The sequence below is a fragment of the Glycine max genome, chromosome 18, assembly GCF_000004515.6.
Source record: "Glycine max cultivar Williams 82 chromosome 18, Glycine_max_v4.0, whole genome shotgun sequence".
Lineage (NCBI taxonomy): Eukaryota > Viridiplantae > Streptophyta > Magnoliopsida > Fabales > Fabaceae > Glycine > Glycine max.
The window spans coordinates 10,217,964-10,290,052 of NC_038254.2; the positions used below are offsets into that span (position 1 = coordinate 10,217,964).

The window sequence follows — 72,089 nt, forward strand, 5'->3', positions numbered from 1 at the left end:
TTGCACTAGAGCCCATCACTCATGTATTTCATTGCTAATTCCAACTTATGTTCATCAAACTACTTTAGTTTTTAATTTTGAGTCTCCATAATGAGGTACAATCTTTAGTTCTTCTTAAGTACTTAAGAATGGTCTTTTCCACTTTCAATGCTCCCCACCAAGACTTTCTTGATATCAACTTGTTACACCTAATGGATAAATGATATTAGAACATGTAAAAATCATGTCATATACTATAGCTCCCACTATGCTAGCATATGGTACTCTAGTTACGTATTCTCTCACTTCATGAGTTTTAGGACAATCCTCCGTACTGAGAGTAACTCCAATTTCTATTAGCAAATAGTCGCTTTTGGAGTTTTCATGTTATACCTCTTTAGGATGGTATTAATGTACCTAGATTGGGAGACACCGAACAACCTTCTAAACTTATCTCTATAAATCTTTATTTCTAAAATGTAGGTTGTTTCTCCCAAATGTTTCATGGATATTATATTAGTAGCCAAATCTTTCTTCCTTGCATTGTGTATTATTTTATATATCATCTACATATACATGTAATGCTTCCACTGATCATTTTATACTCACAAAGTTCTTCTTCATAGCTAACAAGATTGAACCATTCAATTATCTTGTTAAAATGAATGCTTCAACTTCTACACACTTGTTTCAATTCATAAATGAATTGTTGAAACTTGTAGACTTTATTATGATCAGACAAGGATGTGAACCCCTAAAGTTACGTCAATACACATTTTCTTTTAGCTCATCGTTAAGGAAAGTCATTTTCTACATCCATTTCATATTTCATGATCATAGTATGCTATTATAGCAAGAAGAATCCGAATTGATTTGAGCATTGCCACGAGAGAAAAGTTTCATCATAATCTATATCTTTCTTTTGACAATATCCCTTGCCAACAAAACAAGCTTTGTAGGTTTCAACCTTTCAATCTGCTCCAATCATTTTCTTGTAAACCCATTTACAACCAATTGGTTTTATATCATTTGAAGCTTAAACTAAAATCCATACTTTGTTGATCTTCATTGATTCTATTTTAGATTTCATAGTTTCTTGCCATTTCTTACAATCCAAGCTTTGCATAGCCTCTTCATAGCTTATTGGATCATCATCATCATGATAAACCTCATTTAATGTGTCATCTAGGACCATCAAGTTTAATTTGTCAGGTGCATGGTGCACTTGAGTAGATTTTCTAGAAGGCTCATGCATTGGGTTCATAGGTTTCTGAATTGGCTCTAAGATTGGTTCATTAACCTGATCTTGAACTATACTTGGCTCTTGAACAACTATTGTTGGAGTTGATGACCTTTGTGGTAACTTTAGAACATTCAAGAAAGGTATCTCAGTGTCCATCTCGTAGTAAGTGGGACAATCTCAAGCCTTGTTGTAATTTCTTAAAACTATGAATGAGTCACTTGATTGTCAAGTTGTTTCTCAAACATATCCTAAGGCAGAATATAACATATATATTTTTCTAAGACATGATGTATCACATACACTTTGAAAACTAATCATACCAAATAAGTAAGTACTTGATTGTCAAGTCAATCCTATTAGTATCTACAAATTAAATTTTATACTCCCCTGGGTAGTCCAGATGTTTAGTATAAAAAATAATTTCAAAATTCACATCTCATGCTATATTAATTAATTATAAGTCCCATAGTTGTCAAGTCATTCCTTATTATACTATTTCTGTGAATCATGTAGGTTTTGATGATGTCGAAAAGAATTCATTCGATAATAATTGTCATCATACAAAAGGGGAGAATATGAATGTAATAATAGAGAGTTTTGATGATGTCAAAGTAAAATCAAACAAGGTTGTTTCAACAAATATTCAAAAGTTAAATATTACTTCAAGATTAATTTAAGGTCAAACAAACAAGATCAAGAAAAAAATAAGGCCTCAAACAATTTCACTTGGTTAATTGGTTTTTGCCTCAAAACAAATTGTTTCCAAGTCATCAATGACACTGGTAATCGATTATCAGTTAGTGTAATTGATTACTAGAGACAAATTTGAAAATAAGCTTTTTAAAAGGGTTTTGAAAATTGAATTTTAAAATTTGTAATCGATTACCAGATGTTTGTAATCGATTACTAGTAACGAAACTCCTAAAATTTAAATTGAAAAGTCATGACCATTCAAAATATAATTGTGTCATCGATTACCCGTGAGAGAATTTCTGAAAATTCTTTTGAAAATACACATCTCTTCAAACTATTTTGAAAAGACACAATGCCAAACACGTGCAAATCTATTTCAATTCGTATCATCTCTCTTAAGGAGAGAAATCTTTTTGTTGATCTCATAAACTCAGTTGTAATAAAGAAACTGATTGTCTCTTGGATTGTAAGAATATTGAATACTAGAGATCCAAGGTGTGTTCAAAGTCTTAAAGGTTAAAGATATAATAGTGACCATACGTAGTCACGGGAAGTGACTGAACCAATATCATAAATTGAGTTTGCATTTCTTTCTTATCTCATCTCAATTATTTTTATTACAATCAATTTTGTCTTGCACATTTCTTCTGCATTCTAAGTCTATCATTTAAAAGGGGTTAAAGTTTGTTACGGAAAAATTTTAAAACTTAATTCACTTCTCTTAAGTTATTAAGGTCACTCATCTAATGCTTAAACTTTCTAATTTCTAATAAAATACCAATTGAAATAAATAAATAAAGTTAATAAATATTTATTAAATAGATAAAATTTTCATAAAATAAATAGATCAACTTAATAAATATTAATAAATTAAAATATATAATTATGTTATTTACTATTGTATCAAGAGATTCTTTTAAAAAACATTTTTATTATAATATCATATAATTTTGGAGATCTTTAGAAAATATCATATAATTTACTCTATTAATTATTATATTTTGTGACCATTGATATAAAGTATGCAATACCAATCAAATCAAGTGCACTATTCAATATGTCATAGCGATAATATTGTTTTAAAAAATTGTAACATGAAAATGGTAAAAGCTTTATTACTTTAGTATGGAATCCATACCAAAATATTTTTTTTAATTTATAAAAATTAATGTGCCACAAATAAAAAATCAGAATGACATTAATTAATATATTTTTCTTTAAATTTTAAAACATCAAATCTACGTATACATAATTTAATATAATCTTCAAGTCTAAAATAATCTGACATTTAAATCCACATCTCAGTCAAGAGGAGACTAGGCTGGGGTTGTCCCTTATGCATGCAATTTTAAATATATTAATAATCATTAAATTTTAAAATATTATCAAAATAATATCATTATTGTTAAACAAATTTCTTATTAAATTTAAATTTTAAATGACTTAAAATATAATTTTTCATTAATTAGTTTTTAATTTTTTTATATAACTTATTTAATAAATTATCTCAAAATTTTGACCTAAATTCAATGTGATATATTTAAATAAGTATTTAAAATGTTTTCAGTTACAAATTTTCAAAATTTTAAAGAAGTATTTAATTTGATATATTCATTTTTTAGTTTTGTTTCTTTAAAGTAATTTAAAAAATTTGACCTAAATTTATATGTCACCAAGACTCAAATTAAAATGATGTTAACATATATATTTATTTTGAATTGCTAAAAAGGAAAATTTTCTTTCATTTTCTTTTTTATTCTCTCTTGAAACAATAATTTAAAAAAGCATTAATGTCATATTTTTATCCGGTAAAATTTGCATATATTTTATTAGATTATATGATATTTACTTTTTATTCAAAGAATCTCATTAAATTAATAAAATTTTAAATAAATTTAATTTAATAATAATAATGATATATCTCAATAAAAAATAAATAAAAAGATATATGAAAGCATATGATTTTATTTTGAACGTTATAAATATTAAATAAAAAGTTTATTGCCTATATTCTTCATTTATTATTATCAGTACAATGCCAAATTCATCACCCATGACACCAGACTAGGAAAGTCAGCAGTCCATAGTGCCACCTGTAGCACGTTCACAATCACAGTCACTGGACCCACTCAATTGGACACGTGTCATATCCTCACAGCACCGTTACGAGACATTTCATAACAGCTTGATGCGGTAGCACTCCGTGTGCGTGAGCGTGAGTTCGTGTGTGACATTGCACTCTCTTACACTGCGCCACCTCGTTCTCTCCGTCTAAATAGCTTTCACTTCCTCATTCTTCTTCTTCGTGCGTGCGTGTTTCTGTAAAATCGAATCTCAAGTCTCTGAATCTGAATCTCAACACAACCTTCGTTGTTCTCAACACTGTAATCTCTTTCTCTTTCTTTTTCTGTCTCTAAATTTTGTTAATTTAGCTCTTGCATGTTGGTTTTTTCACTTTTTCTTGTTTTTCGGATGCAACCCATGTTACGGACTTTTCTTTGATTGATTTTGGAAATTGAAGAGAAAATAATTTAAATGGGGGATGGAAAAAAATTGCATTTTGTTTCCTTAGGGTGAGGTTTAAACCCTTGGATGAAAAAAATTAAAGGGTAATGAGCTTTTTTCTTTGGGGAGTTTTGATCAAACAAAGTCATCTTTTTTTTTTTTTTTCTTGGTTTTGTTTTCCTGAGTTGAAATTTTGATCGGTTTCTGGAAGGAAAAATTGAAATGAAAAAGGATTTTTTTTTAAAAGGTTATATGTCCTTGGATTTTGCTATACAGATTATTATTGGAATGGGCAAACCATCAATTTGGTCCTTCAAGTATCACCCTCCCTCCTAAATAGTCCTTTAAGTAGTCCTTAAATTATTAAATATCCATCAATTTAGTCCTTGCGGTAATGTATTTATTCAACGTCCGGGCACTAATTTGTGATTACTTATATAATTTGTTTACTCTAGGGACCACTGAGGAGAGAGAGAAATACTTTAGTGATGAGATTGATAGTTTTTTTTTTTTTTGACGTGGAGATTGATAGTTTATTCTAATCGGAATATTCAATTCTTTGGTGTGGTTGCGGTTTTTTTTTTTTTTTTTTTTGAGTATGTGTTAGTGTTAATTTGCTTGTTCTTCATGATTATGGGATTTAGCCTTTTTTTCTACTGGTTTTTTTTAAAACTTTATTGCAGGTGTTCGTTTTTGCTGCCAAGGTTACAACACTGAAAGAGGTCTGATGAACATAAACTTTTCTCCTTTACAATTTTTTTAATGAATTACCATTTGTGTGTTTTGAGTTTGATTTGCATATGGATGTGTTGTATACCCAATCCCTTTTTAAGGCCAGATTTGCTCTTGTAAAAATTGACTGTTTCCTATTCTATTGCTTGAAGCTTGTCTTTTTGTTAAGTTTTGGGCAAAATAGGAAGGAACTCTTCTATGAGATTGAGTGATTGACAATTGAATATAGGATTTTGACAGTCTTATCCATTCTAAAAAAAAATTAAACTCCCTAAGAAAATCCGATCTCTATTTTTTTATTTATTTTTAGTTTATCATATTTTGGCTGTCTATGCTAAAAACCTTGTTTAGAAACATACTCACTATTGAAATATGAATTCTATCTATCTTCAATTAAATATATTATCATGTACATCTATGAAGCTTTAGTGTGATGCTCTATGCTATTTTATTCGTAGTTTCCAGTCTGACACACGAAAACAAAAAATTTATAGGTGTCTTGGGTTTAGTCAGTGGTATGCTGATTCAAATAACGTTTAAGAACTGTATAGTTGTCTAAATTTTTAACTGTTAATGGGTTCAATTACCGGGGAAAAAATATCTGGAATATTTCCATCCTTTGTTGTGGCTCAACAATTATGTATTATAAATTTCTGCTACAATATTATCATTTGAAAAATTAGTTTTAAATTAATCATAAAGTCCCTTTTGAGTGTGTTTGTTTCAAGTCATACAAATTTTTATTCCCAGGAGTGTGAGTCTAGGAATGTAACATTCCCATGTTTGGTACAATTATATAAACAAATATTCTCTCAGACATTGTTTATTTCAAGGAATCTAGATTGCATGTTTCCTCCTCTTTCTATTCCCATTTCAAAGGGTAGGAATCCTATAATATTTTCATGTCTTCCTCTTCTAATCCTCCTCCTCCACCACCGCCGGTGAACACCGATACACTGGTTAAACTGCGATACCGGTGAACAGAGCTACACTGGTCACTGCTGCTTCTTCCACTGCAAATGCAAAAGATTTTTCGCATTTGATATCGGAGAAATTGGATGGGAATAATATTCCTAGTCACAGTACTCCCAATAATATCATGGATGCATCTTTTTAAACTTTATATGAGGAGTGGATCTTCTGAAATTTAGGTATAGCTTGCGGCCAATTACAGGTGGTTAGGGAGCATATAATCATATATTGTGAACTATGGATATGAGCTCTTCACTCAAATTAGTGCAAATAAAATGTTATATGAACTATGGATATGAGCTCTCCACTTAATTCCATGTAACCAAAGTTCAAAATGAATTTAATGCTATAATCCTTTTTTGGGGATTTAGAGTTTGAAAGGGACAATAGGAAAAAAGAGTGGGAGTAGCATAAATGAATATGTTAAGATGCCCCACAAGAACACACAAGAAAAGGATTAATTGTATATGAAGAGATATATGGTGTGACACCTATCATGGAAAAGATGTTTGAAAATCGGTAAAGGTAGTTTGGACTAAGGTTATCTAATTGAGATTCAAATCGTGAATTGCCAAGTTAATTTCTGAATCATAATCATATATGTAATCTCATAGTATTGAATTGTTAAGATTTATAGACAAGGAAAAGTAACTTAAAATATATCATATAAATGATACATATAGTGTTCAGTGTAATAGTTTTAAACTAGAAATAGATAAAACAACTTAACCTTAAGTCTCATAAAACAAAATTATTAGTTATATCTAGTGTTATCAAATAGTGGTGCCATGGTGGATGATGAGCTTCCTCTAAGCGACCACGGTGTCCATCGTTTGCCATCCTCTGTCCGTGGTACACCCTCAACCTTTGTCCTTTGGCAACCTCCGTACATCGATGACCTTCTCTTTGGTGATTTTTTTTTTTGTTTTAAAAAAATACTTTTTTAGTTCTTCACTTATTCTTTTCATTTATTTAGTTTTGTTAACCATCTATTTATTCTTCGCTTTTGCTCACATGGGCCTCATGGTTTTTAAGGGCTCGTCCTCTTTTTTAGTTTTCTTAATGTTGGCTGCCATGATTTGCCATCCTCCATTGATAACGCTGGTTATATCTGAGTTTGTGAAGTCTCTATTTTGGAAGAACGGAATTGAAACAATGAATCAACCAAATAGAGATCATGCATTGAATGATTGACAAATAAAGTAGTGCAATAATCAAATAGGATAAATTCATAAGTGCTTATTCAATTCCTTTTCACCTTATCAATTTAAGCTTATATGACTTTACAATTTCTTTCATGAGAATTGGTGAATTGTCTGATTCATTCATATCATGTGATGACATGAAATTGCAATGATTCATTCATGTATTGGAAGATTCAAAGTCATTTGGGATGTATCTTCTGATACAAATTGATAGTTAGTCAAATTGCATTGGATTGTATGATTCTAATCATCAATTGTAAGGCTCTAATAATATTGTTTGGATATGTGCAAAAAAGGCCACTGGAGGCATCGATGTAGGGAGTAGATTGCATGATTTTTAGCCCTATGAACAAGTATAGAGGGAGACAAAGAAGAGCGTTAGAGAAAATTATTAAAATGGATCTCATGCCGAATAATATTCCTGAAAATTTGGTTTTGGTCAGGTCTAATGACATCATGTGATCCATGTAGCGGACCTCATCTAGTGAGATAAGACTATTGTTATGGTCATGATTGGGGTTATATGGTACTAAATGCTAGATGGTAAAGGGCCAACAATAGTATCAAATATGGTTGTGGAAATGATAATGTTGCATTGGATAAGTCGTTGTATGAGACAAGATAAGATAAAAAATGAATGTATAAAAGAAAATATATCCCTCATCTTATACCCTTTCCTTGAGTATAAATACATCAGCGGGCTAGAGGAAACATACATTTCATCTTACATCCCATTTACATTGTCTCATTCTCTCTGTCTTCATCACTCTTCTCTCTATAATTTTTCAACGTATAAGATAATTGACTAGCCATCCATTCTTATTACGTTACATTCTTTTTCTACTTTGGATTTTTTATTGTCATGTTGTTAGATTTTGTACATTAAGATCTGCCGTTTATGCTTGGCTTGTTTAGTCGTACAAGTTATATGAGCTAATCCCTATTAAGGCATTTTTCAATTTACTTTTTGCAATCACTTCTTCGTTTTGTACTTTTAATTAGTTTATGATGAGTTTCATTTAATATAATTTGCTCCTTTTTTCTTTCAATTCCTGCTAATAAGAGGATAAATCAACATAAATTGTGTCTGTTGTCCAATCTCCATACCAAGCGACTCTTGATGAAAAATATAAAACCTCTAGACTCTTTGACTTTCACTGCTCTTTTTCTTTCTTGTGTAGCAACAGTTTTGGAACAAATGTACAAACTTTCAAGGGTAAAATATGTTTTCAGTTCCTATAGTTTTGTTGAATCTTGTTTAGTCCTTGAATTTTCATATCGTGCAATTTAGTCCTTGAACTTTATAAAAAAAGTGTTTTTAGGCCCTGGGCTTACTCCCCAATTTCTGCACTTTTATAACTTCGGTTGTGAAGAGGGACTGAAAATGCATTTTTTTACAATGTTCAGGGATTAAATTGCACGATATGAAAGTATAGAGGCTAAAAACATATTTTATCCAACTTTTAAGTTTAGATTTCAAAATTTGAAACTTTGATACACTAACTATATATTTTTGAAATATGGCTTTGTAGTTATGCATTTAGGGTCTGTTTGGACAAACTTCTCCATAAACACTTTTAGAAGAAGAAAATAAGAAGGAAAAATAAAATAAGCTTCTCTATAAGCTAAAATTAGCTTATACATAAATTAAAAATTATCTTTTAGAGAAGCTAACATGAACACTTCTACAAATTAGCTTATACTTAAGCTAATAATTTTAGTTTATGGAGAAGTTCATTTCATTTTTCCTTCTTACTTTTGTCTCCTAGAAGTGCTTATGGAGAAATTTATCCAAACAGGAATAACAACTCTAAATTCTTGTTTATAAAAGAAACTATTTAGAAAGAAGTTATGCTGTATTAGATATCTTGTATTGTGATATACACCATCTCAAGCAACCATGTTACTTAGGTTTGTCACCAAATTGTCTGGCAATAATCTTAGATTATACTACCTCTGGTCTTATATATAAAAAACAATTACCTAATTCATCAAAACCAATAAAAGTAGTTAGATTAGTTAGTTTGTCATAAATTTAAATTTTATTCCAAGACTACCCATGACATTAAATGATTTAAGATATGATTATTTTATAAAAGATAATTTTTCAACCAATGAATGTGTCTTGTTTTGTTAATAGTTCAATAAATGCACCCACTTTCATGGGGAAAATAGAGTAATCATTAGGGGTAAAAAGGAAATTTATCAATAAAGTAGTCCTATGTTTCTTATAATTAGCACCAAGAAAATGTTGTCTTTTGTTTCTTATATATAGGACCGGAGGTAGTATTTAATAACAGTAAACAATTTGCTAGTTCTGTCATAAATTGTTTTATGATGTGAGTGTTTTGAGGAGGTGGGTTAATCACTATCAAGCAGACTTCAAAAATTTTCTTGCTTGTTGTCTTATTGAGAAAATATTAATTCTATCATGCTGAGTTTAAATATACTCCAAGTAAGCTATATACTGTCTGTTTTTTTTTTAAGCTTATACACTTTTGTCCCCTTATGTAGACACCGGAGTAACATAAATAAGATGGACCAACAAAACCAAAATAACACTCCAGATGGTTCAGGAGAGGTGCCTTTGAAGCGCAAACGTGGTCGTCCACGGAAATACCCAAAGCCAGATTCAGAGGAGAGTTCCTATATCCTAGTTAGTCAAAATAAAAGGCAGAATCCTGTTCGTGCGGAACAAGCTCCAGTACCTCCTGGATTTGAAGGGGTTAATGGAAATCAACAGCTTCAAAGGGGTCAAGATAATCATTCAAATAATGAATTGGTGGGCCAGGTAGTTTCTGGTGTAATCGAGGCTGTATTTGATGCTGGATATTTGCTCAGCGTTAGAGTTGGTGATTCTGATACTACTTTGAGGGGGCTAGTCTTCAAGCCTGGACGATACGTTCCTATTTCACCTGATAATGATGTTGCTCCAAGTGTTCCAATGATCCAAAGAAATGAAGTTTCCTTCCCCTCAAGAGCTGCTCAGGTTCAGACTCCTCTCCCAAAGGAAAGGAATGAACAGCCTGTGAATGTTCATAGAGTTGAAACTCTCGCAATGAATGGCTCACCATCTGTCCCTCAGGTACCTAGAGGAGCTGTCAGTTCTAGTAACTTAGTTGCCTCTACCGGAAAGAGTGTGCCTTCTGTGACGGGCCAGATCACTCATCAACTACCCAGAGGTAATGTGGTGCCTGTTCTGCTCCAGCCTAATAATTTTTCAAATGGAGTGCCAGTTTCTAATCAACCATCACAAGTCAAGACCCAAGTTTCTCTAGGGAGCGGAGTGATTGCTGCCAAAGAAATTCCTGTAGATGGAAGCCATGCACTCGTCTCTCTCACTCAAACCAGCCAGAATTTATTGCCAAGCAGTGTGCAAAGTGAAGGTGTTTCACCACATAATCAATCTTCATCCAATGTGTTGAATGAAGATCAAGCTAAATCTATGAGAATGCCTGGCATGCCTTTTGAGCAACTGGTTACTGAAGTTGTTAAGAGGATCCAAGCTCCGTCAGATGCAATGGATACCGAGACTGACAACAGTAAGTCAGGTGACAATACAGTAGTGAAGTATCCAAGCTGTAGGCAGGAAGACAAAGTTAATGAGATGGATCAACCCATCTTGATTAAGCCTCTTCAAGCTGTACAGTCTCTACCTCAGGAAAGCTCCACATCTGCTCCCAAACCTGCAGACTATACTGAAACTGGCAGAGTGAATGAGCTTTTGCAGGTAAAATAAAGCTTTGACTTATTTATATTTGTTAGTCACGTAAGTGGTGAGAATTTGGGGGTGATGGAAGAAACCCACTCTTTGTTACCCTTTAGTATGCTATGTACCTAAACCATGACATATATGTATTAATGTGCTATAATTTAACAAGGTTTTGCAGCATAACAAAACAGAGAACCAGGCATCCACCATAGCAGCAGAGCTAGGATCTGGAAACAAGTTGGATGATATAAGGAATTTAGGAACTGGACTTGAAGATGGTGGAACGTTCAATCAACAAAGCCTTTCTGAGCATTGAATGCCTGATTTATAAATTTTTATCATTAGAAGCTATTGTGCCAGCAGATTTATCTGTCATAAAGTAGGTATTTATCTGGCATGGTGAAATATTTAGTTTTTAGTTCTAGTCTCAAGGATCTTAAATAATTTAAACTTGCAAGCCTTATTGAGTTTTGTGGAGAAAAGGTAGCTTGTTATAGTTATATTTATGTTTTTACATTATAGACCATACCTTCAAGTCGGATGTTAATTACTTTCCTAGCAATCGATTATTATCCAAAACTTTAATTTAATGTTTCAATCCATTTTATCAGGCTGTTAATTGCATTGGGTGCTTTGTGGTGCTATTGTTACATTTGTTATTTACTGTTGTATTTACTGCTTATCTAGTTTTTGATTTTAAACAGTATTATATATTTGTGATTGTTTTGTTCCCTGAGGTCCATGGGACGTATGTATAGAGAATTCCAGAAGTTTAATTTACCCTTTTTACCCAATGTGGCGAACCAAGGTTTGAATTATTATTGAAAAGGATGTTCATATTTAGTGTCTCATAGCATCTCAAATAGGATTGTCTCCTAGCAAGGATTTATCTGAGAATAAAAAATTAAAAACATTTGAAGTTCTCACTGAGAAGTCCATTTGATCTCTCCACTTTGGTTCAGTCATCTCAATTTATAGAAGATAGTCTTTTTACATGGCTCGGTTGGGGTGGTCGCAAGTTATTGGTTTTTGGCTTTGAAATAAAATTTGATTTTTTTTATAATTAATTTTAAAACACCTCTAGTTTTTTTAAAAACAGGGTTTTCACTTTCTTGTTTTTAATTTTTGAACTTCCTCCCCTAATCTGTTGTAATCAAGACCTCATCTGATGGATGTTTATCATGGAACCAACTCCTTTTCAAACTTGTCCTCCCCACCTTCTCCAAGATCATCGCTTGCCCCCTTGTCACGCGCTTGATGTTGTCCCTGTCATACATGTGAACCCTGACAATGACTTCCATTGCGACATCTTCCTTTTGTGCCACACATAGCAGGATATCAGGTGCGGTTCTATGTAGTATTCTTTTTGTGACTATGCATTTTAGGGTTTTGAATTTTGTGTGTGCCTAAGGTTCTGTGTTTTGGGGGTTTGGTCTAGGTTTTTTCAATTTGGATTTTTGGTTTGGAGTCCTTTTTGGAAAAGTTTTGGGGTTAGGCATTCAATTATATAGAGATTGTTCCCAATATTACATAAAGGTCATCGATGGTCTCAAAGAAAGTCTATGTTCGACTAGTAAGCATTTGAAAGTTTTTGGAAAGTTCTAATACTTTAACCATGTTTTTTAAAATTTCGTCAACATCCCCAAGACAAAAGATGACAAGTTATTTTTTTACTGATAGACGATACAATTTGTATGAGATTTATCTTACGTGTCTAAGAAAACAGAATGTAATGTGCTTGCTCTCTAGAGAAGATGATAGATGGATTTGACACAAAAATTGGGCATGTCAATTTGAAACATATTTCAAAACTATCTAAAATGGATTTAGTGAAAGGATTACTTAAGATTTGTTGAAAAACTCATCATCTCTGCGAAACATGTCAACAAGGGAAACAAATCAAAACTTCTTTTAAATCTAAAGATGTTGTTTCTACTACTAGATCATTACAACTATTGCACATAAATCTATTTGGACCAACTCAAATATTGAGTATTGGAGGTAAGAAATATGACTTTGTTATAGTTGATGATTATTCAAGATATACATGGATTTACTTCCTTGCACATAAACATGAGTCTTTCAAGGTCTTTGAGATATTTTGTATGAAAGTTCAAATTAGAAAATGTTTTTGTATTTCTTCTATCAAAAGTGATCATGGAATTGAGTTTGAGAATGTTGAGTTTAAATCATTTTGTGAAAGGAATTGTATTTTCCACAACGTCTCTTCACCGAGAACACCTAAAAAAAGGATAATTGAAAGGAAAAACAGAATTATGCAAAAAATGACTAGGACCATGTTAGGCAAAAACTCACTTCCTAAACACTTTTGAGAAGAATTACTAAACACAACTTGCTATGTTTAAAAGAGAATATTCATAAGACCATTGATAAAAAAGATTCCTTATGAACTATGGAGAGGAAGAAGACCTAATATTTCTTACTTTCATTCATTTAGATGTGAGTGTTTTAGCCTTAACACCAAAGATCAACTTGTAAAGTTTGATTCAAAGGTGAATAAAGGAATCTTTCTGAGATATTCTAACACATATAAAGCTTTCAAAGTGTTTAACTCAAGAACTCTAGTTGTGCAAGAATCTATTCATGTTACGTTCAATGATGGTCTAATAACTGATAGGAAGCAATAACTTCTTGAGGATGATTTTGCAGATGTGTAGATTGGTTCGTCTGTTGTACCCAAGATGGAAAAAGTGAAATAATATGATGAAATTCCTCCTTAGTCTGGAGAATCATCAAGTCAACAACCTTAGACTAAGGACTAGAAATTTGTTAACTGTCACCCTTAAGACCAGATCATTGAAGATCAGACTGAAGGAGTCAAAACCAAATCATCACTCAATGATGTTGTGTCATGCGCTCTTGTGTTTTAAATAGAACCTACGACGATAGATGAAGCACCGACAGATGATGACTAGACCTCGACTCCCCAACTTATTCTCGTACCCGTCCCTGATACCCAACATGTTAAAATTTATTACCTCATCCTCGTACCTGTTGGGTATCGGGTATCCTCGTCCCTGTCTCGTACCTGATTCAAATTAGTATTTTTTTTTTGTAAAAAAATATTAAAAATCTAATTTTAGAAAATATAAATTGATTATTACACATTTATTTTTAACTACTTATATATCAATAAATTCATTGCAACACATTTGTCTTCAAAAATCATCAAAAAAAGAATATTAAATTAATTAAAAATTCTAAAATAAAATTAACAAGGAATAAATAAAATTAAGACTAACACATTTGTCTTCCGTGATTCCATTGTTTTTTAAGGTAAAAAAAATACACCAAATACTAAACAACATAACTCAAAATCAAAGACACTAACCCAATGTTCATAAGTTCAAATTACACCAAATTAGAAATAACTAAAAAATAAAAACAATGTTCATCATCAAAATAACCACCAACTTCACCAAAGATGCCGCCAACATTTCTTCCTCAACCTGGTGTTTATAAAATCAAACTTCATATTTTAGATCTTGTTTCAAATCTTAAAATCAAACATCACATTAGTAAATAAGTATAATTATTACTTTACCGATCAACAATAATATCTACTAATCTTGCAAATGTTGAGTAATGTTACTAACCAAAGATCCACCTATATTTTGAAAAATTTGAAAAATTAGATATGAATAATAATATTAAATTTTTTTAGAACAACTAAAAGTGAATATACCTTCATCATCTGATTCAATCTCATCGGTAAAAGTTGATTCTTCAATTGCTCTAGAACCTACAAATAATAAATATAAAATAATAAATAACAATTTATAAGTTTTAAAAATATAAGCAATTCATAAAGTATCACATAAGCATTTGGAATTTTACCTGCATTTTCTAAATTCCATAACCAACTTTTAGAACAAATCAAAGCTTCTAAAGTAGTATAATGAAGTCGGCTACGATGGGGAGTTAATATCTGACCTCCAATACCAAATGTTGATTCAGAAGCTATAGTGGAGATCGGAATAGTTAACACATCCCTTGCAATTGCTTGTAGTGTTGGATACTTTAACTCATTCAATTTTCACCATATTAAGATATCAAAATCTGAACTTCTTGGTAAAACTTCCTCCTCTAAGTAATGATCCAACTCTGTTTTCATAGTTGAAGTGCTTGCCTCTTTCTTTCTTTCAATGTATCTATCATAATCACACAATTTACTTAGTCCATCACTAACAAAATCTGACGATCGAAAAGAACTAGTAAAATCTTCATGCTCTTTGGCTTGATATTTCAAAACCAAATCATAACACAAGTTTCGGATCCTATTAACTTGTGGAAAGAAATCCAAGGGGTAAATTGATTCAAAGTAAAACTCAAGTAACTCCATTTTGTATCTTGGATCTAAAATAGTAGCAACTCCCATGATCACAAAAAAAAATCCAAGGGGTAAATTGATTCAAAGTAAAACTCAAGTAACTCCATTTTGTATCTTGGATCTAAAATAGTAGTAACTCCCATGATCAAATGAATGACACTCCAATAAGAATCAAATTTGTCTAACATCTTTTCTACCATTTTTTGAATCACTTCATTTGGGGAATTGGCCCATTCAGATAAAACCATCTCAATGTCACAAATTTGAGGAAAATAAATGTTAGCAGTTGGATATTTTGTGCCAAAAATCATTTCTGTAGTATCATTAAATATGGCCAACCTCGCATAGACTTCCTTTGCAAATTCTGATTGTGAATCGCTTGGAAAACAAGAGTATTGAATTTCACACTACTTTAATTAGGAAAACACATCCTTATATGATATTGCAACATCAAGCATCTTGTAAGTTGAATTCCATTTAGTTGGACAATCCAAACTCAACTTTTTGGTGCAAGGCATTCACAATTGTTTAGCAGTTTCTTGAAATTTTTCCAACCTTTTAGGTGTTGCAATCCAATATGCTACACTATCTTGAATTTTTTCCACTCCATCCTTCACAACTCCTAAACAATCTTTTACTATCAAATTTCAGAAATGTGCACAACAACGCATGTGAAGAAACACTCTTTCGTTAGTTAAAGTGTCTAACTGCAACTTATCCTTGATTTTGTCAATCATGCAATCATTTGTATTACAATTATCCAAAGTGATAGTGGACAATTTTGTATTAATGTTCCAATCCAGCAAACACTCAACTAATGCATTGCAAAGCCTTTCACTTGTGTGAGGTGAAGGAACATAAATGAACCTAGTATATAACAATAAATAGCTTAATCACATTTTCATGCAAAAAGATCTAACACAATATATCAACACAAAAATATCTAACACAAAAAATTCTAAAAAATATCCAACACAATATATTGGCAAGCTATAAAATTAAGAATGTTGCTAGTACCTTAAAATGCGACTTTGCAAAGTCCATGAGTTGTCAATGTAATGAGTTGTGACAACCATATACCTTTTCTTTTGGTTGCTTGCAGTCCACATATCTGATGTAATTGCTGCTATTCCTTCATTTGTATCCAACAACTTCATAACATTTGATTTTTCAAAGTCATAAACATTGAAAATCTTTTTTTTACAGTGTTTCGCGAAGGACATTGAAATTGAGGTTGGAGTGTAGCTAAAAGTCTTCTAAACCAAACATGATTCACTATTGAAAGTGGATATTCATGCATGATAATAGCACATGCAAGATCCTTGCTTTCATTTTGTTCACATCTTGGTACTACTTGTTTTTGTGGATGTGAAATCTAACCGGCAAGTGTGGAAGTAATGCCTTCCAAGGTTATTTTGATGATGCCAAAGAATCAAGAGCTAAGCAAATTCCAAAGATTCAAGAATCAAGTTTCAAGAATCAAGATTCAAGATTCAAGAATCAAGTTTCAAGAATTAAGATTCAAGATTCAAGAATCAAGTTTCAAGAATCAAGATTCAAGAATAATCAAGATCAAGATTCAAGACTCAAGATTCAAGAATCAAGAGAAGACTCAATCCAGATAAGTACTAAAAAAGTTTTCCAAAACATTGAGTAGCACAAGAAGTTTTGACAAAATCATTACCAAAGAGTTTTACTCTCTGGTAATCGATTACCAGAAGGTAGTAATCGATTACCAGTGTTTTAAAACGTTAGATTTCAAATTTCAAGAGTCACAACTTGTGTTTAAACAGTTTTAAATCATTTTAAACTTATGTAATCGATTACACAATACTTGTAATCGATTACCAGAGTTCTAAACGTTTTGATTTTCAAAATTTAAACATGAAACGTCATATCTGTTGATGTGTAATCGATTACACCTTAATGGTAATTGATTACCAGTGACTGATTTCGAAAAATAAATTTCCAAAAGTCATAATTCTTCAAGTGACTTGTTTCTGAAGATTTTTTCAAAAGTCACAACTTTTTAAGTGACTAGTTTTCAAAAGAGTCACAATTTTTAAAAGGTGGCTAGTTTTAAAGAAATTGCCAAGAGTCACAAACTTTAACTTGAGTCATCCAGAGATTATAAATATGTGACCATGGCATGAATTTCACAACATCTTTCAAACAATCTTTCAACGCTTTTCTATAGATCTTTCTGATTCATTTCTCTTCATCTTTCTAAAAGTTTTTGTTCAATTCTTTCTCTTTCAAGAAAAGTTCTTTGATTAAAAACTTGTGCTATTCTTCTTCATTCACTTCTCCCTTTGCAAAAAGAATAGAAGGACTAACCGCCTGAATTCTTTTGTGTCTCTCTTCTCTCTTTCCAAGAGAATTCAAAGGACTAATCGCCTGAGAATTCTTTTGATTCTTCCCTTCCCCTTAAACAAAATATCTCAAAGGACTAACCACCTGAGATATCTTTTGTTTCCCCTTACAAAGATTCAAAGGACTAACCGCTTGAGAATTCTTTGTCCCAACACATTGGAGGGTACATCGTTTGTGGTACAAGTAGAGGGTACATCTACTTGGGGATTGTTATACTGAGAACAAGAGATGGTACATCTCTTGTGGATCAGTTCAAGTGGCTGAGCCAGTATAAATCTTGTGTTTATCTTCTTCTTTCCTACACTTTTTAATTTCCGCTGTGTACTTTTATTTATCGCTTTTACTTTTGGTTATGTTTTTATTTCTGTTCTTTACTTTCTTAACTTAGTAGTAAAAGCCTAATTGAATCAGTAATATTAAGAAGGATAAATTTTTGATTAGTCAAGACACATTCATAATTAATTCAACCTTCCTTCTTAATTATTCTGAGGCCACTTGATCCAACAGCAAGTGCATCGAGTCGTCAAGTAAATAATTAAAACGGTGTGAACCGAGTATCGAACTCAGGAAACTTGTTTTACTTGGCAAAACATCATTCAGTAAATAGGCATTTGAGTAAAGAATTGATTATCATGAAGTAAAAACAGAAGTAATTCTATTCTAATTAAAAGCAATAATTGCGAGCAAGTGAGTGTAAAAAGAGATATGTAAAAGCATTGGGTACTTCTACTGAGATACTTGATGCTATTAGGGTTTTTCTCTACTTGAAATTATTTTTGTGTTCTATGCTGAAGGCACAAATACCAAACACCGATGTCTCGTGAGTTTGGCCTAATTGAAATTAAACTTCGTTCGCAGATATCTCTTGTTGAACTTAGCCTAACCGAAAAACATTACAGTTACAACATGATAAAAACTAAATTACCATACTCTATGTCCGGCAGTTCGATAACCTAGCCCTGTCCTATCCAGTTCTAAGGATGCAATACATTTTCCAATGCTAAAGCTCCTAACCTTACACACAAATGGGCGATCAAGCCATAAACATGCATAACATAAGCACAAATAGAAACATTGAACACATAAAAACAACTTCAAATAGATAGTAATAATATTTATATCAAGTACTCAATAGAATTTCCCAACAAAGGATTTTAGCCCTCCATTACAAGGGAGTACCTTTCACAAATAGGAGAAGGGTTTCAGAGAAAATACCAGATTACAAAGCAATGGGGATGTCTCCTCCACCTCTAGGAACCTAGGAATCACTCCTAAACCTAAAATCTACCTAAAAGTTATGGCCTTTTTCTTCCTTGCTTAGCTTTTCCTCTGTTCTTTGTTCAGCACTAGGCTCACGTAGTCTATTCAAACCTCTCTCTTCATTTTCCGCAATTCAGGCTTAAAAAGGGCTTTTTTTTTCCGCGAAGGCGTGCTTAGCGCGAGTAAGTGAGATGTTAGCGCCTTTCTCGCGCTAAGCGCAGAAGAGACAACCTTCTCGCTGAACGAACTGCTGACACGCTGAGCGCGTGATGACATGGCAGATTCTCTTCAATATTCATCTCACTCGCTAAGCGGCTGATGTCTTTGCTTAGTGGTTAAGTCTCGCTAAGCACACGGTCTAGGCTTAGCGAGACAACAGCTTTTGCACCTTCAAATTTTTCTCCTTTTTACCTGGAATTGAAGTGAAATTTACATTATATTCATATGGAAAGCTTCTACTAAGAAAATATAAAAACTAAAAAAGAAATATTTACAATCCTACCAAAAAGAACCATAAATTGGGAGAAATATATACATTTTTGAAAACTTTTCTATACAAAAGTTAGTCGTAAAAGACGACTAACACATTTTCTTCATTATAACTTCTAGTAGTCAATTCTTGTCTACCTTGTGTAACCGTAGGAATAAGAAATGTTTGCCCCTTCCCTTTGTCATGTAACCTTTTCTAAATGCATTTCTCCATATGGGCATGCAAATGTTTTGTTTCATTCTTTGATGCTCCCCCGAGAAGCTTTTTGCACTATTTACATTAGGCCTTGTCTTGCCCATCAGTAGTTTTAATCTTATCAAAATGGTTCCACACAATACTTTTGAGCCTCCCTCCTCCAGTTTTTGTTGATGATGCAACATGATCACCTACCTCCATGTTAGGTGGTTGTTGCATAGGTTCATTATTAGGACCTTCAGTTGTACCGATAGAACTTTCTACTGGAGTTGGTTGGTGTGAAGATGGTGGAGTAGGATGGTGTGAAGATTGTGGAGTTGGTTGGTGTGAACTTGGTTCTTCAGTTTGCATATTTTCTATCATGTGTTCTTGAAAAACTAAGTATGTTAATTCATGTTATGATATTAGAATAAAAAAAGGAAAAAATATATGTATAACAATAGTGTGATACATAATCAATAAATTGGTTGTATATTTATCTGTGCATTTGAACAGATCGTGTACATTTTTTCAGTCCAATTGGTTGTATATCCATATTGCAAAAAAAAAATAAAAATAAATTAGTCTACCGTTTACATTGAGAATTCATCTTAACTAATATGTGAGGTAGGAACTACAAACTAGTAATGTCCATTAACTAAGGACATATTTCCAACTAATTTTCTCCCCTATTATGCTCTGATGTTCTATGATTTTACCTGGAAACCTCTTATTCTCTTTCATAGCCAAATCCAGGAATCTGTCTTTTTAATCCTGCTCCCTGTCTGCTGTATGTATGATTCTATAATACAAATTGCACTACAGGAACAATTCAATAGTTACAAACAATTATAATTTCTTGTAAGACACAACTGCTATTTTAGATGCCCCTCTCAATGCAAGAAATTTCTAGGATCCAAACAATATTTATTTATACCTTGTCATTTTTTATTACTATATAATAACACTATGATAGTAATATGTTATAATATCATACTTACAGCTCAAATGCTTCCCTCTAATCCTATATATTCCATAAAATAACTTTTCAACAATATTGATCATCCGACGCGATTGTACATGCTACCTATTATTGTAAAGACACTAGTTAAGGAAACTAAAAAAATGAAAAAAAAAATCAATATTGAGAAGAAAACAATATCTGGCATTCACTTGCAAACAAAAGAGAGGGACGAGGGTGATAAATTATTAAATTATACTAAAAACCATGCCATTGAATGCAAGATATACCATGACATAGAGTCAATCAAATGAAAGGGTAATGACACAAGCAACAAATTTAATGTTATCAAGAAACGTTGATTCATCCAACTACAATAAAGGGGCTACAAAAGTAATGTGTGTGAAGAGAGAAAAAAAGAAAGAAAAATAACAATGTTTTGCAATTTTACCACTCAAACAAGCATATGACTATATGAGTGTGCCAACACTGGCTGAAAAAGACCAATAGTCCATTTTATATATGGGTTGAGGTTTCAAAATTACCAAACATACAATGCTTTTAGTATTGGTTTAGGACTTAAAAATTAAAATACAGTTCTCTTATGCCTTTTACTGACCTTGATAGCAAGGTTATTAAATATTCATTCCTTTGTTTCATGATTGAGAGATTAGCATAAACTGCAAAGATTCCAAGATTGAATTCAAACTTACTTTTCACTTTGCTAAAATAGCCTTGATTTCTAGGCAGAGACAATCACAATCTCACTAAGTATACATGAGAGAATACTCAACATATACTAACTTCTTTTTGCAGAAGAAAAATGCTACCAACACACTTCCTAATATTTTTTTAAAGACACTCCTTACTATTAAGCAAAACTTATATAGAACTCACTAAATGATGTGGAACATACTTATCTTGATTGAATAATTCCATGTTTGCAAATATTATTTCAAAATTCACATAACTACATTTCTATGGTATACTTAATGATCTATACAATTCTACATACTTTCTTTTAGTGGCATAGTTATTCTGCATATACAACTTAAGATTTGAGAATATTGGCCATCTCTATATTAGAAAATAATGATCTATTTAGAAAAAAATCTATGGAAATAGGTGAATCAAGAACCTTTAAAATCTTCCCAAAATTCATATACAAGTACAAATGCCTAAAAGTAGTGAAATTGTACAATAGACTTTATAAAGTAAAATGCCTATGTATGGATGACAAGAAGCATGTGCTTGCAAATAGCAGTAAAGATCTAATCAACATGGCCAATATGCAACTTCCATCTACATGCCCCATTGAAGAAACTAATTTCTATTGCTGATCAAATCAAATCATGCATGGAAAATCTCAAGTTCCAATATGATGGTGATTCAAATTCAGAGTCACAAGAAGTTTGAATTCTATCAAATGTAGGATATACCATGACATATTACTAACCAAATATTGGCATTCACTTGTGCCATCATCCTTTTATTTGATTGAATATCTTGATAGAGAGAAAAGGAAAAAAAAAGGGAAATACCTTCGATTGAGAGAATGTGAGGCTTCGACCTTCGACTGAGAAGGTAGGCTTTAAGGGAGAGGACTTCGTCGCATCAGTGATAGAAGGGAGGAGAAAAGATTGAGGACGGTCGTTTTAGAGTGAGAGAGGTAGAGAAACGAGTGAGGAAGCACGGTGTTGCAGACAACTTTTAGGTTTTAGAAATTAGGTTTCATATATATATATATATATATATATATATATATATATATATATATATATATATAGGGTTTTTTACTTTTTTTATGTTATTTCTTAAGTGGCAAGGCAGGTTCGGGCTCAGGGTTGGGGCAAATATCAGTAATCCCATACTCATACATGTCCTCGCTTTTGGTTATCAGGGAAAACTCGAACCCGAACCCGAACCCCTACCCGATCAACTCAAGTATTCCCTGTCAAAGTCAGGACGGGTATCCACAGGTACAAGTTTCGTTGCCATGTCTACTAGTAGATACTACTAACAAAAGTTTGTTCTATAAAAAAAATCAAGATTTCAGGTTAGTAAGATATTGAGATGCAGACTATGTAGGAGATAAAGTTGAATGAAAAAGAACAAGTGGTGGACGACATTAGATTGGACCTTGTTTGATATCTTGGGCAAGTAAGAAGTAGAACTCCATCGCTTTATCCACAAAAGAGGCTAAGTATGTGTCTGCTGCAAGTTGTTTCTCACAATTGTTATAGGTAAAGTATCAGTTAGAGGATTACTCTAGTTTGGAGAACAATATACTGGTATATTGTGACAATACTAGTTCAATCAATCTGTTTAAAAATCTCATACATTGTTCAAAGGCTAAACATATAGAGATAATATATCTTTCATTCATTATTATGTACAAAAATGTGTTTTTGGCATAAAGTTTGTATATATAAATGAACAATGGGCTCATATCTTTACTAAGTCTTTGCTTAAAGATCGATTAATTTGTATAAGGGGACATTTGAAAATGGTTAGTTGATCAGACTAAAGAGATATGCTACACTATCTCAGATGATGGCATAATCTCAAAGTCTCTCTTAAATATTTTGGATCTATCGTGTGTTCAAGTGTATAAATGAAAGAAAAAGCATGTTCATAAAGATAAAAATCCTTTGTTTTCTCTTAAAATACATGTGCCATCCTTTTTGCCATGATTAAAAAATAGTTTTCAAAAAACATTATATGTGATTTGAACTATTATGATTCTCATTCAAACATATAAAAGGCTATGGTGAGTATTCAAGAAATTCTTTTTGAAATCTTGAACTTTCAGAGATATTTGTGTGTTTGCTTGCGTCTGAGAACTCAAACATTCAAAAATCTCATCTATGCTTTCAAAAAGTTTTAATCTTTGTGAAACAATGACACCAAAGAGGAGTAAAATTGTTGTGATTCCAGGAATTAATACTAAAGAAGAAGCCAATAATGTCTGGCCATTGGATTCTTTGATTCTTGGATGATGGGTGATCACTCAAAACCTTGAAGAAGAGGGTTTCCCTATCAAAGGACTGTTAGATTGTGTTGGGTGGGCTGTCTTTCTTGAAAAATTAAATTCATGGCATTATGGTCCATACGCCTTGTTTAGGGAATGCAAGGTAGAATGATGTCAACATCAAAGGCATCGTCAAAGGGAAGGAAATAGTGATCTTGCTAGCAACCATCGCTGTTGTGTTTGGATGTGTTGAAGAAGGTCTGGTTTTTGACAAGGATTAAAGAAGGAGATAACTCAAAAGATCATGGATATTATTCTTTATGGTAGTCCATGACTTGTAACAGATGATAAGAAGACGATGATCAATTTTCTTAGAACTGCTAATCTGACCTACATGTGCAGACTGATTCACAATTTCTTGTTTAACATGGTAATTTCTAGACTAGGGTCGTGAGAAGGTGAATCTGCATGTACAAGGTCATGGTAGGAGAGAAGGTGAATCTTCTTGAAATCATTTTCTTCTATTGTATACAGGCCTTCAAGGACAAGTTCAACCCCAAGGTGAAGAAGAACCTTATTCCCTTTAGAATGTTATTCGCTCAAATTATGAGTTTGCTAGAGTGAATGTGTCTGACATGGAAGCATCTGCTGGAGATTCACAGTTCAAGGGAGTGACCTTTGTGAAGATGGGGATTATTGACAAATTCCTAGAATATGCTAAAAAACATATCAAGAAAAGGTCAAGAAGGAACCAAAGGAGGAACCATAGTTTGTGGTAAGACAGGCAGTGGGTACTCAGGATCAACTTGTTGATCTTGAGTTTGAAGCTTTGTCTCTACAGACATAGGGGGAGTAAGCCAGACCTTAGACCAACCAACCTAGACCTAAACTACCCACCAAGAGAAAAGATCATCCACTTTCATCTGAACTTAACCTTTTTGTCACAACCATAAAGCTAAAACCTCAACCATTCTAAGATCCTAAACCCTCAAACCCTAGAATCACCCAAAACAGGAAGGATCTAGACTCTAAGTCTGAATCTAAATCTCAACCAACAACCAAATGACCAACCATTAAAATCAAACACCCTAACCTTTACTTACACCCTTTTCACCTCCAAAAGACCGAGAATTTGACTATGTGATTCTTAAAACTCTGACACCTCAAACCTTCACCTTCCTTAGCCCTTCCACCTTAGTCATCACCTCATCCTACCCCTTAATCCAAACCTTCTCTATCCCCCATCATTAGAAAAGAAGCTACAACCTTTAATAAGGCTAAAAAAAGATCCTTGGCCGAAGCACACAAGAAAGCCAAGTTGGATGAGAAGCTTGAGATTAAGGAAGCCTTTGGCTAGAAGAAAGAGTGCTAGCATCTGTTAAAGCACTATTGGAGGAATAGTACAAGAGAAAGTTGGAAGAAGATGTCAAGTTTTTGCCTTAGCATGCAAGTTATCAAAAGAGATTCTAGACGAAGTCATTCTAAAATTTTTGAAGACATTGTTTGTTGAGGAAGAGCAATGGCATGGTGCTGAGAAGGCTACCATTATGGAGATAAATAGTGAGCCAGTGCCGAAATTTTTTATTGTTGAATCCTTATAGGCACAATTTGAACAAGAGATGAAGAAATCTCAAATGAAGGAACTGGAGAGAGTTCAATCTATAGCAAAACATGAAACTTAGATCTTCTTATTGGATGCTGCTTAAAGGAAAGCAAATTAGTCATTGAAGCATCTCTTGTAGAAGCAGACGATGATATAATTAAGACATACCCCGGAACTGCTCCGATTCATCCTAGGTCAGTGTTTGATGTTGATGAACGATTCATTGTTGCTCAATTTGATACTGTAGAAGCAAAGCTTCATGGTGAATCAAGAGTGATTCAAAAATGTTCTGATGATAACAAAGATGATAACAAAAGATGATGACAAAGGTGATGACAAAAAGCTCAAAGGTCAATCAAAGAATGAGTTCAAGATATTCAAGATAGAATCAAGAACACTTCAAGATTCAAGAGGAAAGTTGAATTCAAGAATCAAGAATCAAGATTCAAGAGATCAAGATTCAAGAGATCAAGATTCAAGACTCAAGATTCAAGAATCAAGAGAAGGCTTAATCAAGATAAGTATGAAAAGGTTTTCTCAAAAATTGAGTAGCACATGGTTTTTCTCAAAACATGTTTACCAAAGAGTTTTTACTCTCTGGTAATCGATTACCAGATTTTGTAATCGATTACCAGTAGCAAAATGGATTTGAAAAAGTTTTCAAACTGAATTTACAACGTTCCAATTAATTTCAAAAAGCTGTAATCGATTACAATGTTTTGGTAATCGATTACCAGTGTCTTTGAACGTTGAAATTCAAATTCAAATGTGAAGAGTCACATCTTTTCACATAAAAGCCTTGTGTAATCAAAAGATGTAACTCTTCAAAAGGTTTTTGACTTTTTCAAATTTGTTTTAAGTTTTTCTAAAAGTTATAACTCTTCTAAATGGTCTTCTTGGCCAGACATGAAGAGTCTATAAAAGCAAGACTTTGATTTGCTTTTCAATACACTTATTCAATCAATCTTTTACAAGCCCTGAATCTCTTTGAACTTCATCTTCTTCTTTGTGCCAAAGGCTTTCCAAAGTTTTCTAGTTTTCTAAACCTTGTAAACTTGTGCTATTCATCTTTTCATTCTCTTCTCCCTTTGCCAAAAAGAATTCGCCAAGGACTAACCGTCTGAATTCTTTTTGTGTCTCTCTTCTCCCTTTTCCAAAAGAACAAAGGACTAACCGCCTGAATTCTTTTGTGTCTCCCTTCTCCCTTGTCAAAGAATTCAAAACGACACAGTATGAGAATTCTTTTGATTCTTCCCATTCCCTTATACAAAAGTGTTCAAAGGATTAATCGCCTGAGAATTCTTTTGTATCCCCATTCACAAAGTTTCAAAGGTTTAACCGCCTGAGAACTTTGTCTTAACACATTGGAGGGTACATCCTTTGTGGTACAAGTAGAGGGTACATCTACTTGGGTTGTTGACTGAGAACAAGAGAGGGTACATCTCTTATGGACCAGTTCCAGTGGAAGATACATCCACTAGGTTCAAAGAGAACAAGGGAGGGTACATCCCTTGTGGATCTTTGCTTGTAAAGGATTTTTACAAGGTTGAAAGAAATCTCAAGGACCACAGGTCGCTTGGGGACTGGATGTAGGCACGGGTTGTTGTCGAACTAGTATAAAAACTCTTGCGTGTTTGTGATGAGAATCATGAAACAGGCCAAATACAGTCTAAAGGCCCAAGTGGAGAAGGACGAAGGCCCAAGTGGAGAAGGACAAAGCCCCCGAGTGGAGAAGGATGAAGGCCCAAGTGGAGAAGGATGAAGGCCCAGAGGCAGAGACACTATCAAGACTATTAATTGTTGCTGAAGGCCCAAGTTAAATATATTTTTAGTTATAATTTTTATTTATTGTAATTTTGGCCCAAACTATTTAGAAGGCCCATGTCTATTTTTATCTTTTTGTTCAGCTACACTATAAGTATGGGTTTTTGTTTTGAATAAAAAAAACTTTTGGCATTTGATAAAATTTGGTGAGAGTTTCTCTCTGGGTTCCTTGTTGAACCAATCTCAGACTTATCAAGGTAATCCTTGTGGCGTCTGTCCAGACTTATCTTCCTTCACCGGAAGTGGCGTCTACCCTGACTTATCTTCCTTAACCGGAAGTGGCGTCTACCCAGACTTATCTTCCTTCACTGGAAGTGGCGTCTACCATGACTTATCTTCCTTCACTGGAAGTGGCGTCATCCAAACCTTCGTAGCCTGTATCAAACGATCCGCTCCTACTCAGGTTCGCATCATCTGTTAAGGAAGATAAGTCTGGGTAGACGCCACTTCCAATGAAGGAAGATAAGTCTGGGTAGACGCCACTTCCGGTGAAGGAAGATAAGTCAGGGTAGACGCCACAAGGATTACCTTGATAAGTCTGATAATTGGTTCAACAAGGAACCCAGAGAGAAACTCTCACCAAGATGCGAACCTGAGTAGGAGCGGATCGTTTGATACAGGCTACGAAGGTTTGGATGACGCCACTTCCAGTGAAGGAAGATAAGTCATGGTAGACGCCACTTCCAGTGAAGGAAGATAAGTCTGGGTAGACGCCACTTCCGGTTAAGGAAGATAAGTCAGGGTAGACGCCACTTCCGGTGAAGGAAGATAAGTCTGGACAGACGCCACAAGGATTACCTTGATAAGTCTGAGATTGGTTCAACAAGGAACCCAGAGAGAAACTCTCACCAAATTTTATCAAAATGCCAAAAGTTTTTTTTATTCAAAACAAAAACCCATACTTATAGTGTAGCTGAACAAAAAGATAAAAATAGACATGGGCCTTCTAAATAGTTTGGGCCAAAATTACAATAAATAAAAATTATAACTAAAAAATATATTTAACTTGGGCCTTCAGCAACAATTAATAGTCTTGATAGTGTCTCTGCCTCTGGGCCTTCATCCTTCTCCACTTGGGCCTTCATCCTTCTCCACTCGGGGCTTTGTCCTTCTCCACTTGGGCCTTCGTCCTTCTCCACTTGGGCCTTTAGACTGTATTTGGCCTGTTTCATGATTCTCATCATTCCCTCCTTCTTGGAAAACATTTGTCCTCAAATGTCCAGGATCATCACCGGGTTCAAGTACCACTTCCTTCCTTTTCTTGTTGGCTTGCTTAGTATAACTTTCATTCTTCTTTGCAATTTGCACCTTCACTTGGTCATACAATCTTTTCACATACTCAACTTTGACCTGTGCATCCTTATGCTGAGTCTCTTGGGGCTTGCTGTTGTAAGTTGGCTTGTTAGGCAATGAAGCTTCTAGAAGGAGATCAACTGGATGTTCTATGCTCTTGAAGGTGGCAGTCCATGAGGAATCTCCTTGGAAAAGACATCTTTAAATTCCTGCAATAAGGGTTGAACACTAGGAGAAACATAAATAGTTAACTGATTAGAATTATCACTCCTCTCTCTCTTTGTGTATCACTCTTTTCCTCGGGTGTATCACTCTTCTTTTTCATATTCCTTTGTGGAGCCTCACTATTTTCTTTCTCTTGTTCTCTCTTTTCTCTCATTCTGATTTGGTCATCACACACTTCTCTAGGGGATAGAGGTTTAAGAGTAAACAAGGAAGATTTGATCAACAAACGTTGCATTTGTGTAGTCCACGCGTCCAGAAATAAGCGTTGAGATTCATCCAGTTGATGATATACACCACCATTGTCACCAGCTCTTGCCATGATTAAGGAACAAAGAATTTTGCAGTAAATTAAAAAAAATTCAGGACCTCACCACACTCTACTCACGTGTTTCTCTCTTTAATGGTAGTTCACTCGTGTTTGATGCTCTCAATATAGGCTTTTGTGTATGTATTCCTCTTGCCTTTTACCACTCGTGTTTCCTCTTAAGTTCCTGGATGGATCGAATTAGACACACAAGGTAATATAAAATAAAAGGAAAGACAATATAATTATCAGAGTAACAGATTTGATTTGGGATAACAACTTGGACTTGATTTGGATAGCAATTGGATTTGATTTGGATAACAGATTAGATTTGGATAACAAATCTGATTTGGATAAAAATTTGATTTGATTTGATTTGGATAGTAGATCAGATTTGGATAACAAATTAGATTTAATTTGGATAACAGATATGATAACAAATAAGATAACAGATAGGATAACAGATAAGATAACAGATATGACAAGTAAACTTCAAATGCTCATAACTTTTGCTACAGTTGTCTGTTTGAGGCCCACTATATATCAAAACGCTCAGAATTCAGAGGAGAATCTAGATAAGGGGATTTGGTACACGATTTTCTGCCAAAAAAAAGCCTCTAACTGCCTCAATTTCGTGTTCAAAGATCAAACACCCACTTTCTCTTTTTTCTCTTTCTTCTTTTCTTCTCTTTTTTTTTTCAAAATTTCTGCAACTTTTTTTTTTTTACTTGAAACAGAACCCAAACAATTTTTTTTTGACACAAAGTCTGAAAGACACTAGAAACAAGAACAACAACAAGAACACAAACGTGACAAGAACAAGAACGAAACAAAGACACAAACAAGAACGCAACAAGACGCAAACAAGAAAACAAATAACAGAACAAGGACAAAACACGAACCAGGACAAATTACAAAGAAAAATAATAGGATAAGATAGAACCTATATCAAGAGCCGAAGCTCTGATACCAGATGATGTGAACCTGAGTAGGAGCGGATCGCTTGATACAGGCTACGAGTTTGGATGACGCCACTTCCAGTGAAGGAAGATAAGTCAGGTAGACGCCACTTCCGTGAAGGAAGATAAGTCTGGGTAGACGCCACTTCCGGTTAAGGAAGATAAGTCTGGGTAGACGCCACTTCCGTGAAGGAAGATAAGTCTGGGTAGACGCCACAAGGATTACCTTGATAAGTCTGATAATTGGTTCAACAAGGAACCCAGAGAGAAACTCTCACCAATTTTATCAAAATGCCAAAAGTTTTTTTTATTCAAAACAAAAACCCATACTTATAGTGTAGCTGAACAAAAAGATAAAAATAGACATGGGCCTTCTAAACAGTTTGGGCCAAAATTACAATAAATAAAAATTATAACTAAAAAATATTAACTTTAATTATTTGGGCCTTCAGCAACAATTAATAGTCTTGATAGTGTCTCTGCCTCTGGGCCTTCATCCTTCTCCACTCGGGGCTTTGTCCTTCTCCACTTGGGCCTTCGTCCTTCTCCACTTGGGCCTTTAGACTGTATTTGGCCTGTTTCATGATTCTCATCAGTTTGTCTCCTTCTTCCCTACTTTTTTAATTTCCGCTGTGCATTTAATTTCGACTGTGCATTTAATTTTTGCTTTTACTTTTGGTTAAGATTCTCTTATACTCCTTATTCTCTTAACAACATAGTAAAAGCCTTAGAAGAGTAAATTTTTAATTAGTAAAGGTTTAGGAATAATTAATTCAACCCCCCCTTCTTAATTATTCTGAGGCCACTTGATCCAACAGATACAATATATGAAGACATGCTTAGAAAATTAGAAGAGATTTATGGAGCACTAGAATCTATCTCTGTAAAAGTAATGAAAGAATGTCTGGAGGCAAGGAAGATAATGATGATGACTGAAGAGCCCATTAGGGCAACATAACTCTTCCATAGGCTTAACATAAGATTGATGAAGCCAGATGAACTGAAAGTTACAACATGGATCTTGCCTTCAAGACCACTTGCTTAGAAGCAACCAAACATTCAAGTTCAACCCAATCTTCACACTAGACTGTATCATGGTTTAGAGGATATAAAATTCTGGAATGACAGACTTGAAACAAAGTCTAGAGTGAAAAAATTGATATTTGGATTCACATTCTTCATCCATAAAAGCAAAAATTGGAGCTAGAAAATCTCAATCTCACCAAGCTCTGGAAGGTAGATTTTCCAAGTATTGATCCTTTCTCTTATTCATCTTAGGATACCTTGCTTGAAGAAGAAGAGTATGCACTTGGCGTATATGGAGACCGGGAACCAGTGATCAAGGAGTTTCCTCCAAGGAAGATTGTTGCTCCCAACCCTAACAGTCTGATCTTTAAGCATCGACTTACAGACAGAAAAATGTATCCTCCTTGTGAAAACGTCCCAAAAGTAGAAGGCTAAGCCTGCCGAGATTCCTTTCTTTACTCTCTTGAATCTTCAACGATTGATGGGTCTCTTTTTCTCCCTCAATGTTGCTCTTCCTAAGGATTACATTAAGTCTGGAGAGACGTTTCAAACAAAGGAGATTGTCTTGGAGAAACCAAAATAAAGTTTGAATTTTTAATACTGGGAGTTATCAGACTATGGATCTGAGCTAAAAAATGAAGCTATCTACCAATAGAGAGGAGATAAGATCAAGGGAAACTTCATTTCGATGAATTCAAAGGCTCAACCCTCATTTGCCCTTCATGCATAGGTCACAAGTCTCTTGCCTAACTACTCTAGAGACCCAATTTTAGATAGCAATTGATAAGCCTTTCCTACATCAAAAGGCCAATTGCTACAAAGTCAAGGAGTTTTTGATTGAAGACGATGAAGATGTTCCACCAATTAGATATGTTAAGGCTCGTCCTGGTCGACTTTTCAAACATAAGCTTGAAGCTCTAAGGCAAAAGGCTGAGATTACCAATTTGGATTGGTATGCCATGAAGAGGTTTTACAGACTTCAAGAATGCTACTTTGGTCTGGAACTTAATGAGAAACCACCTGTAGATGCAGTTCACATGAAATTAGGTGATGTTATCAGACCTTGAACCACACTTGTTTCACGCAGGAAACTCCTTTCCACATGGTTTGTGCATGTAAAAGGGAGTTTTATGCTATGTCTAATCGCACTTTTTCATTTGTGGTGTTGTTGCCCTTCTCCAAATTCTTCTTCTCACATCATGTGGATCCTATCATTGAAAGAGTCGATTTTGATATTGATGCTGAAAATGCTTCTAATGCCATGATTGTCTAAGTGTATGATCCTTCACCTTCATGTGCCTATGTTAGTCTGCTTGAAGCTGAACTTGCCAGAATTAGAGAAGCACTTGCTTAAGCCTTGAAGGACCGTGCTCATGCTAAAAAGAAGGCTAAAAAATGGTTCATGATTAGGGACTATTTTAATAAGAAGATCACTAGAAGGAAACCTCCTCGTCCTCTTACACCTCCAAGTACACCTATTCATCTCTGATTCAATTCTGATGACTTCGGTGATGAGTTTCTTTGGAAGCTTGATGAAGAAGTTGTCAAACAAAAGGGAAAGAAAAAGTAAACGTTGAAGCACGACATCATTTGAGGAGGACTCTAAAAGTCTAAACTCTAAAGGAAGCATTAGTTCAGGGGGAGTTTTTATGTTTCAAAGTTTTAAATTTATTCTTTGAAACATTTTATTCTATACTAAAAAACACTTCTTGTTGATGTGACAACTCTTATATGAATGAAATAAGATGTTTTTTGTTATGTATTCAAACTTTATCTCAAAGTCTTATGATGCATTATGATCTATTTATGATATATACTTTTTGCATCTGATAAGACTGACTAATGATTTAATGTTAAATCTTATAAGTCTGTCTTCAACTTTTAAATTTTTGTTTTTTCTTTTAAATCATCAAAAAGGAGAGATTTTAAGTCAAAAGACATTTGTGTCTTTAAGACGAATCGGGATGCTTAATTATTTTAATTAGATGTAAACAAATATAAGGTTAAAAACTACATCTTATGCGCTATCATAACATGTTTCTTGAAGTTCACATTTGATGTTTCAAATGCTAGCAAGATGAAATCATGATCTGAAATGATATTAAAGATGACATTTAAGACTTCATTTAATACTTTGTGTTTGAAATCTAGTTTGTAGAGACATTGTCCTTGAATCTGTTGAATCCTATGAAGAATAAAAAAGTTAGTCTTTGAAATTCCTCAATCCCCATCAAAAGGTGCGCTCTACGGCACAGACCTGCTCTAACACAAAAGGAAGTGTTGTCATGGTGTAGTGTTCACCACACTAGCGACAAAGAGTGGTTCTTTAGCATGAAGAATGCATGCAGTTAATGCATATAGTTAATGCTCCAATGACCACATTCTTCAAACGCAAGCGTAAGAGAAGATATTTTCACCCTAAGTGTGACTAAGTCCGGTCTCAGGATTAGTCTCAACTTGTCCAAAGAGTCGAAGCGGGTGAAAATGCATTAAAATCTCACTAAAAAACTAGATACCACAATTATAGTAGCTAGAAAAATATTATACAATTAGACTTAGACTTGCATGTTATATGGTTGATCAACAAAATTATTCTAATGCCTACTTAGAGTATATTTTAATTTTAATAATTCACATATTTGAAAAAAAAATGAGAAATTTTCGCAAGATTTAAAATATTGTTAACGACTTTAAAAAAAAGTATCTGTGAAAATATTTATGGAGAATGCTTTAATAATTGTAAAAAATTACATGAAAGTTACTTATGCTTTTAAGTAATTAATGATTATTTTGTAGAATATTGATGACAACGTATATATTTCAGATTAAAAAGGAAAAGGAGTAGCTGATGAGAATAAATAGCACCTCTGATCTTATAAATAGGACTTATTTCTTATAAATAAGACTGAAAGGTAGTATTTTTTTTACCAGAATATATTAATTTCTTAAATTCCCATGAAAATAGAAAAACTCACCAGCCAAAAAGTTACTATTTAAGTAAGAATGTATTAATAAAGTAAAATAAGATTGAGAGAATAATATTCCAATAATTTTAAAAATAATTCTAAAGAATTAATATACAATATTGACAAAATCAGTAACTAAACTATGAAGAGAGGTGCTGTGTGATCTATATGGGTAATACATCAGTTTGTCAGCGATCATTATAAATAAATAATGGGAAGATCTACATTCAATATGCTTAATGTGTATAACGAACTCATTCAAGATTAATTGTCAAACATACAATATCAACTCTTGAAAGGTTCCCAAAAACTTATCTTCAGATGAGGACTCCCAAAAACTTCCCAATAACAAATTTTACCAGCTGAAAGCCACTGTACACTCAGTTCTCACAAATAAGAGAAGACAAAATTTTTATAGCATAATCTATTAGAAAGAAAAGAAAAGAAGAATAAGCCTTAACTAAGAAAGAGATATTAACACCAGAATCTGAATAAAAATTTCACTAAAACTTGGTGCCATAGAAACCATTTGGTCCTGGGACGGAAATAGGTCGAGAGACAGGAAAGCCAGGTTGCAGAAGAGGAATGTGGCTTCGAAGTGTGAAGGGCTGATGTCCACTTGTTAAGACAGGAGGGGGCACACAAACCGGCATTGCTGGACCAATTGTTCCTCCTGCTTTTGGAAAATATAACTATTATCACAAAAGAAATGTAATCTATATTTTTCAATTTGGATGCCAAAATCATTGGAAACGTGTCCTGTTGGGATAAACTTCTCCATAAGTACTTATAGAAAAAGAAAATAAAAAGATAAAATGAATTAAACTTCTTTTCACAAACTAACATAAACTTGTGCACTTCAGCTTCTGGAGAAATTAAATGAGAGAACTTTTATAAAAGTAAAGTGCATAAATTGATTTTAGCTTACAGAAGAAACTCAATTCATTTTGTCTTCTCTTGTAAGTATTTACGGAGAAATTTATCCAAACAGGATTATATGCAGTTCTAGCATAAGCATAGCTTCAATTACTACATGCTATGGTAACAAAAAGGCAAATGTTAAGGAGTGTCCTTAGGACACTTGTTCAGGATTAGAAAACAAAAAGTATTAATTGAAAACTAAAAGCTTGTTAAGTTTCCAATATATTAAATGTTGTACTTTTCTTCAAATACTTTTTATTTTTTAAAACTTAATAACTGCACTTAGGAAACTCATTAGTAAAACCCCATAAAAATATAAAGATATTAATGAGGTCATGTCAAAATGTGTTTGTTATTCATTGACCGTGTAACTAAAGAATTTATATACAGGACAGTAATAAAGATGATTTCTTGAATCTTTGACCGCATATCTCAACAAGCATTAAGTTTTTACCCTGCTGCTTTGGAAATTGTACATGATTCATCAGAGGGCGAGCTGAGACTGGTGGGACAGCCGTCGTTCCATGAATCAAATCCTACAATGACAAGTAAAATGTAAAAAGACTAAGCTAATGATGGTCAAATATTATAATAAACATTTCAAGCGGGAAAAAAATGCTTATAATTTGATTTGATTGACCATATAAATATAAAATTTATAGCAAGTGTAGCAATTATCTCTTGATTCAATTAGGCACATATTAAGATACAAGCACAGCCATCCATTTTCTTAGAAGTCACGTCCCCTTTAAGGATCCGTTGTATAGTTGAAAAGCTGCAGCACTCTTGTTATCCAATGAGAATTCCTTAATTTTTAAATCTTCTACAAAATTAATTTCTTCAAATTTTGGCTTAAACTTTCTTTTATCAAGACAAATTGAAGAGATTGCCAAACTAAAAATTATAGGGCATCCTATCTTACATGGGAAACTGGCTGAACATAGACTAACTGGGGGGAACGTCCAACCATAACCTGCATTCAGAACAAAAGATCATATTTTGCTTGTGGCTGATTTTTCAGTTCAGAAAATACCGGTAATCTCCTAAACCAATAATTGTAATTTACAAAAGAAAACTGAAATTAAATATACGGAACATATGATCTTTTTGTACGTACAGCAGGAGAGCTTGGTTGCATATAAGCAGGTTCAGACAAAACAGGATTGTAATGTGTAGCATATCGTAGAGGTTGGGCTCTATGCGCCACATGTCCAACAATCTGTTGCCAAAGAAATTGACAAAATAACTAGAATGAGTACTGAGTATTATATGATTTTAGATTGTTCCAGCATTTATGACATTTGGCATCAAATACACAAGTTCAAGCAGGCATGGATGCACATGAGAGACAAAATATCAGCAAATTTATTAATACGTACAGGTTGCGAAAATTGAGAGCCACTGCCACCATTTCCCACCGTCAAATTACTATACTGTGAAACCTTAACAGGCATTGATGGCCGAGAAGCAAAAGTATTGAATCCAACTTCAGGTTGAATAGTAACAGGTACTGGAGGAGAGCTATTTGGTATGTATACCATGTTTGCAGCCGAAGTTGCTGGCATGGGATTCACAAAAGATGGAGAGAAGGTTTTGGCAGCTGGATTGAGCTTAAATTCCTAAGAGAATGCCACAAGAAGAAATTGTTAAAAGTATATCAACATCGATTAAAAGAAATTATCATATTATTTTAAACTTGGCACTAGCTATTCTATTATGCTGTTTGGTAAACCAAACTAAAATCTTTTGAAAATTTAAATCAATATAGGATTTTAAAATGGTGGATGACATATATAAGGAGCAAAACATGAAAAGATAATGGATAACGAAGTCAAAAATGTTTAGGAATAGTGTAGCTAAGAGAGTACTTGGGAGATGAATTGATATGATATGTGAAGACCTGATGATGATCCATATTGACGACAGTAAGCTTCCAAAATGATATTCAGTTAATAAAATGCATCAAATAAGATACACATATGTATCTAATATGCTGTGCAATGATAAGAACCCCCTCCCTCCCTCACCCCACCCCCCCAATCCGACACAACACAAACCTACATCTTATCAGGAGCTGTTTGATTTAAGTTAAACTGATTTATTTACCTTAGCATTTCTAGTAGAACCTGTACCCCTTGGAACAGATATTTCATTGGATCTTGCTGGTTGTGAATCTTGGATGAGATCCACACCTTGGGTTAAATTTGTAGAGACAGAGTCTGCAGAAGTAGACCTTTCACTATTCCGATCACTGGCCTTAACAGATGCAGGGGTGTTGTTGCAGAGTAATCCATTATCAGAAGGAATTGATGTCCTATCTGTACTTCCATGCTCAACAGCTACCTCTTGGCCTAGCGATGTATCGGCTGTAATATAAGTACAAGAGAATTAAATAAGGAAACACAGAATTATGAAAGCAATATTCTCATCTTGTGCAGGGAATAGGGGATTTAGGGGATTTAAGTATTTAAGGTTAGTGACCACAGGCCATAGCTCAAATTAGATTGAACAGGTGTTGGTTAACCAGATAGAAAAGAGAGGTAATATTATGTATAATATTATACGAAAAATAGACGAAGATAAAATTTTATTTTCTGTAACCACAGCTTTGTAAAAAGGGTATATTCATATCAGGATAACAAAGGATGCCCATACACATAAAAGTTCTTAAATATATATCTTGATATCAGATAACAAACTGACATGCCTTATCAGTTATTGTGCATCATTTTACATACAAATTGCTGAAGCAGTGAAGTGTACAAACTGACAAATATCCACAATCATTAGTAGTTATGCACTTATGCCATTTCGATATACAGTGGATATGCATAATTTTACATGCAGTAGATATCGGAGAGATCTAACTCACTTTCATGGCTTGAATTGAGGCTTTGAATCTTTTCATCCTGTGAAAAACCAAAGACTTTAGAATTAAAAAATTCAAACCATCAAAATGTGCAGAATTCCTGATTAGAGTTACTAGCTATGCATATGTCAACATACAGTTTTTTCATTAACAAACTCAGACTTCTCTCCGCAGTTATCAGTTTTCCCGTTTGAGTTTGACTTGTCGTCTCCGGCTTGTCTGTCAAAGAACAGTTGGCAGAAACCAAAAATGAAATAAAATACTGTCATAAATCTGTATTTTTAAATCACTTTCTAGTCAACAAATTCTTGTATTAAGATCAGGGTAGTCAAACTCAAGATTCTATTCCGACTTGGAAAGGAGTCGCAGAATTGTAAAAACGTGAAATCATAACTCAAAACGTAAGATTCTACAAGATTTATAAAATTAATATATATGCAAATAAATTCTTATATATTCATCCATAGTATAAATAAGTGAACAAACAATTATAACACAAATCAAATACTTAATTAAGCTTAAATTCATAATCATAGATTCATAAGAAGCATAGGAAAGTCAATGACTAAAACTCAATACAGAACTCATAAGTCATAAATGACAAACAACACTTAACATACTGCAGTAGTTCCTACTGCCGAGTGCCTACTCCTAGTACAGGACAGAAGACATTAACACCTAGGCTACACCTCTAAAATAGATTATCCAAATTAAAATCATAATCACTCAAGATATCCTCATTTCTTCCTTTTCCATGTCCTTGTCCTTCACCAGTGAACCACATGAGCATAGCCACAGACAGAGGAACAAAACAGAGAGTCAGAGATGACCTCGAATGTGGCAAAGAAGAGCTCTGGAACTGGTGGAAAAGAGCTCTGGTTGCTGTGGTTTCTGCAGCAGTTTTGGTCATGGTTTAGAGACGATGCAGAATTCATGCAAGGTTGAAGAACATGCAGCAATGCCTTCAAAGGTGTTTTCCTTGATTTTTTCTCTCTCAATTATCAGAGTTGGGGTCACAAATAAGTTGGTTTTTGGGCTTCGGTTTATGGGCGTCGGTTTTTAGAAGCACAAAACTGAAAAAAACTTCATCTATTTCTGAAAGTTAGCACACAAAAATGTGACCCACGTGAACTCGAAAAACTCATTGATTCCAGTGGAGATTCTACCAATTCTGAGCATGGATGAACATGCCCAGGCATATGCCAGAAGCGAGAATCGTGCGATACGAGTTGGGACATGATTCTGATTTCTGACTACCATGATTAAGACTAAATACCCAAGGCTCTACCTTATTTCTTGTCAACAGAATTACCTTATTCAGCAAATGGGAGATCACAAAGTTACTGGCTGGGAATGGGATTTCCATTGGAGGCGACACTTATTCGATTGTGAGGTATCTATGGCTGATAATTTCATTAATGAGATGACAGGAGTGAGGGTCCAGCTGAACTGCAGGGATGACTGGGTTTGGAAACCAGAACCCTCTGGCCAATACTCAGCAAAATCTGATTATGACATGCTAAGGGGAGTTGTAGTGCAGGGGGCAGACGTTGCAGATTTTGAGCAATTATGGAAGCTGCGGATTCCATCAAAAGCTGCAATTTTCGTTTCGAGGTTACTTCGAGACAGATTGCCCACTAAAGCAAACTTAAATAGGCGGTAGGTGGAAATCCAGGACCAAACTTGCCCTTTCTGCAGAAGCACAGCGGAAGATACACCACATCTTTTCTTCCAAAGCAGCAAAATCTTGCCTCTCTGGTGGGAAACCACATCTTGGGTGAACATCTCCACTGTTTTTCCAAAGCACCAAAGGCAACATTTTGCCCAACATATGATTGATGGGGTGAAAGGTATTTGTATTAGTAGGTGGAAGGTCTGGTGGGTGGCACTCACATGGTCAGTATGGCAGATGAGAAATAACATTATTTTCTCAAATGGGATTTTCAATGGAAACAAACTGATGGAGGATGCCACATTTCTGTTTTGGACATGGTTAAGAAACTATGAGAAGGATTTCGTAACTAATTTTAATCATTGGTCATCTAACCTCACAGAGGTTTTTGCTGTTAGATAAGGTTAGAGTTTTAGGGTCTTCTTACATGTATTTCTCTTTCCAGTTTTGGTTCCCTTCGAGACTGCCCTAGTCTGCCCTTGGGAACCATCCTACTGGTCTCTATGTATCGGTACCTCTGGTACTCAATTTCATATATAATACTACACTATCTTTGCTGATAAAAAAAAAAAAGATTGTTAACAAATTGGAATCATACTTCATACCATACAATATGACATGGCTATATATGATTATTCTAAAAATATATAGGATATGATGCATGTGAGAAGCACATTTAGATATGTATACAAATTCATAAAACATACTAAGTATATAGTTGCATTTTTCAAATCCAAATTAAGAACATGGTTGTTAGACATTACTAAAAAAAAAAAAAAATTATAAATCATTGTTACCATAAATCAACTTCTATTGTCTATAAATAGGAATAGTATCAATCTCATTCCTTTCTTGAAATCATCCATAAAGAGGACAACTTCTATTTTTGGTTTATTGGAGATCCCACATCAACTAGTGATATGGCCAAATTAAAGTATTAAGTGGGGGACAACCTTTACCTTACAAGTTACTTTTATGGACCTAATCAGCAATGTTCATATTCAGCCTCATTTGAAGGATACCATGAGGTGGTTAGCAGATCCTTCGGGCCTCTACTCATCTAAGTCAGCCTATAGTCTGTTGACCAATGTCAATAGAAATCTCCCTCACCCTAATATCTACAAGTCGTTTTGGAAACTTAACATACCCCCAAGAGCTGCGGTATTTGCTTGGAGAATTTTAAAAAACAGGTTACCCACTAGACACAATCTTTTTAAAAGAAATGTGTCCATTCCAGACTACACCTGCCCTTTTTGTAGATCTCATCAAGAGGAGGCTGGCCACTTGTTTTTCAACTGCAAGGCCACTATTGCTTTATGGTGGGAATCCATGAGCTGGAACAGGATGGTCGGTCCCCTGGCTGAATCCCCAGCAAATCATTATATCCAATTCTGTGAGGGTTTTGGAGATGGTAAAAAGCAAAATCATTGGCGTTGTTGGTGGATTGCCCTAACAAGCTCCATATGGCAGCATAGGAACTCTATGCTTTTCCAAGGCAAGAGTTTTGAGCCTTTGAAAGTGATGGAAGATGCCTTATTCCTTATGTGGTCATGGCTAAAAACCAGAGACAAAAACTTCTGCCAATCCTTCAACTTTTGGTCGTCTAATATAGTGCAATTCTTTGGTTAACTGATTTCTCAGTTCTGTTGGGGATGGGTTGTATTTGATTTTTCAGTTTGCTTCTAGGGGGCTTGATTTCTTTTTGTATGTTTTTCATTTGTATCAATCACCAGCAGTACCTCTGGTGCTGCTGTGTTTCAGTTTCATTAATATATATATATATATATATATATATATATATATATATATATATATATATATATATATATATATATATATATATATATATATCTTTGGCCCTTCAAAAAAAAAAGTTAGGACTTAGGCCCATAACCTACATTCTAAGATGGTATTAAAGCCTATCTTAGTGATTGTTGTTGGGCTAATCACACCACCCGCGATTAGGCCACTATTGGACCCCACCAACAGATGTCCAGTCCTCGGGAGAGTGAGAGAAATTCAGAGAGAATTTAGAGATAAAAATGAAGCATAATGTTTATTCATTGCTTAAATGAGAAAGGGTTACAGATTGAGGTTATATAAGCTCTCAGTACAGCTGTAACTAATTGTTAATAGTTGGTTAACAGTTAATACCTACACTAACCAACCTAACAGATTCATTAACTGATTCCAATTGAATTGAATAACTGGTTATTTACATATATAACATAATACCCCCCTCAAACTCAAGGGCGAGAATTTCTACAAGTGAAATCCTTCACATTGAGTTTTCCCCTAAGAAACTCAAAGCGATTAGGAGAAAGTGGCTTGCCCGTTGATCCAGAGCAGTTGCTTGGACAACCATTGTTCACGAACAAAGAAAACAGCAATTTCCATATGCTTAGCCTGAGAGTGGAAGACAGGATTATGTGCTATAGCAATAACACTTTGATTATCACAGAGCAGAATTGGAGGAGAAAAATGGACATCCAACTACTTCAATAGAGCTTGAACCAACCCAGGTGAGTTCTGTTGAGGACTGTGCCAAGCTTCTGTACTCAACCTCAATACTAGACCTTGTAGTGACTTGTTGCTTGCAGGACCACCAAGATATAAGATTGGGACCAAGAAAAATTGCAGAGCCAGACGTTGACATTTTCTCATTTACATCAGAGGCCCAATCAGCATCACACATGGTTAAAACAGACAACGATTTATCCACAGAAGCTGTTTTCATATGAAAACCATAAGAAATAATTCCCTTAAGATATTAATTGACACACAACGTAGCTAATTTCTAGTCAGGTAAGAGTAGCATATTGTAATGCTCCAATGACTGATTTATTGAGTGTAGGATCCTGAAATAGGTCAATCAGATTTTGAAAATTTACAAGTTGAAGTCATAAGATATGATATAGGTTGAAACTATTTTTGTCTTGTGTAATAGATTCCTTATGTAATTGCTTTGAGTCATAAGCACAGTCTTGTCATGTAGATAATTAATTTCAATACCTAGAAAATAATCAAGCTTCCCAAGCTGTTTTAGGGAAAAACTACAATGTAGTGAGTAAGTTGTGGAATGAAAGAAACAGAAGTGTTGTCATCAACATAAACCAATAGGTAAACAATGTGAGAGTTGTGTTTGTAACTGGACAATGAAGGATCACATTTACTTGAACTGAATCCAAGCTGAATAAGGGTAGTTTTAAGTTTGTCAAACCACTGTTGAGGTGTTTGCTTTAAGCCATAAAGAGCTTTATTCAGTTTGCAAACTAAGGACTTGTCTGAGCTCTCAAATCCTGGTGACTGAACCATGTACACTGTTTCCTCAAGAATGCCATTGAGAAAGACATTATTAACATCCAATTGGAATAAATCCCAGATGTTAGTTAAAGCAAGAGTGATTATAATTCTGATTGGGATAGGTTTAACAACAGGGGGAAAAGTTTCATGAAAATCAAAGCCATGTACTTGATGAAACCCCTGGCTACCAACCGAGCCTTGTATTTATTAATTGTCCCATCTGCATTTTCCTTCACTTGAAATACCCACTTGCAACCAACTGCTTTCCTGTTAGGGGGTAAGGGAACAAGATCCCACGTATGATTATTTATCAAAGCATTGTATTCCAGCTGCATAGCAGACAGCCAATTAGGATCAGCCATTGCTTGTTTGACACCTCTAGGCTCACAATGAGTCAAAAAGAGTGAAGGATGAATTCTTGGGTTATGAAAACCAGATGTGGATCTTGTTTGCATAGGGTGCACATTAGGAGGTCTAGAGGGTGATTGATGTTCAGATTCAGAAGAAGAATTATTAGACCAAGTAGGAGGATCAGATTGATGGAGAATAGGAGAATGATTAGAAGGAACAGCAGATCTGTTATTGGATTCATTAGACATAGGAACAGAGACAACTTGTAGTTGTTGCTGAGACAGATTTTCGGATTCAACAGATTGCTGATTACTATGATCAGAAAATGCAGAAGAGTTAACTGGAGAAGCAACAGAACTAGGTTCAGAAGCAGTGTTTGAGGGTGGGCCAGTATGTAAGGGAGTGGGAATTGGGTAAGAAACAGTGTTTGGAATAGGTGCATTAGGTGGTGTTTGAGTTAAAGTGGGGAAGGTAGGGATAAAACTAAAATACTGAGGAGCAGAGGACATGGAATTTGAGGACTGAGGAAATAGTTCAGAATAGGGAAACCTATTCTCATTAAAAACTACATCCTTTGAAATGAAAATGCAACCTGAGGGGGAACAAATATTGATAGCCTTTGTGAGAATTAGAGTATCCCAAGAAAACACACTATTGAGATCTGAAGTCTAATTTGTGATTTTGATAAGGTCTTCAAAATGGAAAGCAAGCACACCCAAAGGTTTTTAGAAAATTATAATCAGGGGATTGTTTATATAGGACAGTATAAGGGACATCAAAGTTCATTAAGTACACAACAGTGCTAAAGGCAAAGTCCCAAAACTTTAAGGGAAGAGAAGCATTGTGAAGTAAAGTTAAGCCCAATTCAGTTATGTGTCTGTGTTTCCTCTCAACTACACCATTTTGATGTGAGTATGAGAGCAAATGAGCCTATGTGTAATTGTGTAATACCATGAGTGGTAAAAAATGAAGTAAAGGGTCTGTACCCCCCCCCCCCCCCCCCTCCCCAAATCAGTTTGAATTTTTTTTTTGATCAGCAAAGAATAATATATATATATTAATTGAGTACCAGAGGTACCGATAAAACATATAGGAAACCAGAGAATTGGATCCAAGACAGACTTAATGAAGTCATGCTAGGAACCAAGTTCAGCTACATAGATAAGACTAATGTGTAGAATTAATCTAAGATCCAAACCACAGCTACATGCTAAAACCTATGCTAAGGTTGCTAGACCAGATGTTGTAATGAGTGACCAAATCAGTTTGAATACTTTTAATTTTAGTATTAAACTGAAGCTCAACAAGGAATTTAAAATTTTGAAACACAGTGAAAGTTTCAGATTTAAGTTTTAAGGGATAGATCCAGGTAAACCTAGAAAAAGCATCAACAAATGAAACATAATCCAAATAGCCATTTGTTGAAGGAATATGTGATGGTCTCCAAAGATCACTAAAGATTAATTCCAAAGGTGTAGAGTAAACAGTTTCAGACATAGAAGAGGGAAGTCTATGAGACTTCCCTACACAACAAGCTGAACAAAAATCCATAATTTTATTTGATGGATTTATCTTAGAATGATTCAAGACAAGTCTCAATACATGAGCATTAGGGTGGCTTGAGATTATGAAGTGAATAGAGGCCATCACTACCAACAACGCCTTGATGTAAGACTTCATTGGTTGCCAGTGATTTAACAGTGCAAAAGTGAGGAAATAATTCAACATAAACTCCATTATCTTTGGAAAATTTATTGACACCTAACAAATTTTTAGTGATTGAGGGAACATGTAACAAGTTATGAAGATAAAGAGGAAAAATAGGATTAGTGGGGAAGGGGACTTAAAAGAAGAACAACCAGAACCAAGATTTTTTAAACCTTCACAACTACCAAATATAAATCTGATCTGGTCCATCAAAGTGACCAAGCTGATGAATATTTTGTGGTTCTCCAGTCACATGGAATGAAGCTCCCGAGTCAGGATCCACATTAAATTAGCATTGTCTTGAGAAGACGAGTTAGCTAGCATTGCACTAGGAGTAGCTTGAGTAGAAGCAGGTTGATTCTGAGTTTCTGACTCTTAGCGTTTGCTAAATTTTAGAATTAGCCTGTGACTGTGAGCTACTATACTGCACAGGTTGCAGTGTAGCAGAATCATACAACACCAGAGATTCATGAGGCTGATAGGTGGTGTCAGATCTGTAATAACAGATATTGGCAGTATGACCATATTTGAGACAGATCTGACATTGAAAATTAGCAAACCGGCCTTTGCGAGCTCAACCAGAACCACCACCACAGTGGCCACCACCATTGCTGCTGCAATCAGAGTAGCTACTGCAACCGGCATTTCTGCGTGCATAACCACCATGATCATGCGAATTTGAATCGTATACGATTGAGTGTAATTCACTGAGGGAGAGAACGATTTCTTGCTAAATCGATTGGATTGTGACTCGTGTGAGTAGCAGTGCTTCGATCTCTGTGATTGGAGGAGTCTCGAACTTGCTCTCAATAACAGAGACGACCGGAGCATAGTCCTGTGGTAGTCCTTCCAAAATTGCATCAACATATTCTTCATGCTGAATTGCATCAACATATTCTTCATGCTGAATAAGGGGGTTTTTTTTTTTTGTTTTTGGGATCAGCCATGCATCCTCTATTTCTAATGATTTAATGAATTTGGCTTGATATTTTTGTTTCAATGTGAAAAATCTTAAGAGTTGTTATCATGTATCATATCATATATAATTATATACTACAATTGCAATTATGTAAATTAGAAAAATAACCAAAAGCCATAGTTATAATGTGGATTATGAGCCTAACTCAACCATACAAAACCAGCTTGTAAGGTGAGGATTTTTTTTTATTATTATCAGCAAAAGTACTAATATATTAGAAAAGCAGTACAAGGCGTACTGTTGTATATACAAATCAGCACCAAAAAATGCAGAAATATGGTGTCCTAATACAAGCTATATAGCAATAATTAAGTAACCATAAGTCTGACTGTAAGTTTGGCACAATACTACCCAGTATCGATATACTAATCCCCCCCCCCCCCCCCATTACAAAATTCATCCCTGATGTTACTGGACCAGTAGTGGAAAGGTATGCCAAATCCTTTTTCCAGGTTTTTTAGCCATGTCCAACAGAAAAATAGAGCATCCTCCATCAATTTGTTATCATTGACAAGTGGTGCTGAGCGACACCATGTGCCCTTTCTGCTGCAATCATGAGGAGGATGCTGCCCACTTGTTCTTTAACTGCAGTAAGACCCTACCTCTATGGTGGGAGTCATAATCTTGGATCGGAGTAGTGACTGCACTTCCACAAAATCCAAGGGATCACTTTTTGCAGCATGGGCATCAGCTTGTTGGTAACACAAAGTCTACAAGGTGGAAGTGCTGGTGGGTTGCAGTAACGTGGACAATTTGGCAACAAAGGAATAAAACAGTCTTCCAAAACCAATGTTTCAACAGTAGCAAAGTCATGGATGATGCCTTACTACTACTTTGGTCATGGCTCAAGTCCAACGACAAAGACTTTACAGTACATTTTAACCAATGGGCGACTAATCTAACATTAGGTTTCTGTACCTAGCCTAGGAGTAAGGGGATGGATTTTTGTAGTAGGGTGTTACATAGCTGGGTGCTGTGGTGCTGGCTTGGGTCCTATCAGTAAACATAGGAACCAGCTGGCCCCAAATATATTGTAATTTTAGTACCACTGGTACTACATATTAATATATCATATATATTGTTGCTGAGCAAAAAAAATTTGTTATCATTGAAACTGCCATTTGAGAACACAATCCTATTTCTGTGGCACCAAATACACCATGTTAGGGAGATCCACCAAATACCAGACAACCTGCAGAAGGAATGTTGGAGGAAATGATGTCTCGGACTCTGCGGGAATACTCCCACCATGTTTATCCAAGACATTGATTCCCACCAAAGCACCATAATTTTATCACAACTGAAGAATAAGTGTGTTGCATCCTCTTCATTATTTCTGCAGAACGGGCATATGGCGTCATTTTTGTAAGGTGAGGATTGCTTCCCACTTATATACTCTATCTATCTCTAGCCAATGTGGGAATTCAACACGCCCCCTTTTGTCCATGGCGGACTTCAACAAACTCCTCTTCTGCCCACAGCTACCCACCACAACTAAGGTGGGCAAGGGTGACCACAATTAAGGTGGGAATGCCATCTGCCTATGAAGATTATAAACATAGTTTCTACTGAAAATTGTTTTCAATCCAGTAAACTATTGATTCAATTGAAGTATGATGCAGTTAAATTAGGAAACCACTTTCTACATTTCTATATGTCTATACTGTATAACAATTTATATTTTTTAATTTTTATGGTGAGAATGAGAGAAGAGTTTTTTTATATGATTCTAGTTTCCTTTGTTCTATCATGAAATACATTATTCAGCAAACTTTCTTTAAAAGCAAAATGGAGATCCGACTTAAAAGCAGTGTTGTTAAATGGCGGCCATGGCGGCGCCATGGCGGTTTTCTGTGGCGGAATTTCGAAAAAACGCCACCGAATAGCGGTGGCGTTGCGGGTTTGGGATGGCGGCGCCATGGCGGCCGCCATAGCCATGGCGGTCGTGGCGGGGTGGCGGAAATGGCGGAAATGGCGGATTTCGTGGGTTTTTGTCCGCGGTAGGAGTTGGGCCGACCCGACCCAACCCTACCCGGCTATTCATTAAATAAAAAACTTCATCCTTACCTGCCTTCAGCCTACCCATGAACGAACCGCACGCGACTTCTAGAGCTTACCCAGCCGCACACACGAGAACCGCCGTGACGAGCTCCGACACCACCCAACAGCCTACCTGCAGCCGCGACACCACCCAGCCGCCGCGACACCACCCCCTGCAGCACGCACGAACGGCGGCGACGAGCGAAGAAGAAGACCCCGGCAACGCACGAAGAAGAAGACCCCGTGAAGGAAGAAGACGAACGAAGAAGAAGAAGACGCGGGTCTGCTTCTTTTTTTTTTAATTTTTTTTGGGCTTTTTGCTGTCTGACACCCCATTTTTCTGTCTACAGCTTTTTTTTTTCCTTTTGCTATTTGACACCCCTTTTTACTGTTAACAGTCTGTTTTTTTTTTCGTATTTGACACCACAATTTTTTTTTTTTCTGTTCAGACCTCTTTTAAATGGCTAAACCATCATCCGATGCTGCTACTGCAAGTGCAACGAGGAAAAATAAGGCAGACCCAGGCTGGAAATATTGCCATTCACTAGTGGAAGGAGATACAAACACCATTGTTTGTAATTTTTGTGGAAAAATCACTAAGGGAGGAATAACCCGAGCCAAACAACACCTGATTGGGAAGTCGGGCAACGTTGCAGCTTGCAAGAAAACTCCCCCAAATGTAATCGAAGAGTTGAAGGAATATATGGCTACAAAAAAAAGTGGGACCACTTACAGTACTTCTGGCAGTGGTAATATGGCAAATATAAGAGATTTTGAATTTGGTGAACCGATTGGATGTGATGGAAGTGAAGAAGATGAGTTTGCGGACTCTTGTAATGCTGCTGCAAGTGCAAAGACAAAGTGTGGGACTAAAAAAGGACCAATGGACAAATTCTGTAAGAATCCAGAAAATGCAATCAATCGGAGAAAAATGGAGATGCTGAGGCAAATGAACATAAGAGAGTCAATGGATAAGAATGAAGTATTGAAGGTGCATCAACATATTGCTCGCTTTTGGTACCAAGCAGGTTTGTCATTCAACCTCATTACATTGAAAAGCTTTGAGAACATGGTTGCAGCCATTGGTCAATATGGGCCACATTTGCCCATTCCTAGCTATCATGACATCAGAGTTCCACTCTTGAAGAAGGAAGTTGAATATACTGAAAATTTGATGAAAGGCCATAGGGAGCAATGGGTCAAGTATGGTTGTACTATTATGTCCGATGCATGGACTGATCGGAAACAAAGATGCATCATTAATTTTTTGATTAACTCTCAAGCTGGTACCATGTTTTTGAAGTCTGTTGATGGCTCTGATTTTGTGAAGACAGGTGAAAAGCTTTTTGAGTTGCTTGATGCCATTGTGGAGGAAGTTGGAGAAGAGAATGTTGTTCAAGTTGTAACCGATAATGGGAGCAACTATGTTTTAGCGGGTAAATTGTTGGAGGAGAAAAGGAAACATATTTATTGGACTCCTTGTGCAGCTCATTGTATTGATTTGATGCTTGAAGATATTGGGAAGCTTCCCTTGATAAGGAAGACCATTAGAAGGGCAATTAATCTAGTTGGGTTTATCTATGCCCATTCTAGTACCTTAAGTTTGTTGAGAAATTTTACAAACAAGAGGGAATTGGTGAGACATGCTATTACTAGATTTGCCACTTCTTATCTAACCTTGGAAAGGCTTCACAAAGAGAAAGCCAATATTAGAAAAATGTTTACTTCTGATGAATGGACCTTGAACAAGCTATCTAAGGAGCCTAAGGGAAAAGAAGCTGCAAAGGTAGTGCTCATGCCTTCTTTTTGGAATAGTGTGGTTTACACTCTTAAAGTCATGGCTCCACTTGTGAAAGTGCTTCGTCTTGTGGATGGTGAAAGGAAACCAGCCATGGGCTATATTTATGAAGCAATGGACAAGGCAAAAGAAACAATTATGAAGTCTTTCAACAACAATGAAAGCAAGTACAAAGATGTGTTTGAAATCATTGATAAAAGATGGAATTGTCAGCTTCATAGGCCATTGCATGCAGCTGCCCACTTCTTAAATCCAGAGTTCTTTTATGACAACACTGACTTAGAGTTTGATTTTGAGGTCACCAATGGTTTGTTTGAGTGCATTAAGAAGTTGATTCCACAATTTGATGTGCAACAGAAAATTCTAACCGAGTTGCATCTTTACAAGATTGGTGCTGACCACTTTGGTTCCGACTTTGCAATGGCTCAAAGGAAAACCCATTCTCCTAGTAAGAAACTTTTATCATACTATTTTTTTTATGTATTAGTGTTAGAATTCAGAATTCTAAGTTATGCTCTTGGTTGGTAATTGGTATTGTAGAATATTGGTGGCGAATGTTTGGGTCACAAACTCCAAATTTGCAGAAGCTGGCTATTAAGATTTTGAGTTTGACTTGCAGTGCTTCAGGATGTGAAAGAAATTGGAGTGTGTTTGAGCAAGTAATTGTGACAAAACTCTAACTATACTTTTTAATTTTATTTAATTTTGATGATCAAGTTATATTTGGAGTATATTTGAGATTGAAATCAACATTTATTTGTTATGTTGTAGATTCATTCCAAAAAAAGAAATAAGCTTGAGCACAAGAGGTTGCATGATTTGGTGTTTGTCAAATACAACCAACAATTGAAGCAAAGATATAATGCAAGAGATGAAATTGATCCAATTTCTCTTAATGATATTGATGTATGCAATGAATGGCTCGTGGGAGAGATGGATCAAGATGATGATAATGATGCTGGAAATGATTTGGTATTTGAAGATGATGATGCTCTAAATTGGGCAACTGTGTATCAGGCTTCGGGGGTTGGAGAGTGTAGGATGTATACTAGGCGGAAAAAGCAAAAAACAAGTGTTGCTGCTGCCCAAACTTCTAAAAAACAGGCAATGGTTGTTGGATCTTCATCAAGGAAGCAAAAAGCAGTCCAAGAAAATGATGAGGATCTAGATGTTGAGGAGAATATTGATGTTGAATCTGAAGAAGAAGAAATCATGGTCAATTTTGAGGCGTCTGATGGGGAAGAGGGAGAGGGAGATGCTCCATTACCATATGATAACAACGAAGATGATTATGTTGGGATTGGAGAAGATGATTAGAGCCTCAACCTTCACTTTGCACTTTGCATTATGTTTTTATCATTTTCTTATTTTGAACTCTTTAATGAGTTTATTTGGTGTTGGTACTTGATTATTGTATGAACTTATGAAACTTTTTTAGTTTATTTGAATGCAATCTTTTGTTTTTTTCAATTTCAATGAGTTTATATATATGTTTTTTTTTTTTTTGTGTCCGCCATGACATCCGCCATTTTCCGCTACGCCATCCGCCATATTTTTATGGCGGATTTTTGACTTTCCGCCATGAACCGCCATCCGCCATTAACAACATTGCTTAAAAGTCCATCCCTCTTGGAAAGTGTCCTCAATATGTATAACCCACATATCCAGTGTTTTAAATACCAGATAGCGGCGCAGACAGACCCAAAAACACTATAGCATGATAGTGAATAACTGGATAGCAGTTATTTTGAAATTGTTATCCACTTTATATAAAGTAAATATATACTATACAAATATAAGTTCTCAAAAATGATAAAAATTACTCAATAATTGACATTCATAATTCATAATTGACAATAAAAAGTCATAGGTGTCTCAGCAAGTAAATACCAACAAAAGTCAAATACAAGTCTTCTTTATCATTTTCACTACTGTAGATTTCATTTTTGGGAATTGAAATCCCACCAAATAGCTATCTCCCCTCCCCAAAAGCCCTAATGTCTCTATTCAAAGGACTTTTTTTTGGAATCAACATAGTGACACTATTCATCCAGCTATCTGGTCTGCTACAACCACTACCAACCACTCTGCTATGGCATCCCCTGCAGCAGGTGGGGGTCGCTCTGCACTGCTATGCCACTATAGCGTGCTATTTAAAACCCTGCACATATCATGATAAAATCATGCCCTAATACCATTTGGTAACACCCCAACTATCACTTAACAATGTAGTATTGTAGCTTGAACAAGTCCAAATCAAAGGACTGAGATGCTTAAGCCCCCGCTACTAATACCGGTAGTAAGCTACTTATGCCAATCTTTATCATGTTAAGTATGCAGGACTAAAGCTGATGCACAAAAAATTCATCACATACAAGCCTGTGGGACACAAGCCACCTGACACTCTTATTTCCTTTTGTAGCCTTATCTGACATTATTTTTCCATTTTCTAGATAAGCTTTGAATTCTAAGCTTTCATAACTCGATAAAAGTAAAAAAAAAAAAAAAGAGTTAACCAGTTACCGGAGTTTGTAAATGGACAAAGCTTCATGATCATCATATTCATAATAAACAGGTTACATGAAGAATACAAATTTAGGCCCGAGCCAAAGGAGAAAGAGATAAACTGGTGTTTAACAAAAATTATACATATTTTGTTAGCTAAATAAGATAGTGAATACTTGAGCAACCAGCAAATTCAAGTTGTGAGAGCATTTGAACACATTAACTTAGGTTGCAACTATTGGAAATTAGCAAATGACAGAAAAGCACCCACTTATTTAAATAAAAAAATTTATAGAAAAAATTACTCAACAATGGCATGCCAGGATGTGTGTGCATGATGGGATTTTTTTCTGCATTGATAAAGTATAAAACCAAAAGATAAGATGGCAATTGGCAAGCAAAGAATATACAGTGAATGCTTCTGCTGGATGTCAGTAATAAAGTAACTTAAGTATACTTAACACACAACTCTCGATGAATGCAAATGAATTTGATAGCAGATATCATAGTTTTTTTTTTTTTTGGAAGGCAGAAAATATATATTATTAGATAAACTTAACAGTACCAGGGGTACTGGTTGAAAGAAAATACAACGCACCTAAGGTGCTGCCCTCCAAAATAGAAGATATCATAGTACCTTGAGTGATTAACCTGTTTTGTGTCCATCAAAGGCCCTGTATGATTCTCTACCTCACACGTTAGACTCTCGGAACAAACATTATGCGCAACTGCTTCCTCATCGCCACCAGTTATGTTTCCACCAACAACATCTGCATGAAGCATTACTCCCTATGCACAAAGCAACATGTACATTAAGCACATAGTTACATTCTAATTAAAATATGTTTGAACTCATAAGATACATTGCATGGTCTGAGTCTCTTACCTTAGCTACAACTTGCACAAGATCACTGGATAGAATCACTAATGTATCCACGAAGCCCTCATTTCCGACATTATTGTTGCCCTTTCCCTTCTTGGTCATCCTTGCTTTCTTCAAAACAATACCTAGACATAACACAAAACAAAGAAATGCTATGAATTTACTTATACCAAAGATGTTCACTAAAATTTAAATGAGGTTTTCTGCCAAAACTCAATAATTAAAAATATTAACAACTAGGTCTTTTTTTTGGTACAGGGTTAACAACTAGGTCTGACTTATCTGATCACCCATTTTAATCAGTCCATATAAATAATAGACAAGATGAATCCAATGTATTTCTTACTCCCAAGAGTTAAACAAGTCCATTCAGTAACCCCTAGATCCAATAGTAAAACAAAGGTTACACTATTCACTCAGTCTCTATAGTTGTCCTCATTTTAAGTTTCGGTCCCTATATTAGAAAATGATAAGTTTTAATTCCTACATAGTTTTTTGTTGTGGTTTTTACCGTCGGAAAATTTTTATAACGGTTTTATACCGTTAGAAAGTTTTCTCTATTATGTTTGCTAGGATCAAACTTAACGTTTATGCATTATAAGGATAACCATTTTACTCGTACGGGGACTAAAAAACGGAAACATCTATAGTAAACAAATGAATAATTTAAAACCTAAAACAAATGCAATTATAAGAAATAATTACTAATCCAATCCCTCAGATTTTCTCAGCTAAAAAGTGCCCCACAAAACAATTGAAGCTAAAAACTATCGACAGTCTCAGGATCTATGATTAATGCTTTAGCAAAAACAAATCAAAGACAAAGAAAGCCACCCCAGATGAAAATTGTGCGTGATTGTTCAAGCAGGGCAATGGGAATTTCCCAAAACACGAAATTTCTCACAACCCTTTTGAGCCTACAAGGGAATCTACAAAAAAAAAAAAAAAACCGAATTTCTCAGAAAAAAGAAGTGTGAAGAAATCAACGAGAGAGAAAGGAAGTGAACCGTAGTCGGCGTGAACAGAAGCAGTGTGGAAGATTCCAGAATAGACAGAGCCATCCTTAACGTGAACATCGACGGGGTGGCCAACGATGCACATGGTGGTGAAAAGCAAGGCTTCACTGAGTGAATCAGAAGAAGATGATGATGACGAAGTGTGATTCTCTGTGATTGAGTCCCTGTTTCTGCAACCCATCTTCAATTCCCTATTTCTTTCTCTCTAGAAGCTTCTGTTTCTTCTGCTGTTGTAATTGAATGAAGAGATCTGGCAATTGCAAAAACGAGTTTCGTTATGACAAAGAGCGAGCACGATACACAACAAGCCTACGGTGTTGTTTCTTATACTAGAACTAGAATTGTGACCCGTGTGATATGCACGGGTTTGTTGTTGTATTACTTGATAATAATTTATGTATTTATTATGTTAAGTAAATATATACTTTGCTACAAATGAAATATCTACCAAGTAAATCGCTAATCTTTAATAATTTTTTATTTTCATTCAATTTTTTTCATCTGTTTAAAGAAAATAAAGTTATCTTGAAAAGCATTAAAGAATATCTCAGATGTTTGGACTTTTGAAATTTGAATTTCTTTTACTTCTTTTAGGGAGATAAAATAGACGAATATATTGTTATAATTATTCTAATTCTTTGGAATCTTCCTAAATTTTCGAAATAGTTCTCTAATACCTTGATAAAAGTTTAGATAAATATTCATTTAAAAAAAACAACAATGAGCTTTATTTTTATAATAATAAAAGCTTGCAATTTTTGAAACAATTGTATCAAACATGAAGGTTGTTTGTATCTAGTAACTTTAATTTAGACCCATATATAAATATTAATATATATATTTCTAACAAAATATCATACACATTAATTATAATTTATCTTTAATATAACTTTTAAAGTATTTATTATAAAAATTAAAAAATTAAATTATGATTAGATGATAATATAAAATTTTAATTTTTATAATACTGTTAGTGTGTAATCATTTTTTATTTTTATAAAATTTAGATAGAACATCTACCAGTAAATCACTAATTGCTAATACTTTTTTATTTTTGTTCAATATTTTTGTTCAGTTTTTTTTTTAAATTTATCTTGACAAAAAATAAAAGAAAATCTCAGTATGTTTTGACTTTTGAAAATTTTAAAAGTTGTTACTTCTTTTAGGGTGATAAAATTAAAATAGGCAAATATATTATTATTCTAATTTTTTGGAATCATCCTAAATTTTAGAAATAGTTTTCCAACACCTCGATAAAAGCTTAGATAAATATTCAAAAAGTAAAAAATAATGATAAAAGTTAAAAAAAATAATTATATATAGATTTATAATATTTAAAATATTTAATCAAAAACTAAAAGTAAATAAAATATTAATATCATAGTTAAAATATTAAAAAGGATTATTATAATGAATTAATTTTATTATTTTACATATAAAAGTTGGCATATTTATTATAAACTTTTGTATAGAAACTAGCAAGTTTAATCCAAAGCAGACCATTCAGAAGTTTGATTCAACACACAATCCAAATCAATTTATCGTAGTAATATATATTTGCTAAATTGATATTGTATATTTACTAAATTTAAGAAAAACAAATGACATCTCAAGTAGGAAATAATTAAAATTATTTCTTCCGCTATACAGATAAATTATTACGAGTGTGTTTGGATGGAGAAATTTAAAATTCTGAGAAATTTTAAATTCTAAAAATTTCAAATACTTCAATTAAAATTCTTTTATTTTTAAAATTTTGTGTTTGGGTAAAAAAAAATTAAAATTATGAGGATGAAAAAAATGAATAAAAAAAAAGAGAAGATATGGTTGGTGTGCTAGTTATACGTCTGCCTCTATGCTCACACCCGATCGATATTTTAGGAACACAGACGGTGTTTTTTTGAAGAAGACTGTACGAAGAGAATTTCAATTTCTCACCTTTTAGAAGGAAATTGAAATTCCAAATTTTTAGTTGTTTAAAATTTTATTTTAAAATTTCAAAATTTTAAATTCTTTATAAAAAGCATCCAAACAATGAATTCTAAATTACAGAAATTTAAATTCTCTGATAAATTACTTTCCTCAGTTAAAATTCTCTGTCCAAACGCACTCGTACATGATTTTTCCTTTGAGAATTGTAGTCTTCTACATTATAAGAAGACAATCCAACCAATGCCAATCTTTTTTACCATCCACAAACCTGCCATCAAAGGAAAATTAGTCATTTTTAATGGAGAGCTTCATATCAATGATCACTTATATAACATGGAAAGAATCACATGTTGAAGATGATGATAGATAAGAATTAATCTGCATCAACCACAATTTCTAGTATGCTAACTGATTAAAGTACACAAGATATAACTTCAAAATAACGCACTAAGTGAGTACTAAACCCCTTGTACTCTTAATTTATAATATATAATATTATATATATATATATATATATATATATATATATAATATTTTCCTTTCAAAAACAAAAAATACACCCTGGACCATTTTATTCTATCTTTCTATCTAGTCTTATACAACATATGTGTCATCCACTCTCAATCTCTCACGTATTTATGCACTAGGGGTGTGGATACCAATAAAGATCAATCTATCAATCGAGTGAATATCACTACTAAAAACAAAATTCTTTTTTACAACACAATATCTATGACGATCATAAAAAAATCATCTTTGTTTGTATAACGGTGACAATTTTGTAAATATTGTGAACATTTCAAAGACGGTTTTTGTGAAACCGTTTTTGAATACTTCAAAATAAAGACAATTATCGTAAAGTCGTCTTTAAATCCCTCTCTCTTATCGGGCAGTGTACTAGCCCCCCCCCCCTCTCATTCTGGCGTTCCTTCTTGTCGCTTCAACTTCTTCATCGCGACGCTGAGGGAGTTGGTGCCTCGACCACAACATGGTTTCCCTTCAAGCAACTCTACCACATCCGCATCACCCAATGGGCCCAAAAGCCCACCATCTCCTTCAAGCAACTCTACCACACCCTCCACTGCTGGGAGAATCTCCTCGACTTCTGGTGCCAAAGCGGAACCGGAATCCCTTCCTTGCTCTTCTTCGAGTGGGGCCCATCCTTCATCTCCACTTCTAGGGTTTCCCCTTCCGACTCCGATTCGAACACCTACAGTGTCACCAAAACGTCGTTCCTCTGGATGAGCCTCTTCGAGGAGGTACATGTGGTCACGTTTCTCAATCCTGGCGGAGGAGATCCGATTTCGAACCCAAGAATTATAGCGAATTGGTGGTTGTGGATGTGAGTTTCATGGGGAAGACACATTTTGATGTGGAGGAGAAGCGGGCTAAGGGGGATGATGATGATGTCGTGGTGGTGGAGGGCGGATCGCCGCCAAAGAGACTGATGGCGGAGATTTACCAGCATTTCACGAACCCGTGGAGCCCCGGGAGTGATAGGTCCAAGAGGCAGAGGGAACGCGAGAAGGAGAGGCTCTCCAGGAGGAAGTGGGAGCCTCAACATTTTTTCAAGATTATCAACTGCTCGCCGACTCCAACTCGCCCATTGCAGGGCCTGTGGAAGGTGTTTTATTGCTCAAAATTGTTGTTTTTTGTGCTCAATTCAATTGTGTTCTCAGTGGTGATTTGATTATTGATGTCATTAACTAGTTTGGCTTTGTCATGGTTTTTTGAGTCATGATAATCAAACTGCAAAATGTTGAATTGAACAACAGAAATAGTCATGATCAAAATGTTGATAGAACTCAATTTTGGTGGTTTTTGGGCTCTCCACAACTGGAATTATAACTGCATTAGCCACATTTGTTTGCAATGTGAAGGATTGCAACAAAACCACTGCTGCAATTTAGAACATTAACTATGGTTGTTGAAAATTGGGAAGTTGCTAGATGTTGAGAAAGATGGGAAAATTTAATCTTTGTCGTCTCTTAATTAGACAATGTGGAAAGATAAGCGGATTTGGATTCAAAGATCTTGTGCATCTATATATTATTGATTTCATTTCATTGTAGATCAGCAACCATCTATCTGTGCTGGTTGTATTTTGAGTGAACCATGTAAAAATTTCTTAAGGGGTTTCCTAGACTATCAATTATAGAAAACCAACAGGATCTTGAAACCTATGATTCTCACAAACAATCAATAAAGAATAATAGATAATGATGTGTACCTTTCTCCATAAGAACTTCTCTCTGGTGCACTTTGATTTCCTTGAAAATGAGAGAAATAGGATTTCGCTTCCTTTGGCCTTTCTTTTCTGTCTCTCTCCGTTCCTGATGGCTATGGGTGAGAAAAAGAGCACTTTCTGGTCAGGAAGGGGACCTTATTTCACGTTGGTGGGTATTAACCCCCTTTTATAACCACTACTCCCATCAAGTAGTAGTTAGCTCTAGAAACTTCTCCTATTAAGCCCAATTACAATTTAGCCCTTAATCGTTAATTATTTACTTAGTAGTCCCTACATAAGTCACATGCCTCTCACATGAGACATTAATTCTTACATTCTCCCACTTGGCTCATGTGACATTAATAAACATTATGGACTAAATAAATAAATAGATTAACTAACATAATGCGCATTAAAATTGATTAAATTGTTCTATACATTGGGTACATCATAATTTCATGATTAAGAATAGGAACCAATTCGAGTCATGGCGGTTGTACATCATCTAATCGACATAGTCCCTTCCATGTACTACAAATTAGTCTTCTCCTTAATATGACCATTAGTTAGGAGTACATAATTGGTCCAACATAATGTCTTCATTCAAGACAAAACCTGTTAACATTACTCTAACACAAACATGCATGCAAACATAGAGAACAGGTAATCAGAAACATATCATAATTGAGCTCAGAGTGTCAGCAAAATTACATAAGGTAAATTACACTTAATGATCATCAATAACAATAATGTCCATACTTTCAACATGTTCTATAATGTCTTGGGCAATAATCCCTTATTCAAAGGGTCAACTATCATAAGGTTTGTGCTAATATGTTCTATTGACACTCTTTGTTTCTGAACTTCTTCCTTCATGACAAAGTACCTCAATTTCATATGCTTAGCACCCTTAGAGTACTTGTCGTTCTTACAAAAAAATATTGCTGCGGAGTTATCACAATACATTTTCAGTGGCCTAGCAATACTGTCGACAATTCCAAGCCCTGAAATAAAGTTCCGCAGCCAATTAGCCTGAATTGTAGCCTCAAAACATACTACAAATTCAGCTCTCAGATGCAACAACAACTGATGCATACAAAATTACTTTCATTTGTTTTCGTTCCATATCATTTATAGGACATTGTGTGAGACTAACTCTGTCTCATTTCTAAATTAGAATAGGCGATGTTAAACACTTTTCCATCTTGAATCTCTCTAGCACTTTATCGATATATATACTTTCTGAGATAAGCCTAACAATCCTTGTGATCTATTATGGAATATTTCTATCCCTATCACATAACTTACCTCACCCATATCTTTCACTTCAAAGTTTCTAGAGAGAAATTTCTTAGTCTCATGAAGAAGACCAAGATCGTTTGCTGCAAGCAAGATATCATCAATATACAGAATTAGAAAATAACCTTACTCCCATTGACCTTCATATACATACACCGATAAACAGTATTTTCCTTAAATCTAAAGGAAACAATGACATCATTAAACCTCAAATACCATTGGCGGGAAGCTTACTTTAAGACTGTATATTGATTTCTTCAGTTTGCACACTATGTGTTCCTTTCCCTCAACTGAGAACCCCATTGGTTGGTCCATATAAACATTCTCCTCTAAATCTCCATTCAGAAAGACAGTTTTCACATCCATCTGATGTAGCTCCAAGTCATAATGGGCTACTAATGCCATGATAATCCTGAAAAAATCCTTTCATAAAATGTCTCTTTATAATCAATGTCATCTTTCTGAGTAAATTCCTTAGCAACAAGTCTAGCCTTGTAATGTTCAAGGTTGCCATGAGAGTCACGTTTAGTCTTGAAGACCTACTTACAACCAACTTTCTTACAACCCTTTGGTAATTCTACAAGGTCCTAAACACCATTATGTTCCATGGAATTTATCTATTCTTTCATGGCATTTAACCACTTCTCAGAATTATCACAACTTATAGCTTGTGAAAACAAAACTGGATCATTATCATTAATGCTTAAGTTTGTTTCTGTTTCATGTAGGTATACCACATAATCATTCGAAATAGCTGGTCTTCTTTCTCTTTGAGACCTCCTTAATGCTACTTCTTGTGGTTCTTCCACAATGGGTTCATTATGTATCATGGGCTCATTATTGTGTTGCTCCTCTTCATTAATTTTGTAGCAATAACTGAAGGAGCAATCACCTTACTGTTAGAGGCATAAGCTAAAAGGACTTACACTCTAACTTCTTTAATTTCCATTTCTCGTGGAACTGTACTCCCACTGATTTCATCATTTCCAATGAACCTTGCATTTCCAGTTTTGACAATTCTCATACTATGATTAGAACAATAAAACATATACCCTTTTAACCTTTTTGGATAACCAATGAAATATCCACTGATTGTTCTTGCATCCAATTTTCTTTTTTGCGGATTATAAATCCTTATTTTTGTCTGGCAACCCAAAACATGCAGGTGCCTTATACTAGGTATCCTATTTGTCCACAGTTCAAAAAATGTCTTTGGAACTGCCTTACTAGGAACCCTATTCAACAAATACATGACAGTTTTCAAGGAATACATCCACAAAGATACGGGTAAAATCAAATTGATTAGCAAACTCCTAATCATATCCATTAAAGTTCTATTGCGCCTTTCTGATACACCATTTGGTTATGGTGTATCGGACATTGTGTATTGTGCACAAATGCCACGTTTCTGAAGAAGCTTAGCAAATGGACCTGGGTGTTACCCAGTTTCATCTTATCTTTCATAATACTCACCACCTCTATCATATCTAATAATTTTCACATTTATGTCTAATTGCCTTTTCACTTCATAGTAGTAAATTTCTAAGGCATCCATTGCCTAAGAAATCTCGGGCAGTAAGTAGACATAACCGTAACGTGAATAATTATCAATAATGGTGATAAAATATCCTTCCTTTCTGAAAGAACTAACATCAAAAGGTCCACAAACATTAGTATGCACAATTTCAAGAAGCTGAGTGCTTCTTGTAGCTCTTTTCGTTGTATGTTTTGCTTGTTTTTCCCTTAATACAACCCACACAAATATTTAGATCCGTAAAATCTAGATAAGGAAGAATTTCATTATTTATTAATCTTTCCATCATTTCTCTAGAAATGTGACCTAAACGTTTATGCCACAAAAAAGCAGATCGTTCATTCATTAAACTACGTTTAGTGTCAACATTATGATGCAAAGATGAAACAGTTTCAACATACAAACTGTCTGTTTCCAATTTATATAAATCATCACAAGAATGCCAGTACCAATGAGATGATTATACTTAAATAAATTGAAACATCCATTACCAAAATTAAAAGAGTATGCAGTAACATCAAGTTTAGATAATGAAATTAAATTCCTAGATAAACTAGGTACATAAGGAATTTCCAGTAAATCTAAACAATGTCCAGTGTTGTGTTTTAAACAATAAGTCTCAACTATTTCTACTGGAGCTTTCACTTCATTCCCCATAAAAATGAACTTCTCATTTGGGCTTATGGTTTGGATTGTAAGGAATCTCTGCATAATGTTAGAAACATGAGTCATACATCCAGAATTAATCCATCATGTGTCATGAGAAACTACAGTTAAGTTTGATTCAAAACATACATGAGCATTAAGCTCACCGTTCTTTTCGAACCAAGACTTACACTTTAGGCAATTCTTTTGGAAATGTCTTAATTTCACAAAATTGACAATTATTGCCCTTTGATACCCTTCTTCTGGATTTGCAAAGAGTCGTCATTGTTCTTTAATGACCCTTTGCCTTTATCATGCTTCTTCATAAATTTCTTTTCAAGCTCCTAGATTTCCTTGGTGGCTTACATAATGAACTGAGTAACTTCCTTGATTCTTAAGCCTCATTTCTTCCTGAACTAACATACTGTGCAATTCATGCACATTCCATTTATCTTTCATGGTATTATAGTTCATTTAGAACAAGCCAAACTCAGACGATAATGAGTTTAGAATAAACTGAACAAGAAAGTTCTCATTCACAGCCATTATATTTCCAAGGTCTTAAGTCTTGCTGGAATGTTTGTCATCTCAATGACATGTTCATACATAGTACGTGAACCATCAAACTTCATGGTGGCTAATGTACTCATTAATGTCCCAGCAACAGACTTATGAGCCGTTTGAGAGCACTCTCCCACTAATCCCATAAACTTTTTAGCACTTTCGATTTTAGGGAGAGTTGTCTTAATACTGTCTGCAACAGTCATTCTCATCAACATTAGGCTGAGTCTGTTAGATCTTTCCCAAGTTTTATAATGAACTTTCTCTTCATTGCTACTAACATCAATAATAGTAACAAACTTCTCTTCCAACATAGCAAGATCATGATCCAAAACACTAAGGTGAAATTGAACTTGCTCATTTCTGTCAGAGAAGTTAAGCCCATTAAAATTGGTACATATGATGCATAAGAATCCAATGAATTCAAAACATGTATTACATAATAAAATTCACATAAGTGTTTTGAGACATAAAATACATGTAATACATATGATTCATTCAGATAACGGACAATGTATATTGATGTTCTCCTTTGGGTGATACACCAACATACAACATACAAACATAATGATGCTAATAAAATTTTAACATTATTTGGCAATTAAATATGCACCAATTAGTAGTATCTATTTCCTTTGGGCATATAAATAAAACTAATGATCCCCACAAATCGCCTACAATTATATTCATTAATTATAAGAACAACTAATCAACCTTTGGGCGATCCATAAATGCCTTATAACAATGAATTTCAATTACCCATAAACCAATAACCATATAATTTAGCATCCATTATTCTATGAGTAATCAAAATAATCATTAATTTTGGAATTAAATAACCTTACAAATTTGGCCACTTTGGTGACTAACAAATTCAACATATATTTAACTCCAACCAAGTATAAGTGAAATAATCATTAATTTAGAATTAAATAACCTTACAAATTTGGTCACTTTGGTGACTAACAAATTCAACGTACATTTAATTCCAACCAAATATGTATGGCCTGCACATACTTATTGCTATTAACAATTCATAGCTATTCTATTAATTTCATTCCAAGCCATAAAATAATATTTACATTTATTTGTGTTTTTGCATTCAAACACGTTCAAGCAAATATGTAGCATATACATATATTTAATGCTACCAATAATTTCAAAACATTCACATTAATTTAATTACAGAACATAAACTTTCAATCCTTTAATCACGTTCAACAATAATTTTTTTTTTAAAAAAATATAAGTGGGATTGGAAATAACAAACATAAGGTTGCAAATAGCAATTTCCAAAATTTCTTATTCTTCCCCGCAATAAAGGTACCTGGGCAGCTTTTCAAAGTTGGAATTAACAATAGGAGCCTAGCACTTTCTCCATAACATGAAACTTGCGGTTACGTAATGCTATATGGCTTTCTCCAAAACGTAATTGGTATTTATTATTATTATTATTATTATTATTATTATTATTATAATATATAATTTTCATCTCTAATTCCAATAAAAGACATGAATTGGAAGTCCAGCAAAGATCACTCTGGCTTTCTTTCTCAAAAACAGAATTTAACAGTAATAAAATATTGCCAATAAAACAATACATGCAGCGAAAAATAAAATTCCTAAATTTCATAATTAGGATTTATGCATAATTGAGAGAAATTAAACTATCCCTAAATTTCATAATTAGGGTTCATACATAATTGAAAGAAATTAAATTATCCCTAAATTTCATAATTAGGGTTCATGTATAATTGAGAGAAATTAAATCATTCTTGGAGAATCATAAATTTCATAACACATGCTCTGATACCACATGTAAAAATTTCTTAAGGGGTTTCCTAGACTATCAATTATAGAAAACCAACAGGATCTTGAAACCTATGATTCTCACAAACAATCAATAAAGAATAATAGATAATGATGTGTACCTTTCTCCATAGGAACTTCTCTCTGGTGCACTTTGATTTCCTTGAAAATGAGAGAAATAGGATTTCGCTTCCTTTGACCTTTCTTTTCTGTCATGGCTATGGGTGAGAAAAGAGCACTTTCTGGTCAGGAAGGGGACCTTATTTCACGTTAGTGGGTATTAACCCCCTTTTATAACCATTACTCTCATCAAGTAGTAGTTAGCTCTAGAAACTTCTCCTATTAAGCCCAATTACAATTTAGCCCTTAATCGTTAATTATTTACTTATTAGTCCGTACATAAGTCACATGAGACATTAATTCTTACAAACCATGGATATGCTCCTAAATTTGCCTATGCCAAATAGATATGATAATTGTTTGCATTGCTCAATATTGATAACTTCAAGCTTCTTTGACCTCTTTATAGCAAAATAGAAAGAAATTTAGTCACCTTTTCATCACATTTTTTTGCCCGAAAAAGTAGCAGGTTGATGAAATGCCAATCTTGAAAGTTATCCATTGTCTTACTTAATTCCACATTGTTACCAATATTGTACTTAGTAACCGTTGAGAAATCATCTTCCTGTATGATATTTTTGCTCTTGTTATCATTTCGTGCAACTCTAATGAAAATAATTCAAACATAAGATATTTTTTTAAAAAATGAAGGATTTTGTAAGTTGTAAAATTTTATTGGAAGAAGTAAAGTTTTTAAAAAATAATGTTGTTGAAATTTGATGTTTTGGTTGATTAGTTCTGATTGAAAAACTGTTTAAAATAATTTAATCAATTTAAATCATATAGTGACACACAGTCACCAGACTTGATGTCACTAAAATGATTGTTTTACCTATTTTTTTTTATGTTTTACCTATTATAATCAATTTGATGTTTTACCTATTTTTTTATCTATAACTAAATGATTGTGCCTTTAAATTTATTTTTATTTTTGTGTCACTATAGCCTTGGCAATATTTTTTCTAGTTAAAATAAACTAATATTTTATTTTTATAAGCAGCTTTACCCAAAACCAAATGAGCAAATTCATTATTCCCTTTCACTCTATGATCTCATTCTTTCTTTGGTCTCTCGTGTCTCCAATTCACATTCTCTCTTCTGTTTTCTTTTATAAGAGCATGGTCGGCTCTGGCCCCTATCCGTAGGGGTGACGACATAGGGTCCATAGCTTAAGGAACCCCAAAAATTTTAAATTTAATAGTCATGCAATATTTTTTTTATATTATTTAGGTTGTTTTTATAACTAAATTAAAATTATTATTTTATTTTAAATCTTCTTTTATTCAAATTAAGACGTGATGTGATTAAAAAGTATTATTTTATTTTATAGTATTAGTATGTTGATTGAGAATTTTCTTTTTATGTATTATTTTTAAGTTCAAATTAAATGAATTTTTAGCTCATTTCAACATGTAATTGATCTATGATAATAAACTTAAAATATTTATTTTTTGAAAAAAATAAGAAACACAAATAAAAACCCAAATTATAAATGAAAAAACTAAATATTAGTATATTAATAAAGAATAAAAATATAAAATGATATTTTGTTGATAATAGACGATAATGATCAAAATTAAACATTTTCTCCTAGACACAAAATATAAAATTAAATTAAATTAAATTATAAATATAAAACTAAATTAAAGTTATAAAGAATGTGAGGGGTTTCTTCACATTTTTACCCAAATTTGTAAAACTAAATTGGGATAGAGATGAATTTAAAATATAAGTCTACCTTTTTAAATGTAAACCTATATAAGGATAGAGAAAGCTAAACCTATCACTAACTCGTCGTCTCATTGTCATGTCTATCTTATGTATAAATATTTATGTTATCTAATTATTTTATGAATAAATTAAATGATAGATTAGATGATAACATAAAAATAATTGAATAAAAAATGTAATGTATCATTTTGAGATTTATTAAAGCTATATCATTTGTTTAATGAAAGAAAAAATGTAACTTTTAATGAAACTAATACATGTTTAAGTTTAACTTTGAAATTTATTTTGTAGATATTTTTCTTATATTCCTGTCATCATGCTTTTAAATTGAATAAGACTTTAATTAGAATATATATTGATAATACATATATTTTTTATACTATAATCTAATAGTAAATTGTGATATAACTAAAAGCAATTAACTTTTGTAATAATTATTTTAAGAGTTACATTTAAATGATTTCTTATATATATATATATATATATATTATTGATTCACCTTGTAATTTTTTAATTAATAGCTAGTATATTAAATTAAATTTTATGAAGCAATTTTATAACATGTGAAGCATTTTTTTTTAAATACGAATTGATGGTATCTTTTTGTAATCATTGTATATATCTACCTTTTATGAATCATTGAATTGGATCACGATATGTGAGCGGTCAACCAAAAGGTAGATGTGGTGGACGAAGAAAGCTACGTGTACCAATACACAGTAGATGAAGGTAGTGTATTGTTGGACACATTGGAGAAGGTGTGTTATGATTACAAATTTGTGGCAAGCCTTGATGGAGGATGCATAATCAAGTTCACAGTCAAATACTACACCTAAGGTGATGCACAACTCACATAAGAGTTTCTAAAGGAAAACTGAAATTTATATAATGAAGATGTGTTAAAAATTAGGGTTTAAAGAAAAATATAAGGTATAATAAAAATAAGATTTTAGATATGGTTTAAAGAACACTAATGATAGAATAAAAATAAGACTAGCAAACATGGGGTGTAAGATAAGCATTTACAACGTCAACGATCTTAAGAATAACATATACCTATTTCAGAAATGTATTTCCAAAACTATGATATATAGTTCCAAAATAGATATATGGTACTCCAAAAATGCATTTCCAAAAAGGAAAACGGATACCCAAGAGTGTACTCCTTTAAGGAAAAAGGACATAATGGTAGTAAATGGGGATTGGAGGTGAATTTAAAAAAACAGAGGATGTAAATAACAAGTGCCTTTCTCATATTTGAACCCATCAATTTTAATCAATTTGGATTTGATTTAATTTTTTTTAAAAGGAGAGAGTTGCTATTGGTCATGTAACACCCCGTTTTTCATAAAATAAATAAAAAGAGTTTTTAAAAATAAATAGAGTTATAAAAAAAAATATATGCTTTAGAAAATAAAGAGATGTTTTAATGGCTTATTTATTTATTTAAAAGGAATTAAATAGAGTTTCATTTTATAAAATAATAAAATAAAGAAAAATAGAGTAAATAATAGGCTTAGAGTACCCTAACTATATATAGAGATATACTAGGTCAATTTTTATAATTATGATACGTCTCTACGATCTTTCATCCTTCCAAATTCATTCTCTCTTCTTCGCTCAAAACCATTTCTTTCATCCCAGACTCGTTAATAGTTGGATCCAACTAAAATCTGGATACCACATTCGGAACTCATTTTCATTCATCCCACCGTTGGGATTTTTTACATAATGTCTGTAGAGAGAGCAATACCCCTCGCACAGAGACAGTAAAATTGAGGCTCCAATCCTTTTTCCTTCTCTCTAACACTTGGAAGCTTTAGAAAAGCAACTAGAGGAAAAGCTTGAGGAGTCTCAGGGAACCGCTAGAGACGTCGCTATCACTACCGGACTACACACACGAGCCTTCTTAGAGGTAAGAGATGAGTTTATTGTAATTGGAGTTAAAATGAACATACGCAAGGATCCTTAAAGGATCAAATTGAGGTTTATTTTGAGATGTTTATTGTATTGTAATTATTCCTTTACAATTGTAATCATGATATTGTTATGTTTGATGGGCCAATTGATGCCCTAATGCGATTGGTTGATAAAATTGAGTGCTCTTGGTGTTTTCGTGTTTTTGAACCTATGATTTTGATTCCTTTGTGATTTTGATATGATTATGTGAAATTGTTTGAGAGGTTTAATTGTATGAACATAACATATTAATATTATTATTGTGTGACATGTATGTGATGCATAAGGCATGATAACATGCTGTCTTGGGATTATGAAAGTGTAATGAACTGTGTGTAAGTGACAAGTTAAGTATGTGTTAAATTGTGAGATCACACGTGTATTGAGATGTTGTGTGCATTAAGTTTTGAGCTATGAACTATACAATAACACAAGTATAAGACCTTTTAAGGGCAACGAGTTAATGTGCAACGAGTTATATGATGGGCTCCATTGTGGGAACCTGACGAGTCTAATCACTTTAAGGTGCGACGAACTCTTTGAAGTGTAGGCCTTGAGGGAGAGGCCCTAACGGACTCTTTGAAGTGTAGGCCTTGAGGGTAAATACACTCGATTTGAATGTTTCTTCAAGCCTATGTTGATCTTATATAGTTGGAGCATTCTCATAAAACAGAACAACTCTGACTGGCCTCCCTATGATTTCACCTACTGAAAGTGACCTAACTTCCAGTGTGTGGTCTGTCCTGTCATATACTCTTACGCGCTCGACGAGATTTTTCACTGACATGGTACCACATTACATATAGGATTAAGTCTTACTGTATTTGTTGCATAACGTTTGTGTAATGATTATTGTGACTTGTTACATGATGGTGTGTAATGAATTGTGTGAGTATGAGATGTTGTGTCGTACTTGAGATGTGTTGTTTTGAACACATGATTAATGTGAAGGTGTGAATGTGATTTTGTGATTAAATCCTTGGGACAAGTGATGTTACACAATGAGTGGTAAAATGATGCGAATTGTGCTATGTTGAGCTTGTTATACTTATATTATATGTGTGTGCGCGCGTGTGTGTGTATGTGTGTGTGTGTACTTTCATTTATCTCTACCTATTTAGGAATATGATAACTCACTCCCTATTTTTTGTTTGTATTTGGATCATGTGATGATCTCAAATCTTGTGTTTGTGGGAGCAGATAGTTAGATGGATGACTTTACAGAACATCGTGCTAGAGGATGCTAAGACACAACGCTCTAATAGGATGTGGCATTAGGGCATGTGTTTCTATATTATTTGCATAATGTTTTGAACATGTTACTTTATGTTTTTTCACTGCTTAACTTGCTTTTCCTTTATAAAAAAAATTGGACGATCTTGTTTTGGGCCTGAGATGTTTTCATACCCTTATTTGATAAGTTTTTAAGTTGATGATTAACGTGGATGTAAATCTTTTACTCACATGAACTCTTTTTTGCTTAGAAAATAAAATCTCCTTTATGTAATTCAACGTTTCCATATATTTTATTATATAAATATGTATATCGGGGTAGAGGTTGTCACAGGTCCCAATGGGTTTTGCTATTGGCCCCTACAATCCCTCAAAATTCCAAAATTACCCATCCCCGGAAAATGTTACGGAATCATGATTCCGCAACATAACTGCGGGTGCATAAATTGTGTCCAATGGAATCACGATTTCCTTATACATTTGCACAATAGAATTGTGATTTTGTTGTACACAATTTTCATATCCCTTGTTATGCTACAAAATCGTGATTCTGTAGTGCATCTTGGTGTGAGGAAAAAATGCCGTTGTGAGGCAAAAATCATGATTCCGTTGTGTAATGGGGTTAAAAGATGACAGTACAACGAAAATGTGATTTCGATTGTACAATGGAATCACATTTTTATTGCACTGTCATCTTTTAACCCGCTTACACAACAAAATCACGATTTCACTATGTGACCCAAAATATCACACAACGAAATCATGATTCTGTTGTGCAACAAATTTTGTTACACATTGGAATCAAGATTCTTTTGTGACATAACTGAGCAACATAATGAAATTGTGATTTTGTTGTGTTACATAATGCACTACACAATGAAATTTTTTATTTTGTTTTGTAACTAAACCAATTGTACAACAGAATTGTACACTACTACAATTTTTACATATAACATCGGACCTTTAACATCGGTTATTGACATAACCGATGTTAACAAAAGTGCGGTGGCATTTTTGTAAATAAGTAGACTTAGTTAACATCAGTTTTTCCAAAACCGATGTTAACTACTCCATAGTAACATCGGTTATTAAAATAACTGATGTTACTATGGAGTAGTTAACATCGGTTTTGGAAAAACCGATGTTAGTATGCCATTGTTAACATCGGTTTTGTAAAAACCGATGTTATCGAGTCGATGTTAACATCGGTTTTATTATAACCGATGTTACGTAGTTGATGTTAACATCGGTTATTTTTAAAAAACCGATGTTGTTATCATTATATATTAAACTTCTAAAATTGCACAACCCGCGCGCTTGAACCCTATCGTTCTTCTTCTTTCTCCTTCTGCCTGAGATCGTCTTTGTGTCAAACCGGCCTGCGCTTCCGTGACTGCAACCACATTGTGGAGATCGTGTTTGTGGAGATCGTCTTTGCCACTTATCCATTGAGGTACGTCCTTTCGTTTTAACATTAGGCGTTCGTCGTTTTAACTTTCGCAGGTCGAAGAAAAGTAGGAAAGGAAAGAGTCCCGGAAAGGGTACTCCCAGGGCATTATTGTTGTTTGTCCTTCTGCCTGAGTTCGTGTTTGTCGCAAACTGGGCTGCGCTTCCGTGACTGCAACGGCATTGTCGAGTTCGTGTTTGTGGAATTCGTGTCTGCGCTTCCATCAAAGGTATGCCTCTGTTGTATGTTAATGATGAAAATCCATTATTCAATGGTCTGTCTCTGTTGTGATGTTTCGAAACCCTAGTTAGGCACAAAGGGTTAATCGTAACTGAATCTGTAGTGATTTAGGACCATATGTAACTGTCTTAAGCAGTTATTGCAGAATAAATTATGGAGTAACAGCAGGGGGGGTTAGGCAGTTTTTAGTGGGTTTTCAGGAAGGGAGAGACGAGGCTGTCAAATTTACATAGAGGGTTTCAGGGACAAAGCTTTGATTTACATAGAGGGTTTCAGGGACAAAGCTTTTATTTACATATTGAATTTCAGCCAAATTTTTGACAAGTCATTGTTACTTCCATCAATATTGATATTGTATCATGCTTAATTATATGCATTTGCTTATTCTGATCATTGTGTGTTGTGTGATTATTTCTTCCATGCAGGTACATGATTCCTATTTGTTGTGAGAGTGAAATGATGGGCAGCAGCACCAACTGAGGTGAGTTTATATTTCCTTTTTTTTGTCTTTATCTTTGTTAGTTTGTTATATATTTTTTATTTTATATGTTTGAGTTTTAAATGTGTAAAAAATAGAAATAGCCTTCCCTGCCATTGATAGAGTTTTCTGGTTCCATTTGGATAATTTGGCTTCATATTTTTTTATCAGTGGTGTTAAAACTGAATTAATCAATGTAGCCTTCCCTGCCATTGATAGAGTTTTTTGGTTCCATTTGGATAATTTGGCTTCATATTTTTTGAGTTCCCACACCATACAACTAGATGGTTTAGCCCCAATAGGGATCCCCAAGTAGTAGAAGGGTGTCATCATATGCCTACAATTCAAAAACTGAGTTGCACCATGAACCCAACTGGTATCATCTCCAAATATCCCCACATAGCTCTTTGAGAAATTAATCTTCAATCCAGATGCCATTTCAAAACCCCTAGGCATTGCCTTCAGCACAATTATGTTGTCCCATGAAACTTCACCCACAAACACTGTATCATCTGCATATTGCAGAATATTTACAGGCTCTTTCTGCTTCCCAACCAAGTAGCTTCTGAAAAAAACTTTGTTTGTTGCCACCCTCATCATACCAGTCAAGCCTTCTGCTACAATATTAAAAAGCATAGGGGCTAAAGGATCCCCTTGTCTCAGTCCTCTAGAGGGGGCAAATTCCTTTGTAGGGCTGCCATTTATTAAGACTGATACAGTGGCTGATTGCATACAAGCATTGATCCAATTTCTCCATTTAAGGCAAAAACCCATCCTATCCAGCATATACTCTAGAAATGACCATGAAACCGAGTCATAGGCCTTTTCAAAGTCCACTTTGAAAACCAATGCTGGCTTCTTACACCTTTTAGCTTCCTCTACTACCTCATTGAGAATCAAAGCTCCATGAAGGATGTGTCTATCCTTTATGAATGCCAATTGCCTTTTATCAATAAGGTCAGCCATCACTTTGCTAAGTCTGTTTGCCAATAATTTGGCTATTGCTTTG

The 72,089-nt window shown here is 34.2% G+C and overlaps 1 protein-coding gene and 1 pseudogene across 5 annotated transcripts; one reads left to right on the plus strand and one right to left on the minus strand.

Moving 5' to 3' along the window:
* Positions 1–4,103: 4,103 nt before the first annotated feature.
* On the plus strand, positions 4,104–11,631 carry LOC100794577 (uncharacterized; annotated as a pseudogene). The gene is made up of 4 exons (XR_419397.4): positions 4,104–4,299; positions 5,104–5,142; positions 9,844–11,059; positions 11,220–11,631. The product of XR_419397.4 is annotated as an uncharacterized protein (transcript).
* Positions 11,632–34,022: 22,391 nt separating this feature from the next.
* LOC100809285 (ataxin-2 homolog) lies at positions 34,023–54,232 on the minus strand. 4 transcript variants are annotated; one of them, XM_003553047.5, is made up of 11 exons: positions 53,857–54,232; positions 52,853–52,974; positions 52,604–52,755; positions 37,749–37,830; positions 37,615–37,651; positions 36,849–37,108; positions 36,122–36,361; positions 35,860–35,961; positions 35,665–35,715; positions 35,197–35,278; positions 34,023–34,494 (listed from the first exon to the last, which is right to left on the minus strand). In XM_003553047.5, the coding sequence occupies exons 1-11, from the start codon at positions 54,044–54,046 to the stop codon at positions 34,325–34,327; spliced, it is 1,488 nt and encodes a 495-aa protein (XP_003553095.1). In that variant the 5' UTR covers positions 54,047–54,232; the 3' UTR covers positions 34,023–34,324. The 4 variants fall into 4 exon arrangements, with proteins under 4 accessions (XP_003553095.1, XP_014626343.1, XP_040868253.1 ...); XM_014770857.3 differs by having other exon boundaries at positions 52,565–52,755; XM_041012319.1 differs by lacking the exon at positions 53,857–54,232 and adding an exon at positions 53,684–53,808 and having other exon boundaries at positions 52,565–52,755.
* Between the last annotated feature and the right edge of the window lie 17,857 nt (positions 54,233–72,089).

What these genes read in the sequence shown, in the direction of transcription:
- LOC100809285 (XM_014770857.3), bottom strand. Translation starts at nt 54,046, where the DNA reads ATGGGTTGCAGAAACAGGGACTCAATCACAGAGAATCACACTTCGTCA. An exon ending in GTTCTACTAGAAATGCTAAG is followed by an intron (nt 36,362 to 36,848) that starts GTAAATAAATCA and finishes GCATTCTCTTAG; the next exon opens with GAATTTAAGCTCAATCCAGC. An exon ending in TGCAACCAAGCTCTCCTGCT is followed by an intron (nt 35,716 to 35,859) that starts GTACGTACAAAA and finishes TTCTGAATGCAG; the next exon opens with GTTATGGTTGGACGTTCCCC.